Genomic DNA, 68,308 nt, shown 5'->3' with positions numbered 1-68,308 from the left:
ACCGCTTCCCCCCACCCCCAGGCAGCGGGGAGCCGGCTGCAAGGCCACGGGTCTCTAAACACCCAAAGCTGGCGTTTTAAACACCTGAGAACAGGGGAGGAGGGGGGCATACATCATTCGACAAGAGAGGAAAGTTTGATGGCAGAAACCGGTGGTTTATAGACTACACGGAAAAAAAAATATGCATTTTGCCACAGGCCAATGTGGCGGAGATGTGTTGATCAGGCCGGTGTGTGTGTGTCTTAACCTGATTTTTTTTTTTTGCGGGGGGGGTGAGACCAGGGAGGCGTTATCACTGTGGATCATCCTTTGGCAATGAACTTGTGTGTGTGTGTGTGGGGGGGGGAGGCAAAGGGCTGTAGCTCCCTGGGCGGCCACCCCTGCGAAATAAGTGCTCGAGTCGGGTTGTCCGCGGCCTTTCTGGGGGTCCGCTCCAGGACGCGCTGCCCGCAGAAAGCCGGAGGGCGCCGAGGCAGCTCCAAAGGTCTTTAAGGGTCGGCCGAGAGCGACACATTTGCAGAAACTCGGGGGGAAGGGGAGAAGGTTATTCTGGACCCCAGTGCCCCCGGTGGGGGAGGCTGGCGGTGGGTGTGGGAGCTCGGCTTCTTCCACTGCAGGCTCTGCGGAAGGTGGTCGGCCTGGCTCTGGAACCCCCATTTCCGCAGACAGAGGCGGGTGTCCCCGGAAGAATGGGGGCAGGGTGAGAACCCCGGGAAGGCCGCGGTGACGCCTGTCTGCCCGAGAGGGGCCCTGTCAGCCCCCGGGGGACACGCGGGCGGCCTCCTGTCGCGGGAGCTGGGAGGGAAGTGTGCCCCGACCCGCGGCCGCCAGCCTGCTCCCCGAACCCCGTCTGCAGGCGCCTCCCTCTCGCCGACTCCGCGGAGGGCCAGGCCAGCGCAGGGCGCCTCGGATTCCGGATTCCGTCTTGCTTACTGAGGCGCAAGGAGGGGCAGGGTTTTGTTTATTTTTAAATGCTCTCCTCCTCTTCCATAAATACCATAGGCCCCGCTGGTGCCGGTGGGGTGTCGGCGTGGTGTTCGAATCCACGCGCCAGAGCCGCTTCTCAAAATGATCAGCAACTAAGGCTTCGGCCCCAGACCCTGGCACTTTCTCCCCGCGGGGGTCCGTGCGGGGGGGGGGGGGGGGCGGGGGGTGGTCTCAACTCCCTTTGGTTTCAATTCCGTTCTGGGTGCTGGGTACCCTTCACTTCCAAAGTCCTAGAGGCCTGGGGGTGGGGTCTGACCTCTCTGCCTCTCCACTCCCCATCTTTGGGGGTTCTCCCGGAACCCCTTGAGACCATACCCATTCGTGGGGTTTCACTTTCCCAGGGGTTCCCACCCCCCGTGGCTGAGACTGGGGTAGGTGTGTGTGTGACCCAGCACACCTGGTTCCTCCCCACCTGCACCTGGCCTTCCTCCTCTGGCTCATTTTGCTGGAACCCTGAGCTCAATATGTCCCCAGACTGGGGCACAGCGACCCAAGTCCCCATGGGGAGCCGGCCTGGGGACGGTGGGGGGGGGGGGTCCAGAGCGGCAGTGAGCTGACCGAACGTGGAGAAAACCTCAGAATGTGCGTGGGTTTGGGCCTGGGGTGTGTATCCCTCCGCGGGCCTCCCCAGGCTCGCTCTCGCGGGCAGACGGCTTTATCAGTCGCAGACAATGCTATTCGTAGCCCGGTTCGTTTAGTGAGAAATTAAACGTGGAGGCGAGCGGTCCTCCGAGAGGAAGCAGTATCCGCGGAAACTCCCGGAGCAGAGAGGGAAAGGGCGAAACTCTGCCCTGCCCGTGCGTTCGGAGCAGGCGGCAGCGGGAGGAAGGGGTTTTCCTTACAGAGGGGATGCAGGAGACACCCGGGGGCCTGGCCTCGTCCTTGGAGCCCTTCAGTGTGCAGCCCCTGCCCCGGTCTCTAACCCGCAGACGCCACAAACAATCGGCAGCACCGCACAGGCCCTGTACGGGCACCTGGAGGTCTGGGCCCGGCCGCGCGCGCGCGCCGCTCCAGTGATCCAGCCCGAGTCTGGACGCTGGGCCGGGCCGCCGGCTGCGCCAGGGGTCCGGGGGAAGCGGGAGTTGCTTCCAGGCGTTCGGAGCGCACGGTGACTGAGCGGGCTGGGGGCGCCAGGCGGCGAAGCGGCCCTGGTCTGCAAAGGCCCTCACCCTGGGTCAGGCCCTACGGCTTTCCGTGCTTTCGTTTTTGCTAGGAGAGGGGTTTGGGGATGGGAACGTGCGCTGGCGAGCGTAGGAGACACTTGGGAAGAATTGGGCCCCAGAGCCCAGGAGGCCAGCGAAGCCAGATGGCGAGGAAGCCCGGCCAGGTGCGTACTGGAACGGGGAAGGCGGTCACGTTAGGTCTGCGGCGGCGGCGGGGCTGGGGGGCACACTGCAGGTGGCCCCACATGACCGACCGCCGTCCTTCGCAAGCTCCGACGACGGGCGAAGCACTGGAGAGGCGGAGAGGCGCAGGCAGCCCCACGCCGGCTTCCCACCGCCAGCCTGGGTCCGGAAATGCGGACGATCGGCCACAGCCACAAACCCCGCCATCAGGGGAGGACCCCAGACGGAAAGAGGGGGTGGGGGGCGTTGGAAGGCCACCACATCGGGGTGAGAGACCAGGGAGGGCCCGCTCAGCCCCAGGGGCCGGCTGTGGAAGCGGCTTTGGAGGAAAACAAAGCAAAATTATCGGGATCCTAAGTGGACGTATTTATTTAACATTTGTCTTCTCTAAATAGAGCTTTATTCTACCCTAGGTCTTAAAACCCCTACACGGAGGAGAGTCCAAAAGTTGTCTTTCGGCCAAGTTCACGCACACCAGCTCCTTCTGGGCTTCCCCCACGTTCGACTGACCCTTCGGATGATGCAGACTTGCGTTTGAACCCCGCGGAGGCGGAGGGGCCGCTGCACTCATTGAGTATGCACGGTGCAAGTCCCCCAGTCCGGGGCCAGCCCGCACTCCAAATTGGGAGGTCAAATATTTGTTTTTAATTTCCTGGCTCCAATATGTGAACGAACAGAAATGAATCTTTCTGCTGAGGCGTGGGGGCCGCGATCAGAACCTTGCTGGGGCCAGCGCTGCCTCCCACCCGGCCACGGCGGTGCTGGGAAACCCCGAGCCTAGAACACATTTCGGCTCGTGGAAATACAGAGCAAGGGTGTGACCTCAGCCCGTTCGGGTACAGGGGCTGAGAGGGGGCGGCCCCTCCGAACACGGTTCTTATTATCGTCTACGACCCCGTTGCTCAATTACAGACAGGTTTAAATGAAAGGACGTGTTTGGGGTGGGGGGGTTGGCCAAAGAGCTTGCTTTCTGAAACATATTGGCGCCAAAGGCCCCTCCGACAGTTGTCCTTTTTCCACGTAACAATTGGAGGTTGAATGTCCAACTTAAAATGTAGGGTTCTGCAGAGAATTTCAAGGTTCAGGCTGTCAACTATTTTTATTGCTTGGTGGCATTATGTTGCCTTCCCCTGCTACACAGCCCCTTTCCTAAATTAAGCAACCCGCTCCTTCCTCCGCCGAATGCAGCCGAGGGGCAGAGGGCAGGGTGGGTTTGGGGACGGCCTCGCACCCAGCCCGCACCCCGCTGGGAATGGGGCTGGGGAACACCCTGCCTCCTTTGGTTCGTTTCCAGGTAAATCAAACTGCACACAGTTCAGAACACAGGGTTCATACACTAAGACCCAGGTACGGTGGTGAAAAGACACCCTTCGACCACGAACCGAGATGTGGTCCGTGGTAAGGGAGTACTGTTTCAGCAGGCCTCACATCTCACTGTTTAAACATGCACGTTTGGGGGGAGTAGGTGCATCTGAAACTCGGGGAGATGAGAAACGAGGACCCCAGCCACTGAGCACCCATTGTGCGCACACCGTTCGCTGCCTCTCCGCTCGATGCCCGAGTGCGTGGAGGGAGGCAAGATGCCCCCTGCCCGAGTGGAGGTCTCCAACGGCCCCCAGCACAACACAACAAGAAAGCTCTGTGGTGTGAAACCCCACCTCGGGCCCTCCCTCCCCCTGAACTTGGCCTGGACTCCCCAAAGCCAATGCCTGCCCTCCCTCCGGGAGGGACTCGAACTGCTTGCTTCACTCCTCAGACTTGGAGGGTGTGCGTGGGGCCTGCCCTTGCTGGCACCCACAGGTACGGAAGGAGGTCACCTGTAGCCAGAGCCTCCAGGTTGCAGGGGGTCCCCTGGCCTCCTCCTCCCCGAGGTGGGAAGCCTGGAAAGGAAGGGAAAGGAAGGCGGGAGGCAGGGCTTTCCGGTCCCGAGATGGGCAGCCGTGCAGGGGCTTTCGGGGCCAGGCCATTTGCTCTGGGCCAGCTCCGGGTGTCCGGGGTCGCCTGGTGGCTAGTTCCACCGTGTGACCTACAGCCAGCAGCCAGGTAGAAGTTCACCGGGAGAACCGTCCTCGAGCTGAGCTCCAGGGCCACCTTGGGGAGGCCCTGCCTGCCCCGGCGCTGCGGCAGCCTCCCTCTCTGGGCACCAGCTTCCTGGGTCATTCTGAGCCTCCACCCCCCTGCCTTGGGCTGCTTTGCTGGAGACAGCAAGCCCTGCTGCACCCCACCCCCGCCCCTCTCCTGCCCTGGCCAGAGTGGAGACAGGATGGCCGGGGGCCCAGGGAGAAGGGGCAAGGGGCATTTTCCTATTATTTGTACTTAGTGCTTCCCCTTAAAAACAGTGGGGAGGAGAGGCAGCGATCTTATCTATTAGCTTTCAAACCGGACCCCAGTGTTAGAAAAAGCAACGCTAGCCGCCCCCGCCCCCGCCCCCAGGCCGTCTGAAACGCCGCTGAGAGATTGGGCCGCGCCGCTCTGCCTTTGCTGCCAGCGCGGGGATCCCGGGCGCGGGTGTGCCCTGTGCCCCCCGAAACGCCGCCTGTGTCTCGGAACCAGACCGCGGGAGCGCAGGGGAACTGGTCCAGGGGCGGTAGAGAGACGATTAGGACTCCGGGGCACCTGCACGTTCCCACCTTCCCTCGGCGACCTTTACGCGCGCGAGGAGTAAACGGCAGCGATTAGGTTCCGCCTTGGGTTCCCCGCGCCGCGCTCGCCGGGCCCTGCCGAGTGAACCGTAGCGGACGCCGTGGCCCCAGCGCGCCGGCGGCCTCTCCCTATTCACGTGTCCCCGCGTAATGAATTCGTCCATTTAGAAACATTACAAGGAATATTGCAGATTGACTGCCAGAGGAAGTGACACTTGACCCTTGCATCCTGCGCCCCGGAGGGGACGGCCGCCCGATTTCAAAATAGCAGTCCCCGAGCAGCGCCACGAGGCGGTGATCCGCCGCCGCCGCCCTCCCCGGCCCCTCTGCACGTCCCCCTCTCAATCCGGTTCTTCTTCCCTCGCCGGGTCCCCTTCCCGCCGAGTCCCCTTCCTCGCCCCTCCCGCCTCGCGCGCCGCGCTTCCTGCTCGACACCTTCTCGCAGCCGCGTTTCAATCAAACTCACTGGGATGGCACCGAGCAGGCGCCAGGGACAAGGAACACGGCGCGGGCGACAACGCGCGAACAAGCCCAGCCGCGCGCTCCAGCGCCCCCATCCACATGCGCTGTGCTCGCGCGGTCCCCTGCGGCCCGCGCCGCTGGCAGAAGGAACTGGGGCCCTCGGGGTCGCCCCGGGACAGAGTCGCCCTGGTTCCTGCGCCCCTCGCTTCGGTCTGGGGGGCTCCGGAAAAAAAAAAAAAAAACATAACAAACCCGTCTGGGAAGCTTCCCCTTGGGGAGCAGCGGTCTGGGAAGGGGAGTCAGGAAAGGAGAAAAGGGGAGGTCGCCCCCAAGTGCTGCACCCCCTAGTTTGCTACCACGGGAACCTGCGCGGATGAAGAACCGAGAGGCAGAGAGGGCGGAGAGAGAGGAAGAGAGAGGAGACGGGGAGGAAGAGGGCCTCTGAGCGCGCCCCAGGCGAGGACGGGGACTCTCAGAGACCGCAGAGCGCGGATTTGGGGCACGGGGGACCTCCAGATCACAAGCGGGTGCCACACCGGGCTCCTTAATTTCGAAGTTGGGGCTGGGGCGCGCGGAGACGCGGACTCCGGCCGGGTCGCTCGCTCCGGCCTCCCGAAGGCTGCGCGGTCCGCCAGGGCCACTCGGCCCGGGAGTCCGGCTGCGCCTTTTGTTCTGGCCAGTGGCCGTAATTCAACATCAAATGCCTATTAGAGTCATTGCGGCCGCTACACGAGTTTCTCCTTGTTTTGCTACCAAGGAACAGGATTAGCCCACAAGAGCGAGATTTCAAATTAACCATAAAAATTACAAATTGCAATTCATTTAGCTGCCCATTTACGACATTAAGAAAAACATAAATAAATGAGTCCGTGTGTTCGGAGTGTTGAAACGCCCGCGAGGACCCGTGAGCGGTGGAACCCAGGCCTCGGGCAGCCGAGCCCAGGGCCGGGCGCCGGGAGCGCGCACCGCGGAGGCGCAGGGGTTTTCCGAGGGACCGGCAGAGGCCGGGCCAGGTGGGCTCGGGGCCGTTCGGGGGCTCGGGATGCGCGGCAAGAGGCCGGTGAACCTGAGCGTGTTTAGCCCCGGAGTTCTTCCCCGGGAAGGCGCTGTGTCGCGGGACGAGGCCTGGGGCGCGGAGGAGTGGTTCGGGGGGCCTGATGGAAAGTTCCGGGGTGGGGGCGGCCCTCGGGGGCTGCCTGGGCTGCGGGAGCGAGCGAGAGGCCGGGGGATTCGGAGCCGCCCCCGGGAGGCGGCCTGCGAGGCCGCAAGATCAGCGCCATCCCCTGCGCACGGCCGCCCACAGGCCTTTGGAGGGAGTGGGGCCCTCGGCCCGGCGCTCGGTGCATTCGGGCAGCCCAGGCGGCCTGAAGACCCAGTTTTGGCTTTCGCAGTGATTGAGGTTTTTTCGTGGTTCAGACGCCCAAGACAACAAAGCTGGGTCCGAGTAGTAGACTCAAGGGGAGGCCTGGTTTGCAGGGCGCCAGAGGGGCCTCGCTCTGCTGGGGGAGACGCCCGGACAGGCCACACGTCCCACAGAGGGACACAAACCACGCTTCGCTCCCACCAGGTTCGCTTTTTGTTCACTCGGGGAGGTTTCGTGCCAACACTGGGTGGTCTCCGGTGACACACGCGGGCCTTCCTCCTCTCGGCGGCGGGGACTGGGCCTGCCCCGCGGAGGTGGCGTTGCCCCCACTGGGTGCGGTCGGCAGGGGGCGCGCTGGGGCGCCCTCGCGGAGCTGCCCTCCAGCCCCGCCCGCCCCCAGGCTGCAATGGGGGTGGAGGGAGGCTTGAGCTTTTCAACCCAGGAAAAGGGCTCCCGAAAGACGGCCTGCATCCGGAGGGGCCTCTACTTGACCGCGAGGCACGTCCGCAGATTGCGGGAGCGCGCCAGGCGAGGAAGGCGGGCCAGGGAGCCGCGGAAGGGCCTAGGGGGTGGGCGTTGGAACCCCAGCTGCCTTCGTGCGCGGTGTGGCCCCGCTCCGGTGCCCGCGCACTGGATCGGGAGAAAGGCCGCCAGGTTCGCCCGGTCACCTCCAAGGCGAGCACCTAGTTCGTTCCTGGCGCGCACTTTCTCCCCCACTCTCCCACCCTCACGCCCCTCCTGCCCTCAACTCCAGGCCAAGTTCAGGGACGGACGTGTCTTCTCCCTAGAATGTTCTCGAATCAGTTCGGAACCAGTAGTCCGATTCTGCCCGAGTTTAGGCCTCCAAGGGTAACGCTGGAGTCAGGAAGGCCGGGAAAGGAACCGGAGGCGAGGGGACCGCGTGGGCGTGCCAAGAGACCTCGCGTGGGGGAGGCGCCCGTGTCCCACCCGGTCTGACCTTCCTTGCCCTCCGGAACCTGCTTCTGGGTGGCGTGTGCTCACAGAGAGGGGGCCTCCCGCCCGGGGAGGGGAGGCCGGGACGCAGAGGCCCCGACTTGCCCAGACGCGGGGCAGTTGGCATCGCAGCGGCGAGGGCTCGGGGCCTTTGGTGACTCCCGGGAAAGGGCGGCCGGGCGGCGCAGGGCCGCAGACGTCCCCCCCGCCCCCGCAGCCGACCTCCAGGCCCCAGAGGAGAGGTCGAGCCCTGCAAGGCCCCGCGCAGTGCCGCGCGCTCGCCCCGGAGAAGCGGCAGGCGGAGCGGGCCACCCCTCTGTCTTCCGTCGTCCTGGCTCGCGTCCTCGGCCCGGGACCCGGAGCCAGAAGGCACAAAGGGGGTTTGTCCCTTCGCTCTCCGCCGGCAGCCGCGGCTCCGATTGTTTCGTCTTCTGCCCTCCGCCCGGCTCGCTCTGATCCAGGTCCCGGGCACGGGGAGCAGCGGGGAGGCGCCTTTGTTCCGCCCACAAAGGCCGGAAAGCTCGCCGGCCAGGGTCGCCGCCGCCCGGAAGGGGTCCCCGCGCCCCTCTGCGGGGTTCCGGGCTGCGGGGCTGAACCCTCTTGGGTGGGACAGGGCCAGCCCCTCCGAGCCTCGGCCCGTCCCCCTGGGCCTGCCGCGGTCCTCGCAGGATCCTAGCAAAAATACTTCGCCCGTGCAAAATAGGGCCTGCAGCTGGGGCTGCGGGGGCTGGGAAAAGTCGGTACGGCCTCAGGGGGAGTCTGCTTCCCCGCCGGCCGCCAGGCGCAGGGCGGACAGTGCCGGAAGGAGCCAGGCCTGTGTAGGTACCAGCCACCAGAGTCATCAGCATCAGCACGTGCAGCCCCCAGGGGGGCTCCCCTGCCCGCTCTGCCTGCAGGATTTCACTGACCCCTTCCTGCCACTCCACGAGACCCGGTCCCTCTCTCGTCTCCACGGTAGTGGCCACAGGGAAACGGAGGCACAACGAGGTCGATGACCTTCTCAGGGCTGCGCAGCCAGTGGCCAGAAACAGACCACCAAGATCTGGCCTTAGAGCTGCGACCTCTGCGGCCCGCCCTGCAGACCCCCCTATGCCCCCATGGGGCCTGCTTTGCACCCAGGTTCCTGGACAGGCTGACGGCCTCCAGCCTGGTGGAGGGCCAGGTGGCTCAGCTGGTTGAAGCGTCGTCCCCGACACACAAAGGTTCTGGGCTCGGTCTCGGGTGGAGGCGTGTGCGGGAGGCAGCTGGTCCGTGTTTCTCTCTCATATCCGTGTTTCTCTCTCTCTCTCCCTTCCCCTCTCCCTTTCTCTCCCTCAAACCAGTCCACAGGTCCTCGGGTGAGGATGAAGATAAAAAGTGAGAAGGAAGGTGGCCGGGAGACGCCATTGTGCGGGGAAGCCCAGATGGAAGGGGACGAGAGAATGCTCTGGTTAGTGTGACAACGGGGACACGTGTGAGGTGGCCCTGAGCGGGATCGGACGGGGGGCGGCGTGCTCCCTGGCTCCCAGGGCTGCGGTGCGCGTGGGGCTCCTCCCGTGGCAGCTGCCGTGGTCCCGCCCCTCCGGGCAACAGGGTGTTCTGTGCTTCGGTGGGTGGCGTGATCAGAGCATGTGGGTGGGAGCTCCTGGCTCAGGGCCTGAGTTGGGGCTGAGACGACAGGGCTGGGGGAGGGTGCGGGAGGGGAGCCCCACCAGAGACACATCGCTGGAGTCTGGGGTGGCTGGGGACCCGCCCTCACCGGGTCTTGTTAAGCAGCTGCTGGGGCTCTCTGGGGGTGTGACAGGTGTCAGCACAGGGGTTGGCACTGCGGTGACACCCCCACCCCAGGCTTGCTCCAAAGTCTGTTTTTGACTCAGAGAAGGGGCCCTTGAGCCCAGGTGCCTCGTCACAGCTTCCCTAGACGGAGCTCCAACAGGCCCATCTAGACCCTTCCACACCGTAGCAGAAATAAAGCTTCCCTCGTCTCGTTGCCCCCTGACCCGTGTCCACCTGGGGACCAGCCGGGGCTAGGTGCTGGGTGGGGCCGAGCCTCTGGGGGTCAGCGTCTCCCTCCTGGGCCGGTGAGTGACAGGGGAGGCGGTGGTAGCCTGGGCCGCAGGGGGGCGTGTACCTGGATGTACGCACATAAGAGGGTCCCCCTCTGGCACACTCTGAGGAAGACTGACCCTTCCCCAGGACATCAGGGGTCTGCCTCTGTGGGTCCCGGGGGGATTTACCTGCATGCTCCCCCGTCCCCTCTGCCTGGGCCCGGCCCCTCGGAACCACGCCCACTGACCCACCACCTCTGGCCTGGGAAACAAGGCGCCCCCCCCACCTCCCCAGGTACCGCTGGAGGGCGGCTGCGGTGGAGAAAGGGGCTGTGGCAGTGAAGGTGGCTCCTCTCCACCCTTGCTGTGGGTCGGCAGCTGCCTGTGCACTGTGTCCTCCACAGAGATCGGGACAGGAGACCCAGGGAGACTGGACGGTGAACTGTGAGAGGACAGCCAACCAAGGGCCTGGGGTGGGGGGGGGGGGGCAGAGCCTGGTCAGCAGAAGGTCACAGGAGCTCACACTCGAATCTCGAATCTCACATCTCGAGTCCTGTGCTCCACTGTGTGAGTGCACAGGCACACTGAGCCCAGAGACAGGGTCCAGTCCACGCTTCCCCCTTAATATTTTAAAGGATTTTATTTATTTATTTCCAGAAAGAGGAGAAGGGAGAGAGAAAGAGAGGGAGAGAAACATCCATGTGTGGTTGCCTCTTGTGCACCCCCCACTGGGAACCTGACCCACAGCCCAGGCCTGTGCCCTGACTGGGAATCGAACTGGCGACCCTTTGGTTCACAGGCCAGCGCTCAATCCACTGAGCCGCACCAGCTGAGGCACATGCTTCCCACTTTACAGATGGAAAGCCTCGAGGTCTGGTGACCTGCCCAAAGTCACACCGCCTGCTATGTGATGGAGCCTTGATGGGTCACCAGCGTGTCTGGCCGTGCCCAGGGCTACTTGTCCCAAAGATACATGTGGCCGGCCGAGGAGGGGCCCTGCCCTCCAACGTGGAGAAATGCGGACAGAGAAGGGGTCAAAGAAAGGTCCAGCCACCCTGCCCCATGGGACCGCTGTGACCCGGCGTTAATCCTCAGAGCCTCTGGGCCCCACCCCTGAGGGCGGACTTGATGAAGGACACCTCGAGTCCGCCCAGATGAAAGGGCGCAGCTGGCCCCACCTGCCGCTGGCCGTCAGCCCTGCGGGGAGAGACCCCAGATGCCGGCCCCACGCTCCTCCCCTCCGCCCTCGGCCTGGGCTTTGATCTAAGGGGCCTTAATCCCGCTGTCGACCTGCCTCGGTCCGTCTGTTTGCGCCCGCTGCCCGCTCCCCGGGCGGCCCCGCGGGCCTCTCTGGGGTTCTCGGGCCTGCACACCTGTCCCCAGCGGTGACGCCCGCCCCCTGCTCCCAAGAGCCCGCCGCCTTCCCGCGGGGCGGCACAGACACCGCTGGAGCAGGCCGGCCCCGCCCCCTAGGCGGGTGTCCCCCGACCCGCCGGGAGAAGGTCAGGCGTGTTTGCCACACCGCAGAGAGGGGTCGGGAGGCGTGTTGCGGAGGGCGTGGGCGACCCCCCGGGTGGGTGCAATGGCCCTCAGAGTCCAGACGCTTTCTTACTCGGCGTCTGGAGCACTCACTCCCGGAGAAACAAAGGGGTTGCTGCTGCTCCTCACTCTGAGACTTTGTAACCCGAACGATGGCCTTCAGAGACGCCGCCCCCGGGGGGGGGGTGGCGTGGAGCAAGGCCCGGCGCCCCGCACGCCTGGTTTCCAGTCCAGCCTTGCGCACGCCCACGACCTCTCCGAGTTTCCTGCTCCTGCCTCCAGGGGGCGCCATGACAGCCTCCAGGTGGCGCCTGTGACCACACGTGGGCGAGCACGATTCACTGCTTGGATTCTGCTCCCACTCGTGACAGAGGCTCCCCCCGGGACCCTCCGCAGGCCCTGGCAGGACCCAGGGCTCCGCGCCGCCCGCCCGCCAGCATGTCCGTAGGGGCGCCAGGGCCCGGGCGCAGGTGGGGGAGGAGAGACGGAGGGCCCCGGTGGCGGAGAAGCCGGGCGCGGCTCGCTGTCACTCAGCGCGGGCCGTGGGGTCCTTTCCCGCCTGCCTCCCCGGACACGCACAGACACCGTGTGACGTGCCACCTCCCCGTGGGCCGCTGAGGTCGGGGCGCTGTCCCTGCGTCTCTGCTGAGGGGGACCTCTCCTCCATGGAGTTCTATTTGTCCGCATGCAGCACCGGGCCCAGCCCTGGTTGGGGGGGACCCACCTCGCCTGCCCGGCTGGACAGCGGCACCTAGTTGCCTATAACACAAAACCGATTAAAAATACTTTCTTTATTTATTGATTTGAGAGAGAGCACGACAGAAATATGTTTGTCGTTGCACTTATTGATGCATTCATTGATTGAGTCTTGCATGTGCCCGGACCGGGGATCGAACCCACAACCTCGGTGCAGCGGGCTGACACTGTAACCCACTGAGCTACCTGCCAGGGTGAAACTGCCATTCTTTAGGGTTCAGGTCTCAGAGCTTCAGAGCCCGCCAGGTGATAGGCACAGGGAAATTACCTGTCTCAACCGGGGTCTCCTTCACCCCCAACCTCAGGGGCGGGTGGGTGGGGGGTTCCCCCTCTGTCTGCCTTTGGACCCTGTGTGCTCACTCCTGTCACTACCGCCCTCCTGCCCCTGGGTCAGCCGGCCCAGCCTCCGACAACCTGTCCTGAACACCCCCCCCCCCTGCCACCGCCAGGACTGGACTGCACCTGGCCTCGGGCAATGCCAGGTGAAGGGCAGCCCGCCGCCCTCTCACTGGGCAGGGAGGGCGCCTGCAGGGCTGCCTGGGGCCTCTGACCTGTGAGGGCTGGGCACCCGTCACCCTGCAGGTGGCAGGTGGATTTGCACCCTTCGAGGGTGCCAGGTGTGGGGAGCTTGTGGTCCGGGGTGCTGGGGGTCCTGTGACAGTCTGGCTGAGGTCTGGAGGCGGGGGGGGGGAGCCCTCTTCCCTGTCCCCTTCCTCCAGGAGTGACCCCAGGACCCAGGTCTGGAGGAAGACGGCCTTGCTGCAGGGACTTGCTGCCCCTCCCCCGCCAGGGCTGCTCAAATCCGAACCTGCGCGGTGAATGCAGACTGTGTCGAGGGGTGGGGGGCCCAGGGCTGCCTGGAGGGGTCTCCGTGGCGCCTGGGCGGTGGGCCTGTGCCCAGGGCCTCCCAGGAGGCGTGTGCCACCCGGCCACTGGGCACGAGGCTCGTGGTGGAGAAGCGGCGCAGCTGCGGACAAGCCCCGCGCGGTTTACCGCCTGCGCCGGGCACGCGGGGACGCCTGTGCCGGGCTGGGTGGGGGTGGGTGCCTGCAGTCCGACCTGGGCGCCCAGTGCGTCCTCGCCTTGGGGTCCGGAGCTCCCGGAAGGGCTCCGGGACGGCTGGGGTCTGCAGGATCCTCGGGGTCTGGCTTCACATGTGTGCCCACGTGGTGCCTGCGGGGACTGACAGCCCCCCGGCTGATCGGCGGCGCGGCCGCTCCCAGGAGCTTGGAGGAAACCAGCAGGAAGTGCTGGGGGCGGAAACGGGCGTTCGCTGCTCGTCCTCTCTCCGAAGCCCGGGCGCCTCTCCCCTTCCGAGAAGCTCCGCGTGGGCCAGGCTGTTCCGGACGATTCTGTCCCTGGTGTGGACACCGGGCAGCCTCACCGCTGTGTCCTGGGACAGTCCCAACACCTGGCGTTCGGGAGGGCAGCAGCGGGTGAAGGCCCAGCCTCTCCCTCCCCGGTCAGCTCCTACGAGACCCGGGCCCGTCTTCATCCGCCCAGCACGGCTGCGCGCGGACCGCCCGGCGCCTGCGTCCGGAGACCAGGGACACGGCATCGGCGAGTGGCCCAGACGAGAGCAGGTGCGCCACCCCGCTCCAGTGGTGTCTGTGCCTCGAGGCAGAGACTGGGGCGGTGCGTCCGCAAGCCGAGGACCCCCGAGGACCGCCAGCCACCCCCAGGAGCCGGCAGAGGCGGGAAGAAGCCTCCTCCGGGTTTCAGAGGCAGCAGGCCTACCTGTGCCTTGACCTTGGACTTCCCGCCTCCAGGCCCGAGGTGGACTCACTCCGCTGCTCCAGACCCTCGGTGGGTGGGACTTGGTCAGAACCACCCGGGGAAACAGCACCTGTGGGAGCCAGAGGACGTGGCTGAGGTGCAAGGAAGCCAGGTCAGGGGCCCCTGAGTCCTCTTCCTGGCGCGAGGTCACCGTGGTCTCCGCGATGCCTGTCCGTCCCACCTGCTGATGGAGGTAAGCACCAGGCCTGCGGGACGAGGGTGTGAGGGCGCCGGACCCTCCCTCTGCCTTTTCCTGCCCCCAGCACCCAGCCCCCACCCAGGACACCCGCCTGGCCTGCCCCTGCTCCGGTGTGTCCGAGTCAGGTGCGGGGTGGCGCAGCCCAGAGGGGGCGGTGGGAGCCGAGCAGGGAAGGAAGGGGGACGGCGTTCCTTGTGTCGACAGGGTAGGCGGAAGGTGGCCACCTCACACCTCACTGGGGGGACACAGGGTGGTCCGGAGAGGGAGCCTGGGGGGGGTGGGCCCAGTGAGGGGACGGCTGAGGGCTTTCGCAGGGAAGCCGGGCAGGGTAAGCCGCGTAGGTCTGGCCAGCTTGATCGTTCCGGTGGACTGAAGCCACAGGGGCGGTCCTGTGGGCGGGGGAGGGGGCAGGGAGGAGTGCAGGGGGGTGGGTCCAGGTAGCGGAGTGCCCCCTGGGGTTCCCGGAGCCCATGGGGGGCCTGGCTCTGGCGTGTGGGTTTGCAGACCCCAGCAGACCCCTTCTCCGTCGCCGAGAAGCAGCTGCCCCACCAGCGAGGCCATATAAGTCGTAAGCCATCGAGTGTCGTCACGTGGAAATACCCACACTACACCCAGTTCTCGAGCGTCCGTTACCACTCCGGCCAGGACCTGCACTCGAGTGACACGGGGTCCCCCACCAGCATCTGCACCCCGAGTGTGGCAGCCCCCCACACCCCTGTGCTGGGCAGAGTGGTGTCCCCCATGGAGGGGGGGGGAATGGCCTGGATGTCTGCAGAGCTGAGTCCCAGGGAATGCCAGGTTTGGATGGAGAAGGTGCCGTGTGTTGGTGGCATTTGCAGTGTTTGTAAAGCTCTGCTTGGGGACAAGGGTCGCAGCTTCACTGGAGTGCTCCCGGCCCCCGCTCCAGGCCCCCGGCTCAGAGACCATGAAGGCATCCCCCGGGCACCCAAGGGCATGGCATTGCTACCCAGCGTCCTGCAGGAGGTCCCCCAGAGCAGGGACAGCAAGCCTGTGACATTGGAGGGCGGTGGGCGCCCTGCGATTGTTGCAGAGGGTGGACTTGGGAGGTTTACGCTTCCCCGAGCCCTTTCCCTCTGCCCGCCGCTCTTCAAGAACACCGCCCTCCAGGGGCCGTCTTCGTGTTTAACGGGATCGTCTCGATTAAAATCTGATAAAATCGGGGATTGCCTTTTACCTAAGATACACACCAAGTGGCCCGTGGTGAGGGAATTCTGGGGTTGCTGAGGGCTCCCCCGTGGGGACCACCCCTGTTCATCTCGTCCTGTTGCCCCCCCCACACACACACCAGTCCCGGTCACCAGGGCCACGTCCCTCCCCTTGACAGAGCTGCACCCAGCTCCAGGGATGGGGCCACAGTTCCTACCCGGTGTCTCCTGCCAGCCGCTGACGGGGGTGTCACATGGACCAAACGGTTGGATCAGGATGAGGGGCGCAGCCAGCGTCCCCCCCAGGCCAGCCGAGCCAGAACACAGCGGGGCGACCCGTGGGGCTGTTGGGGCTCAGTGTGAGCATGCAGCCAGCTCCTGGTCATTGCCCAGGTGAGTGCTCAGGTGCACGGCTGGGCGTCTTCCCAGCATCTCTGGGCAAGACTACCTTTGCCCTGGAGAAAATCACTCTCGTTTTCTTCTTTTCTTTTAATGTTGTTTTAAATGTTTTATTTTTATTGTTTAAAGATTTTAGTTTTTTTTTTTAGAGAGAGGGGAAGGGAGAGAGGGAGAGAAGCATCAATGTGTGGTTGCCTCTCGTGTGCCCCCTACTGGGGACCTGGCCCACAACCCAGGTATGTGTCCTGACTGGGAATTGAACTGGTGATGTTTTGCTCACAGGCTGACACTCAATCCACTGAGCTAAGCCAGGGCTGATTGATTGATTTTAGAGAGAAACATCACTTTGTTGTTCCTCTCCTCCATGCACTCATTGGCTGACTCTTGTATGTGCCTGGACTGGGAATTGAACCCTCAACCTTGGCGTCTGGGGCTGCTGCTGCAACCAGCGGAACCACCCCGCCAGGGCCGTGTGAAAGTCATTTTCGTGGCAGCATCTTCCAGAGACGGAATCCCCGCGTCCCGCTGCAGGAGGAAGGCTTTGCGCAGGGGGCGCTCAGAGCCGCACGCAGCGCGGCGGTGGTGGAGTCCTGCTGCTGCATCGTCGCTTTGAAGCCGTTAGGAGTGTGGCAGGGACCGGTGTCTCAAACCACTGAGACCAGGGCCCCAGGGCTCCAGAGAGCCGCGAAGCCAAGACCCGAAGTAGAGACGTGCTCCGTGATGAGGCCGCGCCTGCTCTGCCCGCCGGTTCGACTCCGTGGGAGCGCAGCGGCGCCCTTGCCTCGCGGCTGTGCTGGAAGCCTGCGCTCAGGTGTGCGCGGTGGAATTAAAGCCCCGCCCATGCCCCGCCCCCCAGCAGAAGGCTCCCTTCCGCCTCAGCGCTGCGGTCAGACCCCTTGTCGCCCTCGCACGGTGCAGGGTCCCCTTTAGGAGGCGCCCTCCACGGTTCAGGGTGAGCCCCCCCCCCCGCCCCGGGGGCTCGTTGAGGGTCTGGTCTGAGCAGCACGCTCCCTCCCACCCCTGTCCTGTCCCCGCAGAGAGCAGGGCGCCCAGGCTGAAGCCGCCCCCCTGCAGATGCCCTTGCCACCCTGACGGAACCACGGTATCCCGGGGGGGAGGGTGCAACACAGGGGTTCTAGCAAGTTCTAAAAGGAAGAAAGGCTTTCCGGGGGGAGGGGGCAAGGCGAGGTTTCTGCTGCGGCCCCCGATGTGCCAGGTACTTATTACACTGAATGGAGCAGACATGGGGGGGGGGCATTTGTCCAGCAGCGGCCTCTGCGGGGACGTCCCTGCCACCGGCCGCACCCCAGCACCCAGCCTTCTGGGGCCACGGGCCCTGCAGTCAGCGGGTGCTGGAGGTCGGGGGGGGGGGCGGGTTCTCAGACCCGCCGCCCTGGGCCCCACCTGGCCCCCCTCCTCTGTCCGGGGCCCTGGCTCCCTCAGGCCTGCCCTTTGGCGACCAGGGTCTCTCCAGGGGAGGCGTCTGCTGGCCTTTCCCACCCCGTCCCGCTCCTGCCGCTCGTCCTGCAGCCTGAAGACCCGCCGGGCCTCGGCAGGTGGGGTCCAACCTGCAGCCCTCAGGAGGCGTCTCCCTGGGTGCGGGCATCTGTCTTCACATGTCCGCCCTGCCCCGGGGGCTCTCATTTCCTTGTGTCTGCACCACGCTCTTTCCAAATAAAGCCCCGCCCGCTGGGTGCTGCTGGGGGTTAGGGCATCGGCCTGTCAGTTTTGGGGAGGCAGTTCAAGCTGTAACAAGGGTGACGTCCAGGTTGGGGCCCGGTGGCTGGGCGTGGGCAGGGGGACAGCCCACAGGGGTTTCACTACGTTGCAAAGTTACCTTTCCTAACAGAGAGATACACCACCTGTTCCGTTAGTCCTTGTGATTTCGGTCTTCATGGGGGGGAGAACAGAAAAGGCACAAACTCGTGACAATAGGCCCGAAGAGGAGATGATGCCCAGGGGCGGGGGGGGCGGGGCTGAGTGTGCATCCGGGGCGGAGAGACCGGACGCTCGGAAGGGCGGAGACTCTGAGCCCCATGGGGGAGCGGCCAGCCCAGGTGGGGGGATACAGCCCAAGGATGAGAGCCCCAGACGGGACGAGCCTGTGCCCTCTGGCGGGGCGGTGGGGTCAGGGAGAGGCTGAGCTAGTTGGGGGAAGGCAGTGATTAACGTCGGGGGGCCTGGGGTGGGGGAGATGACAAAGCGTCGCTCAGGAAAATAAACGGCAAAGGTAAGCAGCACCCGAACGCACTACAGGGCTGAGCGGTGAACAATAGCTACACAGTCGCAACGTTGGGGCCACTCAGTTCGCTTCAGGAGAAGGACGCTGCGACGGAGGGAGGGGCAGAGGCACTGAGAGGGTGCGAGAGGGAGCAGAAGCTCGGACTCCGGAGGAGGACTCGCCTGCGGGGGGGCAGGGACGCGCCCTCCGTGCTCAGCATGAGGGGCCTGGAAACAGCAGCTGAGCCAGCGGCCAGCAGAGGGGCGAGGAGGGGTGGGGTCTGCTCCCGAGTATCAGAAGCCAGAGAAACTCTGTTCCTTTTCAAACGATTATTTGATAAACTAAGAGATCAAATCCTGGGATCCTTGGGCATCGTCAGAAAGGCGCCTGCACCCCATGTGGCGTGATGGCTGTGGGGACCGTCCGGAGCATCGTGGGGGGCAGAGCCACCAGGCGTGGGGCCCCTGTCCTGCACCTGAGCCCCCAGCAGTGGGGATGCCTGGTCAGCACCTTGACCCCCACCTGGGGAAAGAGGCGAGGTTGTCCGCCACCCTGGTCTGGCAGGAAGGGGGCGGTTTGAGGAGGGGAGATGCCCTCCTCAAACCGCCGGTGGGGTCCTTCCCATCTTCTCAGCCTAGCAAGGGTCTTGTTTCGGCCCCACACCGCTGGGTCCGGGAGCGGGGGGGGTCGGCCCCCAGGGATGGGCCTCTGCACCCCTTAGACTCTGTGTCTGGAGCCACCGTGTCTCTGGTACCCGGCTGCATCACAGGTCCCCCTGAGTGGTGTGGCTTGTGGAGACCTCGGGTGGCCTTGGTGGCCCCAGAGCCAGTGGACAGTGCTTGGGGACCCTCGGGCCTTGTCCCTGAGAGCTCACCTTCTGTTCCCCGCACCTTCTATGGCCCCCAAACGGCTAAGAGTGCCGGCCTCAGCCGGCTCTGTCTGTGGCTGCAAAGGGCAGATCTGTGGAGTGACAGGGTGGGAACAGAGAGGGGGGCGCTGTGTCCCAGGGCTTGAGCCAGTAGCGTCACCTCCCCCTCCCTCCGTGCAGGGCCCCTCCCAGCCGGCCCGGCATGCAGGGAGGGTCCCCAGTCTCCTCTGTTTCCCTTGCTGATAGGACTCCCAGCGACTCACCCCCACGAATTAAAAAGAAAAAAAAGTGTAGCGTTTTCCTTCACTGATGCGCCTGCTACCAAGTGGCTCATTTGACATCCACTGGCCTGGGTGGCAGCTTCGGTTAGTGCTTTTCACCTGGGCCCGGGGGCGGAGGCTCTCACCTGCTGGCTTCAGGTGGTTGTGCAGGAGTGGCCTCTCCTTCTCGGGTCTCCACAGCAGCCGGGAGCAGCTGGGGGCCCTCGGAGGCGCTTCTCCCCACCAGGTCAAATAGGCTGTTCTGTCGTGGAGACACCTGAAGGCAGGTGTGCTCACCTGGCTCCCCCACCCCCGCATCGGAGCCGTGACTGGGTCCCTGAACTGATTCCCCTTCAACACGGGCAAGAACCTGCTTTCCTCCTGCAACCCCGGGGGGTGGGGTGGGGGTTGGGGGGTGCTAAGCAGGAGTCCCAGGAAACCCAGGGAAGGGAGAGGCAGTCTCCTGTAAACACTCATTCACAGGTGTGAGCGGCTGGTTTAAAAAAGCCAGCAGACTGAGCCCTGGCTGCTGTGGCTCCGTAGATTGAGGGCTGACCTGCAAATCCAAGGGTCGGGGGTTCGATTCCCAGTCAGGGCACAGGCCTGGGTTACAGGCCAGGTCCCCAGTAGGGGGCGCGCGAGAGGCACCCACACACTGATATTTCTTTCTCTCTCTTTCTCCCTCCCTTCCCTTCTCTAAAAATAAATAACATCTTTAAGAAAAAGCCGGCAGGTGGCTGGGGACGGGGTCTGGATGGACCCGGTGGCTATCTCCACCGCATTATTCACTTGACCTTCCGGCAGTGTGTGCTCTGGCCGCTCATGCATCGTTTCTTTCTCAAACACTCCTTTTCAGCAATCTGGACGGCAAGTCCCCCAAGTCCCAGCCAGTGAATAAATTGCCCAAAGCTCGATCCCATTTCCACGCAGCTAAAGAAAAAGGCTGAACTGCACACAATGTTTCCAGCGTGCAAACCCCCACTGAGACTGGCCTTTAAAAAATATCTATAGAACCCACTTTATCTGTGACGACGCGGGTGGGGGAGGTGTGCCTGGAGGAGGTGCAGGTGCGGCCGTGGCCACCAGGGGGCGCCGGCACCGTTCAGGGAAAAGCACAAATAAATGTAGTGGAAAGGGGGCGCGGGGCAAGCATTTCACTGTAAATTTGAGGGGCGGGGTGCAGGGTTGGCAGGAATGGAAATAGGTTCCTGGCCGAGAGCTCCCTTCTTCGCAAATACAGCCATGGCGTGTGCCAGAAAGCCCCAGCCGGGGGAACCCCTGACGGCCCCGGGGGATGTTTCAGGGCCAAGTTCAGGCCCCGGCCTGACGTGGGAAGTGGTTTTTGGACACGGTGCCCAGCTGGGGTTCCTCGTTGGGGGCAGGAGGCAGGCTCGGCCACTCCTTTGCCTGGGAGCTGCTCCGGGCCCCCCTGGGTAGGGTCAGGGGATCTGGCTGCCACACCTGGGTGAGGCCCCCCGCCCCCGCCTGGGGGAGGGGCGCGGGGAGGGCCGCTCCGCCCCAGGCCTTCCCCTTTTGTTTGTTTTGTTTCCAGCCCTGGCCCTCGGGGTCAGTGGCAGATTAACTGCTCTCCGTGTGGAAAATCCACCTGGTGAGTGATTTTCACCCGAGACGACTGCGGTCACACAAACAGCAGCGGGCTCTTCCTTGTTGACAGAGCGGTGCTGGGCTTCACGGCCCACATGACTTGCAGGTGGCACCTTCCCACCGTCTCCCGAGATCCGGAGGGACACGTCAGCTCTTCTCCCTGTGCCAGGGACACAGACTGGACCATGTGGAAATGTTCCAAATAACAGAAACCCACAATAGATTCTGGAGCAAACCTTTTTTTTTTTAAAGATTTTATTTATTTTTAGAGAGAGGGGAAGGGGAAAGGAAGAGGGAGAAACATCCATGTGTGGTTGCCTCTTGTGCGCCCCCTACTAGGGGCCTGGCCTGCAACCCAGGTAGGTGCCCTGACTGGGAATCAAACCAGCCACCCTTTGGCTTGCAGGCCGGTGCTCAGTCCACTGAGCCACACCAGCCAGGGCAAGATCTTTAAAGTTAAATACAAGCAAGGAGCATAGACCCCACTGGGGAAACTCCAGAAGTCTGGATGGGAAGGGCAAGTAGAGAGGACCACTAGAGCCACAATATTATGCTCCTAGAAAAGCAAAATTGTCACCACACAAAGCAACACACACACATGACCAAGCTGTCTCGTCTCCTGGTTCTGGAGGCCGGAAACGAGAAGTCCGGGACCAGGAGTGCGGGGACCCCCTCCCTCCGCCACGGCCTCGGCGCGCAGACGCCTCCCTCCCACCCTCGTCCTCACGCCCTCTCCAGTGTGCCGTCTGTGTCCGCGCGGCTGTCCTTCGACGAGGACACCGTCCTGTGGAGTCAGGGCCACCCCGAGACCTCACGGGCACAGACACCCGGTTTCCAGGTGAGGTCACCTTGGGAGGGGCTGGGGCGAAGGCTCCCACGCACCTTCCTTTGGGGGGGGCGGGCACAAGGTAGCCCGTGGCGCCGCAGGTGCAGAACAGTGAACCCCGGAGAAGCAGCTGCAGGCGGAAGCGGCCTTGGGGTGCAAACCACAGGCAACCCTACTGGGGGAAAGGAAGCTTCTCCCTGCGTTTCTTGGACAGCCCGGCCCCGGATGCACATGATCTGACGGCTCCTCACGGGCAGCCAGGTGCCAAGTGCAGGTGCTGCCTTTCAAACCCGAGGCCGTTTCTAGTGGAGCATTGGTTTCATAATGCCTGCCACCTGTTTGACTGCCTGCCGCGGAATGCCTACCATATTTCACCGTGTATAACGTGCACTCTTTTGCCCAGATTTTTCAGGGGAATAAGGATACGTGTTACCCATGGGTGTGATGACTACACACTCTGGGTATAGTGATGGGTGTAGTGATCCTGTGTATAGCATGCACAAAAATGGGGGTGCGCATTATACACGGCAAAATACGGTATTGTGGACGGGGGTTGGGGTTCTCCAGAGGAAACAGAAATCAGGAGCCTTGAAGAGCTGTGTCTCCCTGGTGGCTTTGGTCTCTGCCACCAGGGCAGGAGTGAGGGGGTCCCCGGGCACACGGGGTCTCCGGTCACATTTTCTCCTGATGCTTTTGAATGGCTGATTGTACAATTACGAACACTGGTCCGTATGTGGATCTCGGGAAATGCAGCGACTTTGTTGGGGAGACACCTTCAGACAGGGCGTCACTGTGCTCCCTGGTTCGGAGCAGGCCGGTCCTGTGCAGGCCTGGGGAGTGGCCGGCAGGGCCAGGCATCGGGGGAGCCGTCAGCGAGCAGAACGTGCTGACCTGGGGGTCCCCTCGTGTCCCTCCCCTGGTGTCCCTCCCCTCTCCTCCCCTCGGAGTCGGTCTGGGCCCGAGCTGCCCCCACTCGCTCGGCCTGGGTGGGTCTTTTCGACGGACGCAGCTGACGTGGAATCAGGGGCAAGGGCGGTGGTCAGAAGGCCCCCGGGCGTGAGGGATTCCGCTGGTCTGAAAGGGGCCAGAGGCGCCTATCAGGGCTCAGAGGGTGCAGCAGCGCCTCGAAAAGACGACCCCTTGGGCGGAAAGGTGCCCCTGAGGTCGGGCACTCGTGGCGTCTGCAGAGTGGGCAGCAGAGGGAGGCGCCAGGGCGCCCACCGGGGTGGGGGCCCCGGACGGCTGTGAGCCCACAGCTGGGGAGAACACCCAGGTGCCGACCACGTCCCTTGCATGAGACCGTGCAGGGGCCACTCGGTCACACAGACCCAGACCCTCGTCCTGGACAGGCATGACCTCGGGGTGCACACCGAGGTCTTGGGGAACCCGGCCTGCACTGGCACAGCCGCTGTGCCCAGAGGAGCCCCCCGCACCTGTGCTGGGATCTGTTTCCTGGGACCCTACAACTCCCCCAGGGCCTGTGAGTCTCGGGGTCACGACCGCACGTGGGGGGCTTTTCCGTGAGTCTCAGCACCAGGACAAAGGGGACATCTGTAACTCGAGCGGGGACGCGGGTGCCAGGCGGCTTGGTTACATCTGACTCAAGTCTCCCACCTGCCAGAACGTGGCCCGGGGAAGGCTGCAGGTGACTGTGAAAACTGGCCAAACCAACGTCACGCCCTGTGTCCCTCCTGAGCTCCTGCCTCTGGGGCCTTCTGTCGTGGAGGGACGCGGGGCCAGTCGGTGGGCTGCGCGCCTCACCTGCGGTGGGCTGAGATCAGTTGCTGCCCGGGGCCGGAAACGCCCCCGGCACGGCCCCACTCCCCGACTTGGCCCTCAGATGTGGATGCGGGCTGGTGCTGGTGCCAGTGCCCCCTAGCTGGTGCAGGGGGCATGGCTAGGTCAGCTGCGCTCACCCCAGGTGAATCTCTGAGCGCCTGGGCCCGGGGTGCTTCCGCCGCCTTCCCTGCCAGGTCGTCTGGGAGTTTGGGGTTGAGTGTGGGAGGAGCCCTCGGTGGTGAAGCATGTCGGGTTGAGTGTAAAATAAGGTGAACTTTTCTCTCGCTGTCGTTGACGTGCGTTTCACAAGTTCACACACACGTTTTACAAAAGCTGTGACACGCAGCTGAGGGTTGGGGCAGATGGCGGCTTCTTTTCCTTTTCCGTTCCGAGGGGCCATGACGCCACTGTGCGGAAAACCCGCTCCCTGGGCAGTGTTGACAGGGCAGGGGACCCCAGCTCTGTGTGGGCGGGGTCCCACCTGCTGCCTCGCCCCTTCTGTCCTTTTCTCTGAAAAAGCTCCCTGCCCCCACCCCACCCCCGGGGCAGGTCCCAGGCCGGGTGGTTCCGAAGTGCTTCCCGGAGCGACCCCAGGGGAGCCCGGGTTCCCGGACGTCAGGCCAGATCTGTGACAGTGATCCCTGCAGTGCAGTGCCACACTCAGGGTCCTGCTGCTCGAGGCAGCCAACCACGCCCTGTCACTGCCACTCGGGTGTGTTTATGCCCCCCAGGCACCGTGTGCCCGAGCCCCGGTGTGAGACCAGTTCGGACCCTTGTCTGTGACCTGGAACCCGGCACCCAGCAGTGGGCGTTCACAGGCCTGATTCAGAAGGCAAGGAGATGCCGGTGGCGGAGATGACGCCTCCGGACACCTGGGGTGACTGTCTAGCAGCAGGCGCCCGGGTGAGCACACCACTCCAGCTGGTGGTGGCCCGTTCTGGTGCTCAGCCCCTCTCCTGGTCTCTGGAGACCCCCAGACCCTCATCTGGACCACAGGGAAGGGGCCTCTCCCTCCAAAACAGAGAACAGCACACCTGGGCAAGGACCGTTGGTAGGAGGGGACAGGAGGCGGTGGAACTGTGGCCACAACACCCTCTCCGTCACCAGGACCCTACACCTGCCCGTGGTGTTTTCCCAAGAGGCCGAGTGGAAGCTGAAGTCTGAAGAGCCATCAAGTATTTCCATCCCACATGCAAACACGCCTCCACCTTGCAAAGAAAAACCCATCTCCGTACAATGGTTGGTTTTGAACTTTTAATAGAAATTAAAAAAAAATGCAAAAAGAACACAACGCGGAAAACCTAGATAGAATGGGAAGCCCCCTGGCCGCTCCCCCTGGGGTAGTGCAAACGCCTCACACCGTGTCACACTTTTCACACTCGCGTCGCTTTGGTTCACACACGTGCTGTACAGTATTGGCAAGGGAAGTGTGCAGATCCACGCTTTTTGGCCACGTCATTTCTAACAGGTACAGACTGACTTCCGGTTGAAGACCAAAAAAACCCCCAAAACTTGTTCTTTATGCAGCAAGTGTAATGAAAGACCCGATGAATGTTTTCAGCTAGTAAGTTGCTTTTCATAAAATACCGACACCACCCCCCAAATCCCTGTGCGTGTTCTAATCACTGGCTTTTAGAAAATGTGTAGGGGTCATTGCCAAGTTCGCAACGACCCCCTTTTCCTCTCAACGAAAGTCCCCTGTAACAGCTTGGCCAGGGGAGCGCGCCACCTACGGGAAGAGATTTCCCCGCAACAACGAAACCGCCGCTGCGGGGGGCGAGTGTCCCAGGAGCCGTGCGCGGCCCCGGCCGCAGGCAGGCCGCCGGCCCAGTCCGTCAGGCTGCCGGCCTCTGTCCTGGGGATCTTCTCACCAAGCTGCTTTCACAGAATTTAAACGGAAAATACCGAAATTTCAAACTACAAAAAAGGACAACTTTGTAAGTGAAAACAACATGTTTACTAAAACCCACAAAACCGGAGTATTTCGAAGGACCAGGGCTCAGTGGAGGGCACCGTGAAGGGACTTCCCACCGGAAAGAAATTATTGCTGAATTCTGCCTCCATGCAGTGCTGAAATGGATGGATGGATGGGGAACCCTCTCTCTAACATCTCACACGTTTAAAAAAAAATAAATACGTAGGAGGATACAAGGCTCAGATTGGTTTTCGTACACATTGCACTTGAAGTTAACGACCCAACACTTGCAAATCGGGTCTGACGTGGCTGCGCCGCCCCGCGCATGCGCCATGCTCACCCACCGCCTAGCGCACCGGAGGCTCCGCGCACCCGCGGCGCTGCAGGCGGAGCTGGGGGCAAGGCAATCCCGGATTGCGAATCCCGTAGGGCTGGGGGGGGATGCCGTCACCTGGACGCTGGAGTACGGACGGGCCGGCTCACGAGGGCTGAAGCGCGGGACAGGGCGGACTCTGTCCCCGCGCGCGGAGCTGCCCTCTGCTCTCGGATTGTCTGCGCCAAGCGCCGCGGGGGGCGCCACGGCCTCTGGGACACGCAGGTGCGGCCGCGAGCGCGTTTGCCCCGCCGCTCCGTGTAGTTTTACACAACCCAATGTTTAAAAATCTTTTGGATGAATACCTTTTCTAATCCTTGTCTCGCCTTGCCTGAGCGCCCTCAAGCTCCCCCCTCCCGCGGGCGTGGCCCCAAACCCAGAGCTGGGGCTGGTGCTTTCAGTCCAAGGCTTTGAAATATGGCAACTTGCGTTTTGCGACATAAATGGCATCGAACACGCGGAAACTGCCACCGCCGCCCGCCTGCCCCGGCAGGACACCCAGGGTCCGCGGGGCAGACGACAGCGCGAGGGCAGCCGCGGGCGGTGTTTCTGGGCGGGCCGGGCTGCGCCCACCCTCTAGCTCATGGGCGGGGCTGTCCCCGGAGCAGCGTGTCTGCCAGGCCCGTCAAAGCAGATCGCAGAGGAGAGACGACTCTGTCGCAGTCTGGCGCTTGGCGTCCTGTCCCACGTCTGGCTGTCCTTTCAGAAGCAGCGGGCGCGGGACTCAGTCACTGTGTGGCTTTTCGGGGACGCCCTGCGAGCAGAGAAAAAGGGCACAAGAAATGAGCTCAGTGTGCACATACCAACCGGCCCCCAGGCCGACCCGGAGAGGGAGGGGTGATGGAGACAGGAAACGGGGAGGGGAGCGGCAGACGGCCCTGAAGACTCAGAGCCGGGTCTGCTTCTCCCGCCACCCTGTGCGTGCGAAGGGCCGGGCCAGGGTGCTGCGTCTGTTCCCAGGACACAACCAGTCTCCTGGGTTTTACGTGAGCGTTTGGATTTCGAGCAGAGCAAGCCCGCCTTCACAGACGGAAGGAGCTGAGAAAGCTGTTCGTCTTTCCCTTTCTCTGGAGGAACACTGGGGATGTAGCTTCTACCCACCTCCTACCCCAAGTCTCCGTCTAAGGAGATGAGCCACTTGCTCTTTCGAAAGAGCTGCTGCCTGGGACAGATGTCTGGAGCCGGGGGCCAATCTCTGTCCCAGCCGGAAGTGGCGAGAGAACACCACGTCCAAGGGTGCTCCCCACCCTGGGCACGGTCGCCCACCTGCAGCCACACCCGGGCTGGGCGGGTGGGGGGAGGAGCACCACCGCCTCCTGCTGCGGTTTCGGGGGGGGTGGGGAGAAGTCCCCCAGACAAGAGGTGCCACGAGAAACCACAGTGAGGTGGGGGCAGTCAAGGCTCCAGGGGGTCACTGCTTTCTGCGATAACCCCTATTATAGATGCACTGCTCATTCTTCAGTCCCGACTTAATCTGCAGCAAAAGTGATCCCCTTCGCTCCCAACCCAAGTCTTGAATTTTAGAAAGGCCGCAGTTTGGGAAACAAGGAAACAAAAACAGGTGCCCTCTGGGTCCCAGAAAATGGCACGCCCCTGAGGACAGGTACCCTGCCTTCAGGCGGGGGTAGAGGGAAGGCTTCCTGGAGGAGGAGAGAAAAGCAGGGAGCTGGGATGCACGTTTCCCAGGAGGCAGGGCTCTCGGGGGGTATTTACAGACACGGGGGAGGAATGGAAGAGAAACTAAAGGGCAGGGACACCGGCCAGCACAGAAAATGTCCTGTTGTAAAAACAGCAGACGAGGGGTAAAGGTAAGTTTTCTGAGGAAGCCCCAGGTTTATCTGAGAGCGATGGTCCCTCCAAGAGTAGCTGCTGCTCTCAGCCCATTTTATGTAAGCCCTCAAGTCAAAGTCAACTCCAAACGAAAAGCCCACACCCAGTTTCCTTTCCGTAAAGTGTTCAGAATCTTAACTACCAAGAACAACTGTTCCCGGGACCCTGACTTCACTTCCTGCCAGCTCCCAGGATGCACTGGGCCCACAGCAGGGGTGCGGGGGTCGGGGGGCAGCTTCTTGCTCTTTCAGGAAGGACAGGCCGTCTGCCCTCAATGCCGACAGGCCTGACCTGGCCCCCGCAGGGTCGGCAGCTGAGGGCTCTGTGTGCCTCTGCCGCCCAGTCCCCAAGTCGCCTGCCCCCACAGGAGGAGGCAGGACATCACAACACACGCTGCCACAGCTCAGTGTGTCCTGCGAGCTGAGCTGGTGCCAGGGAACCGAGGGCGGCCCCACCCGCCGTGTCTGTGGCGTGGAGCGCGACTCCAGGGCCAGGAGCGAGTGTGACGGCCTCACCTACCATGGCCAGCTGTCGCCCGATGTTCCCCACGGTCACGCCCCCCGAGAAGAAGATGCAGGGCAGCCAGGAGCGGATGTACAGGAAGTCCGGGGACGTGTACCTGCGGGGAGAGGGGGCGCGTGAGGGCCGGGCCGATGCCCGTGGGAGCCCTGTGGACCGGGAACGTGACGTCCCTGTTCCCGCCTGGCCTCCCTTTACACCAGCGGTCCCTGACCTTTCTGGTACCAGGGACCAGTTTCATGGAAAACAGTATTTTCACCAACCAGGGGGCTGGGGGACAGGAGTCAGCAAGCAGGCAATAATGCCGGCCACTCCCCTCCTGCTGGGCGGCCTGGTTCTCACAGGCCACGGACTCGTACTGGTCTGTGGCCCAGGGGTTGGGACCCCCACTTTACATGACATTGTGGGTGGTGCGTCTTCAGCATGCCCATCAGCAACAGGCAGCGTCGCTGAGAACTCCATGCCTAAGTCTGTGGTGTGCCTGTGTAAATCGAACGTGACCCCCTCAGCTACGTGCGTGTTTTTAATCAGCGGCGGCGGCCGTGGGCAGGCTGCCGCACACGGGCTCGGCTTACTGGTAGACGCCGTTGTACACCAGCAGCTGCGTGATCAGCGTGGCGAGGAAGGCGATGGTGATCCCCAGCCCGAGGCCGCTCCTCGACCGGTCAAACGTCCACCACAGGCCCAAGGACAGGGCCGCCAGTGTCAAGGAGAGCTGGACATTATTGGCAAAATCCAGTTTCTGGTGAGGCGGAAGTTAAGGAAAAGGTAGCGATTTTTAAAAAGGTGAAAACACAGGGAACCCCAGAACCTGCACAGCTTTTCCTCTCGTGCACATGAACCTCCACCCAGGACAGCGGCTGGCGAGCAGTGGAGGTGGTCAGGTACGAGGGCCCCGAGATCCAGAAGCTTCTCTGGGGTCCCTGGGTAAAAACTCGACTCCACGAGCCAACCTCCGACAGCCGCGTATAGAGTCCGGCCGGCAGGTCGGCCACAGAACAGCCTGTGCTGCTGTAAGTCACCTGCAGTCTGCTCTTGGGGGCCCTCCCGTGCCAGCGTGAGACCCTCCTCAGGGGGTGCTCCACGCCGCCCCCAAATCCGCGTGGGCACCGGCTGGCTTCCACCACAGCGCAGCTTGTCAGCTTGGGGACACAGGCTGAGTGGGGGCAAGATGGCCTGCTGTGTCCTTCCGTGACCTCCTCGCCGTTTGGGCAGGGGCAGAGCAGGTGCCGGAACCGGTAACCCTGAAATTATCTTTCTCTGCGGTTTGAAAATGGGGTCTGCTGCTGCCGAAGGAGAGTACTTAGACCCGGGACACATGGACCTTCTTCCCAAAAATGCATTTCTGTTCCGTGCGATGCCCCCCCCCACCCCCCCGGGACGCTGGAGATTGGGTAGCTGGTGCTAAGGACCCTGCGCTCGGACCAGCTCAGGGACCGGTGTGGTCACGGCCAGCCTCCCGGGACAAACCCGAGGAGGAGCGGCTCTGGCATTGCTTGTCACCGAGCCCCAGGAACCAGGTCCTCACGACCCAAGGCCACCGGGTCAAAACGGGTATTTACAGAATGGGCTCCTAGGAAGCAAGATACCGCCCGACAGAGGAGGGAACACAGCCCCCTCGGTCTCGGGGGGCCTTTCCACCGTCTCCGGAAATGAACTGAAGGGTTCGGGACCGTCCCTGTCGGAAACTCTTGCTGCGTGGAAACTAAGCGGCAGGCTCAGAGGTCAAGCAGCGGAAGGGCACCCTCTCGCCCACCCGCCAGGCAGCACATCCTCATTCAAAGTAACGCGATGCTTCCACCCGTGACCCAGGACCACGCTCTGGGCACGGCGCGCCCACGGAAGGATACAGCGCTGGCGTGGTTGATGCCCACGAACACGGCCACGCAGCGCATCACGCTGGCCCACTCCCGCTTAAACTTGTGGGGCTCGCCCAGGTGGCTGTCGATGCAGGGGTACAGGAGGCCGACCACCGCTGCGGGGGGAGAGGAGAGAACAGAGTCAGCGCGCGCTGAGCGCGACGTACCGACGTGATGATTGACAGCAGCTCGGCCCTGTGCGCGCTTTCGGCGCGGCACTGAACCGCTCCGCGAACCCGCCCTTTTCCTGGAACCGCCTGCTCTCGCTCGCACACATCACGGAAGTTCAGACTCGTGTGTTTTCAATTTCCTGGAGTGTGTGCGCACGCGCGCGCGCCCACGTCAGTTTTGAGGAGTCTAAAGCAAAACCACTGCTCCTCGGTTCAGCTCAACACAGGCGTGAACTGAGCAGAGGCGTAGCCGCAGGGGCCTGGGGCGCAGGCCACCGAGCAGCCTGCAGAAGCAGCGTTCTCTCCGCGTCACCACGGGACCTCTGTCCTGCCACCGACAGGGCAGCTCCCGCGAGTACTTGAGACACGAGTGCCATCGCCAATTCTGACGTCCTCCCGGCCGGCACCTAGGGGCCGCTCCCACGCTGACGTCTGGGTCCTACCCACGCCCAGGAGGCGGCACCGGACTTGCTGGCGAGCGGGGACACAACTCTAACTCTAGGAGACCCCGCGCACCATGCTGGGCTGGGCCGCACCGCCACCGGACAAGCACGCTCCTGTCCCCGGGGCCCAGGCCCTGAGCTGGGGAAGCCCGTGGTCCAGGCACAGAACTGGGTCTCCGTTCCCAGCTTGCTGGTGGGCCCACTCCCGGGTCCGTGCCCTCCCGTGTAAGATGCAGATGACATCATGTAACAGACAGGAGGAGGAGCTGGCTGGGATGTGAGCAGCGAGGAAGCCTTCGCAGACACAGCTGCACAGCATGAGCGGGGGAGAGAATTTGGACGGGAGAAGGCGTGGCACTCCAGGAGGGAAGCCGGTGGAAGGTGTGAGGGGCCTGGTGACCGCTGAGGATGCAGCCCCGGGGGGCCTCTCAGGGGGACCCGAGAGCCAGGCAGAGGCTCTGCCTCGCGTCCCAGGGAACACAGAAAACTACTTTAGGGTCTGGGACAGAAAACCAAGAAACGCAGTTCTAGCCAAATGCTCACGCCAAAGACTTTCGGTTTCTGGTTTCAATTTCGTGCTCAATTCTATCCCACTCAGCTCTGGAGCTTTGAAAAACAGAACTGAAGCTCTGCGACTCACTGCACTAGAACTCGACCTCACCCTCCAAAGTCAGAGGCTAAGTGGGAAAATGTGCTGTGGGGTGTTGCCTGCATGCTCTTGGCTGAGACCAAAAAAAAAAAAAAAAAAAAAAGTATGAGGAACTGTTTCAAGTATGCCTGGTATTTCCTGACAAAGACAGCCTAAACTAAACCTTTTAAAATCAGGTTTTGGATTCAAAGAAGGAAACTGTTGCACCAAATGTGTGTGGACAACAGAATTCGCACCTACTGAGGTAGAAATCTATATTCTCACACGGCATTTCTACCAGCCCAGTTGTATATTTAAAGGGTCTAGAAAAGCGAAGCCGGACCCTACCTTTGAGGACCAAGACGAGCACACCCCACCCCTGCTCAGAAATTACGGCCTCCCCCCCCCCCCACACCCCACGGCCACTCCAAGCCCCCTGCTTTCCCACTGTCCTCAGGGAGTGTGTGACCCATCCCCGTGGGGCAGGGGACACCCCAAACTGCAGGGGGGCAGCGTGCAGCTAAGGACACCCGTCTGGACCTGGCTGCTGACCCCGGGACTGGGTGTCCACCTCTGCACAGTGGGGCGGAGCCAAGCGCCCCGTAAGGAGGCATCCAAGCGAGAGGCGCAGAGGGAGGAGGCTGGAACAGGCAGCAGGGCCCGCCGCCTCCTCGGGGCCCGCGCCAGGAGTTTGTGGGAGCCCAGAACAGGGCCGGCCTGCTCCTCCGTGTTTCCACGTGGCGGAGTTGAGGCCACGGGAAGCAGCTGCCGGGCATGCCCTGTGACTTCTCAGAAGTACCATGTGGCCCGGACAGGGGGCGACTCAGCCTCCCCATCCAAGCAGCTAGTAGAAATTCTGCGCGGAGGCCGCTGCCCATCGCCAGTTTGGACTGAGCCCGCGTGGTTTCCGGCCGGGTACCCACCCTCTGGCCGCAGGGTCACCCTCCCTAGGTCAGGGGCAGGGCCGGGCTCTGCCCCCGGTGCCCCTAGAAGGAAGCCGGGAGGCCTCCTCTCTCAGGCTCCGCCTCCGCCCGCCGCCCACGTGACGGTTTGTTTTCAGTCCCCCAGCCCGTAGCGTGGTGGCCGCGGCAGCCAATGGCAGCCCGGGGCCTGCGCTCACCAGTTCTCGGGCGGCCAATCACAGCGGCGGCCCGAGTGTCAGCCCGCGTCCCAAACCGCGAGAACCGCGGCGGCCCGACCAGGCTGCCCGGTCGAGGTGCCCGGGCGGTGCTCACTCCAGGTCTCGTCTCCATCAGCACCACCACCCTGCGCCCGGGGCTGCGGTGCAGGCCCCCGAACGCCAGCCCTGGAGAGGCTCGCTCGTGCCCCGCTCGGCTCCCTTTTCAAACCCGCGTTTCCCGGAGTCTGCAAAACGTGGTGCACCAAACACTTAAAAAAAAAAAAACTGTTTGAAACTCCTACTCACCGGCCGCGGTCCCACAGCAGGGAGGCACCCACCAGGCCGAGGAGAAGACGGTGGCGATCACCTCGTCGGGGAATAGGGTCACATTCCTCTGTACCTGCAGCAGGTTGAGCACCAGGGCGAGGACCACCCCGACCGAGAAGAGCACCAGGCCCCTCTGCAGCAGGTGGGGATGCCAGAGGGTGGCCTGCGCCCTCACGCCAGGGCTCCCAGGCCTGCGAGCCGGCCCTGGGTCCCGGGCCCCGCCGGCCGCCCGCAGCGCGGAGCCGGACACGGAGGAGGTGACCATGCCCCCGACTTTGGCCGCCAGCGCGCCGGCGCGGGCTGTCGAGTAGCTTCGGTGCCTGGCGCCGCGAGCACAGGGACAACTCCAGAAGTGGTCGTCCAGCCTGGGCATCAGTCACCGGACCGACGGGCTGTCCTGGAGGGGAAAAGAGGACCGGGAAGGCGGGGTCGCGACCAAGTTCATTTCCACAGAGCAGCGCAGGGGCAGCGAGGCCCGCTGGGGAGTCTGTGCTCTCATTTCCCGCCGTCAAGTCCAGGAACACTGTCCCTCCCGGAGCCCAGGGCGCAGGGCGCAGGGCGCACGACGGAGGGTGGGGGCGCAGGCGCGGGCTGCACAGTCGGCTCCGTTCCCGCCCGAACGCAGCCCGTGCACACCCCGTCCGGCCCCAAAGTTTCCCAGACCCCGCGCTTTCGCAGGCCGCCCAGCACAGGGTACTGGCGTCCCCGCTGGGGGAGGGGACCAGTGGCCCGGCCCACGGGGGTCAGGGGTGCAGCCCCTGCCCCGGCTGGGGTCGGGGTCACAGACCCGGGGAGAGGCCGGCGGTCCCACTCCTAGGACCCCACCGCGCCCCGCCTACCTGGCAGAGGGGCGCCCGCCCGCGGGCTCGAGGACCGAGGAGGTGTCGGAGGAGGCGACACGGAAAGGTCCCGGACCGCGAGGAATTGGGCCCGCGGCGCCCAGCGCGAGGCGCGAGGCTTATAAGGAAAGCAGACGAGCCCCGGGTCACGTGACCCGAGAGCGGCCCTCCGCCCCGCTCGCGTGCCTAGGGGCGTGGCCCTCCGCGCGCCCCGCCCCGCCCGCGCGCCCGAGCGCTCGCGGTCTGGTGAGGCGGGTCGCGGCCAATCGGAGGCGGGCGGCCCATATGACGTAGGCACACGCCACCCCCGGCCAGCTGGCTCGGGAGCGCGGACGGACGCGAGCAGGCGCGCGGGCTGGGGGGCCTCGCCGGGCTAGGGGGGCACCGACAAGCGCGGCGCGGGGCACCGAGGGGCTGGCGGAGCGCGGGCGCCGCGGGCCTCCCTCGCCCGGCCCCGGTGCTGCCGCATCCGTCGCCCGCGGTGGGAGGCGGTGCCACGCGGATTCCAGGGCGGGAACCACTTGGAGAAACGCGCCGCCGCGCTTCTCCAGGGTTCGACCCCTGGAATCTAGAGCGTGACCGTGACCCACACTTGGCCCATGGATAAGCGTTCTTTCTGACCTTGTGTCCTCCAGTCTGTTGTTAACAGGTGGTCAATGCACCTGCTGGGTCAGCTGACGGTGCTTCGACCTGGATTCTCCGTCAGGCCCTGAGGCTCCTGATGGCCACCGCACCTGCTCCTGGAAAGCGAATGCGTGCGGGGATGCACGTAGCGTTCAAGGTGCTTTCCGTTTGCAGGCGACCGGAGTGGCTCAGAAGCCTTTGGTGATGTGCTTTACGAAAGTGTAGATGAGGAACATGCCACGCACACAGTGATCTCTTCCAGTTTCCACTTGCCTGTCCTCAGGTTTGGAACGCAAGCCAACGACACCGCTCAGGGAGGAGTGAAACGCTGTTCGATCTCATTGGTGGGCCCTGTGATTGAATCTCGGTGGGCCACGAATCTTGTTTGCTGTGTGGGCCGCACCGTCCACATAGGGGGGCAGGCCCATCCCAGTCTGGAACCCATCTCTTGTTCCGCAAGATCATGTTGGCGGTCACAGGTTCAATTCCCAGTCAGGGCACATGTCTGGGTTGCAGGCCAGGTCCCCAGTAGGGGGCACACAAGAGGCAACCACACATGGATGTTTCTCCCCCCCTCTTTCTCTCTTCCCGTCTAAAAATAAATAAAATCTTTTTTTTTTTTAAAGGGTTTTGGTCTTATGTGCTGTCCCCAGATAAGCAGAGGGAGAGAGAGCGCCTCAGCCCGGACAACCTGGAGCTCAGGCAGCACGCAACACTGTGTGGGTTTCGTCTAAAGCATCCGGGTCTGTGGCTAAGGGTGAAAAAAAAAAACAAAACCACAAAACAAGCCCTGGCCAGGTGACTCAGTTGGTTGCAGCGTCGTCCCATAGACCGGAAACTCACTGGTTGGATTCCAGAGCAAGGCGCAGACCCAGTTGCAGGTTCAATCCCCGGTCAGGGTGTGCATGAGCGACAACCAATGGATGTTTCTCCCTCATGTCCACGTTTCTCTCTCTGTCTCCACCGCCCCCCTTCTTCTCTCTCTAAAATCTATAAATATATCCTCAGGTGAGGATTAAAATAAAAAATGTCTTCCTGGTATACTGGGTCTTTTCAAACGTCATTTGTCTGGGGCACAGGGCTCATGTGCATCCGTAATGATAAGACAGGACTCTTTAAGGGAAGGGAAGCTGACCTGGCTGTGTCCGCGCTCCTGACTGTGAGGCAGCGAGGGAGCTTGAAAAGCACTGACTGTGTGAAGACACTTGCCGCCCAGTGCCTTGTCACTGCCGCCCAGCCTCAGTCCCGGCTTCCCTCTGCTGCCCCCTCCAACTCCCAGGCAGGACGCCGTGGGTCGGTGCTGTGTGTGGGTCTCTGACGCCCAGCGCATGATGCCACGCCGGCGTGAACCTGACCCAGTCTTTTCTACCTGTGTCGTCGCTGTCCTCGGTAACTGAAAATTGCTCCCGCGCCCTTATGTTCGAGCAAGGTATGGTGTGTCTAATAATGTGGCTTGTTTTCAAGTCTGGAGCTCAGGCCAGACTGTGGGCTGCTGCCCTCCCCTGTCCCCGGAGGCTCTCATAGAATCAAGCTTCTCTCTCGGTTCCTCTCTAAGTCCTGGTCACTGCGACATCCTCAGTTCCCAAAGGTTCAGAGCGGTTTTGACTGAAGAAACATTGTACTCTGGATCTTGGTCACTATCTCCGCTCCACTTTGCATAAGTGCCTGGAGGTACGTAGGTAGATCCCGGAGTGTCCATCTGTCTATCTGCTGTCACTGTAACACGGGAACTTTGTAATAGCAAAAAAAAAATAAACAGAAGGCTGCTCACCTGTCAACAGATGGGAAACTAGCTGGATAAACAATGGCAGGTCCTTACAAAGGAAGGCCTCGTGGCTGAGAGTGGTTTGTTTTTCAGCCTTCAGAAGCCTCTGCCGGGACTCCCTCCTCCCCCAGCACCCCCGCCCCCAGGTTGAGAAGCATGGATACAAGTCAAGCTGTGAACCTCTCGGAGAGGTGTGTACATCTCGGCCGAGACCCTGAGATAAGGCAGGTCGCGGATGCACTTAGGAGACACCAGCAACCGCAAGAGGCTTCTCTTCAGCACAGACAGGTTGATTCGGGTCCGGGAGGCCCAATGAGCAGAGGTGCGAGCTCTTGGCTCAGCCCCTGAGCCGCTGTGTCCAGGGGCTCTCGGTGACCTGGAGGTCCGAGCCCCTGTCTCCCAGCATCTAAGGTGGAGCTCTGGTCTTCTCTCTCCCGCTGCCCTGCCTGGCCACCCAGACTGACCCCGCCCCTCTCCCAGTTGTAACGCTTCTGCCCAGGTGCGCACCTTGGGAAAACACTTGATGCGACCCGAGTTATCTGGCTCCCCGGTTGGAAGGCTCCATCAGCTCCGTTAGCTGGTTGGTGCATTAGGGTCTGCGCACCTTTTCCGGCCCTGCCTCTCCAACTCCCCATCCCTGTGGCACCAGCTTGGGACTTCGAGAGCCAGGGGGAGGCCCTGTGGACCTGTGGGAACTGGGAGGGACACTTGTGGGCTGTCAGCTGTCCTCCGTCTTAGAGTCCCTGCACTGCCCGCCCCCCCCCCCCCCGGCACTTGGTCTGTGGTTTGCCCTGTGGAGTCGGGTCCCGTGAATAAAGCCAGTCTGAGGGGGGGGGGGGGACGGCGGAGGAACTTGAATGTACTGTTTAGGAAACTGCAACCTCAGGATCAGAAACCACATTCAAAGACTCTGAGACTTTGACCTCTGTTTCCTGGGGCGCTGTTGTGGGCGGTTTCTCTCCCCAGTGCTGGCTCGCGCGGCTGAGTCACACCGGGGTCTGTTCTCCCAGCCCCACCAGCCCCACCAGCCCCACCAGTTACTCTGGCTTCAGTATTTGGGGGATGTATTCACGAGGGTACCATTTAGTTCTTTTAATCTACACTTGAGGATATTTTATTATTGTTGTTGTTGTTGACGCTAAAGATTTTATTTTTTATATTTATTTTTAGACAGAACGGAAGGGAGGGAGAAAGAAAGGGAAAGAAACATCAGTGTGTGGTTGCTTCTTACATGGCCCCCACTGGAGACCTGGCCCGAAACCCAGGCACGTGCCCTGACCAGGAATCGAACCAGTGACCCTTTGGTTTGCAGGCCTGTGCTCACTCCACTGAGCCACACCAGCCAGGGCCTATTATTATTGACTTTAGAGAGAGAGGGAGAAAGAGAAGCATCCATCAGTTGCTCCCATACACACTCCAACCAAGGATTGAATCAAACCTGCAACCCAGTTACGTGCCCTGACCAGGGATCGAACCCCCAAACTTTTGGTGCACGGAATGACACTCCAACCCACTGAGCCACCTGGCCAGGGCCCATTTGGTTCTTACGGGCACCACTTTCTACTCACCCACGTAAACACGCTCTTACACAGGGCCTCAAGGAATGTCCACCATTGGTTACAAAGTGACATGACGCCATACTTTCTCCCAGATCGCTAACCAAAGCAAAAAAATATCTGTAGCTCGTTTGGGCCAAGAAGAATCCTGGGTTGTGGTGGGGGGTGGGGGTGGGAGCTGGGGAGCGGGTGAATCCTAAGGACTTTGAGACCTATTGTTGTGAGTAATCTACTGCCCTTGGTCTGTGCTCCTGCTGCTCTTTTATGAAAACATTAATAACCATTTACTATAAGTATTTGTAAAAATAGGGTAGATGACTGAGTATATTGTTTTTAGTTGAAACATCGCTTGCTGGTTGTAAAGCATTCAGGAAATGGGGAAAATTGTATTTTAGAAAATCCATAATCCAGCTCTGGCAGGGTCACTCAGGTGGTTAGATTGTCGTCCCAGTACACCAAGGTTGCAGGTTCAATCCCCGGCCAGGGCACCTGCAAAAATTGACCAATGAATGCATGAATGACTAGAACAACAAATTGATGTTTCTCTCCCTTTCCTTCTCTCTCTAAAAATCAGTAAGTTTAAAAAAAATTCAAGCACCCATAACCCCACCATCTAGAGATACTCTCTGTAACATTTGGGGTGTGTATTTCCAACCAGTTTTCCTTGGCATAAGTGTGGGTGTGCTTTAAGAAACCCAAGTGGGGTCACACTTCTCATGGAGAGGGACCGGATCTTCGCAGACCTCGCCCACCCTCTGAAGTCAGTCCGTGTGGATGTCTCATCACGTTGTAACAGTTTTATGGAGACACAATGGACAACCCTTGCCACTCACCCACTGAAAGTGTAGCCCTCAGAGTTGTGCTGCCAAGGCCCCGGTCAGTTTCAGAACGTTTTCATCAACCAGGCCCAAAGAAACTGCCTTGGCTGTCATCCCCCCTCCCCCAGCCTCCCCCAGCAGCCCCGCCCGGCCCCCGGGCCCCAGGACTGAGCAACACTAATCCAGGTCTCCTGCTCTGGAGTTTCACAGGAGCGGGACCCTGTAATACAAGGGCTGTGTGGTTTCCTCCTTCCTCCTTTCATTTTGCAGAGTGTTTCAAAGTTCATCCACGTTGCAGCTGGTGTCGGCATTCACTGCTGTTTACGGACGAATGGCGTCTCGCCACCAGGAAATGCCACGCTTTGCTTCTCCCTCCCCCCTGGCTCAGCGCCTCATCTTGCCGTTGGTCTCTGATGAGTCGTGTCTCCGTGAACCTTCGTCGGTCAGTCCCTGCCTGGACGCACGTTTTCCCTCCTCTGGGTGAGGGGCTAGGAGAGGACTCGGTAGCCAATGCGGTGGCTCAGTCCTTAGTCTTTTTTAAAAAAAGATTTAATGTATTTGTTTGGGGGGAAGGGAGAGAGAAACATGGATAGGTTGTCTCTCGCACACCCCCAGCCAGGGACCTGGCCAGCAACCCAGGCCTGTGCCCTGACAGGGAATTAAACGGGTGACCTTTCGGCTTGTGGGACGACACTCAACCCTCTGGGCCACGCCAGTCCGTCCTTAACCTTCCGGGGACACTGGCCGTCGTCCCGGCAGCCGCCCCGTCGACATTCCCACCAGCAGAGGCTTGGGTTTCCCCGGATCCTCACCGACACCTGCTACCGTTTGTTTATTGCTGTCAGCCCGGGGGTGTGGAGAGGTTAGGTCATCGCCCTGCTTGCTCCAGGATGCTGCTCCTGTGCCTTGGGGCGTGGTTGAGCTCCCTTACTCACTGGTGACTGTCACCCTGTGAGAGTAAAGGTGACATCGGAAAAGACACCGGCGTCCGGGCTGCCTGTCACTACCAAGCCCAATAAGCAGAGACAGCGACTGAATCTTTAGGGGAGCTTCATTTGGAGGGCCAGCGATCTGAGAAGATGGTGGGTCCATACCCTAACAGACCTCCTTAAATTCCGCTTTAAAATGGTCCTTTTTAAAAGGAGAATAAAGTGTAAGTGAGGGGGTTGGAATTCAGGGAAAAGTTAATTGGATTAAAAAAAACTCAACTTCAGCATTCTGGCCTGGGGGGTGGCCTTACACTGCGGAGCCCCAGGTGGCGGTCATCCCCCCCTGGAGCACAACGGCTCAGATGTCATCTCGAGTTGCTGGCCGTCCTCCTGAGGGACAAAGGTGGGACTGCTTGTGGTCCCCTGGAGTCAGGGCAGGTCCCACCTTCAGTCCCTGGAACAAAGCTTTCACTCGCCCGGATTACTACACTGATTGGCTGTTACTTAAACTAAAACTTTCCAACTCTTAAGTCCCCTATTGAAGGGAAGAGGTGAAGGAGGAAAAGCGAATTTGAGGCCGTGCTTCGTCCAGCTGGCCGCGGCAGCTCACAGAAACACGCCCAGTGGCCCGGTCACAGGGGCTGCCTTCCGGACAGACTGCGGAGGGGCACCTACCACGTCTTGCAAGAACAGCTCTTTCAGCCCTGGCTGGCTTGGCTCAATGGATCCAGTGCTGGCCTGTGAAGCAAAGGGCCACTGGTTCAATTCCCGGCCAGGGCACAGGCCTGGGCTGTGGGCCAGGTCCTCAGAAGGGGGCGCACAAGAGGCAACCACACATTGATGTTTCTCTCCCTCTTTCTTTCTCCCTCCCTTCCCCTCTGTCTAAAAATAAATAAAACTTTAAAAGAAAAGAAAATAGAAAGAAAAAAGAACAGGCCGTTTCAGGGAAAGAGAAAGAGAGATATGACTGTTAGTCTCCTGCCTTTCGTTTCCAGCTGGTCTGGGTTCTCCCCGCGGCCCTAACCCCGCTGCTGACCCTGGTGCGGCCGGCAGCCGGTGCGTGTCAGAACCCGGGGCGGAGGGGCCCAGGGCTGCCCTGCAGGTCCCGCTGGGTCACGTGGTCCATTCCTACGTCCATCCCTGGAAGGCGTGTAGGAGAGTGACGATGAGCTGAGAGATGAGCCTTTTGCTGTGCCAGACTGTGTGCTGAGTGGCTCTGTATTTCAGCGGCACAGACCTCTGCAGGGGGTGACCAGAGCCACGGGACGACGGCCAGGTCCAGGGCTGACTGGCCCGTGAGCCCCTGACAGCCCTGCGGGGGAAGGGCAGCCGATGGAAGGTCCAAGGGGGGGCAGAGGTACAGGTCTCGGCACCCAGAGACATGTGTCCCCAAAGGAGACTTGGCAGGCGAGGGCCCGGGTGACTGGGGCCGTGGGGCCCTGCGGACCGGAAGCAGCCGGGCGTCTGCAGCTGCCCCTATGGGACGCGGAGACCAAAGGGGACAGAAATAGGAAACGGGGGGGGGGGGAGCTGGGGGGGCAATGTGACATGGAGGGAGTTTCTGTTCTTGAAATGGAAGGGGCGGCCCCATTTAGGCCCCGAGGGGAGATTCCAGGGGAAGGAGAGAGACCGAGAAAGGACAGCTCAGGGCAGGGGTCTGGGGCCAGCGGCGGGCTTCTGGTGACCAGGGTGCCGCCCCTGTCCGGGACAGGCGGGCGGGGGACAGGCGGGCGGGTGCCCGGCTCCGGGCGTCGGCCCTCGGGGAGTTTCCGAGTCTGCTGCAGGAGGAGGGGGTGCGGCCACGGCGAAGCTGAGCAGAAGGGACGGCAGCTCGAGTCTCGGTGCTGAGGACCTGGTGGCGGTGGGTGACGTGATCCCACAGGGCGGGGCTTTGTGCTGCACTCCGGGCAGGAAGGCCCACGTCCGGGGCCTCGGGAGCCGGAGTTCCAGAGGGACGGGAAGGAGAACGGGGCCGATGGCTGGAGGGCGAGGACACGCAGGGGTGAGGGCAGTGCGTCAGGGAGTGGCCCCGGGCGCCCCTGTGGGGACAGAGGGCACGGCGCCCCTCTCGGTGGCAGCTTGCTCTGGCCGCCGACGGAACCCAGCCCCTACAGACTTGTCCCTGGGTGCGTGACGGGGCGGAGAAGAGACTCACGTCACCCGGGGGACTCATGGGCACGTGGTGTCTGGCAAGAGCAGCTGCCTGTGACAAAGTCCACGGAGTGGCCCTGGGATTGGGTGGCAGGAGTGGCGTGGGGTGTCTCCAGGGCTGTGGGGTCAGGGGGCACAGGGGCCAGGCTGCCGGAGGGCCGTGTCTGGGCTGGGCCGGCTGCTCTGGCTGAGGGCAGGGCCGGGGTGTGCAGGGGCTGTGTGTCGGGTGCCCATGTCCCCAGGGAGTGCAGGCGGGACTGGGAGGATGGCAGATGGCCTTGGCAAATAGGGTCCACTAGGCCAGACTGTGTGCCACCCCCCCCCAGGCCCATGACATTCTGGAACCTCAGAATCCAGCCTTATTGGGACGTTGGGCCTTTGTCGTGGTGATGAGCTGGGACGAGGTCCCCGTGGGGTGGGACCGGCCCTTCGTCCGGTGTGACTTGTGTCACTTGAGGAGAAGAGGCAGAGACACAGGAGAAGCCACGCCCTGACGGAGACAGAGATTGGAGTGGCCGTCCCCAGGCCGAGGGGTGTCAGGGATGGCCAGGGAAGCTGGAGGGGGGTGTGATGCTGACTCCCGCGGAGCCCTCAGAGGGGGCGGGGGGGGGGGGCCAGGTTTCACCCAGGGCCAGTGGTGCGGGAGCGCGTGGGGAGGAGGGGAGGCGGCGGGCCCACTCGCCACGGGCGGCAGCACTTCTAGTGGGCGGGGTGTAGAGTGGGGAGGGGGCGGGGTGTAGAGTGGGGGAGGGGGCACCTCCCGGCCCTGTTGTCCCTGGTTACCCTGCGAAACGGAAACGCCCATCCCGCCTCTGTCGTCCAGTCCTCGCGAACTCCTGCGAGAGACGCGTCAGCGGGCAGAGACCTCAGGTCCTGAGTTAGGAGATTTGCACGGAGTGGGCGTCAGAGCGGCCCCCCCCAGTTCTGTCGGCGGAGCCTCAGGCCGCCGCCCACTTCCCCGCCCTCCCTCCCTCCCTCGTTTTCGCTCCACGAACCCGCCGTGAACTTGGGCGGCGGAGAACACACAGCGCAACAAGTGGATGGGGTGTCACGGAACTGAACGCCCGAGACCCCCGTAATCGTATTAACCGAAGCCACCCCCGCCAACCCCACAGCCCCGTGGAAAGCAAGCAAACAGCACAAGCCCTCAGGGAGTGTCCGCCGTGCTGGACGCGCAGAGGGGGCGTCAGCCGGCGGAGTCGAGGACACAGAGGGGCGTGGGCCTTGCCCACCCCAGGGCCTGCGCTCCCCTCTGGGCGGAGGGCCGCACCCAACGGGGAGGCAGCCGTGAGGAGTCTGGGCCTGCGGATGCCCTCTGACCCCACCAAAGAAGCGGGCGACCTCTCCTCTCCAGAGGGACCCGTCGGCGTGCCGGGGGTCGGTGCGTGTGTACTCACTTGCACGAGCCACGCAGCAGCTGACAACAGTAAAACCTCGCCCAACCCAAACCGCATCGCTAACCTGCCTGTGGGTTTCCGCTGGGCCTGGGGGCGACCCGCTGCAGAGGGCGTGGCCGGCGGCGGGCGTGGAGCGCGGAGCTCCGAGCTGCGTGACACGGTGCGCACGCGTGCGCCGGGGCAGCTGACCCCTTTGGCTGCGGCCCTGTTGCTGCTCGTATTTTGACGCTCTGTTATTAGGCGCGTGCAGATTTATTACTGTTCGGCTTTGGGAGAAATGGATCCTCCTGATTATTGGGAAATGTCCCTCGTTATTTCTGGTAACATTCTTGGTCTTCAGGGGCCTCTGATCCGAGGTAAGCGCAGCGGCTCCCGCCTCCTCACCGCCCACCGGGGTTTGCGGCTTCCCTGTGTTCTGTTCAAAGAGCGCCTCCTGTCGGCAGCGCCTCGCCGGGTCTCGCTCCTGGAAACCCACTGTGCCCTGCCCTGGAGAGGCTGACCCTCTGCACTAACCGTAATCACTGACACGGTGTTGCTGTTTGTCTCCTGTTTGTCTTCTTCTTGTCTTCCTTTCCCGTCGTTGGAGGCGGTGGATTTTTCAAATTCCCGTGTCATTTGTCCATGGTCTTTTGAAGCTATAGCTGTTATTTTATTTTTTTTATTTTTTATTTTTTGCCTTCTTGTAGTGCTTGCCCCGTGGGTTGCAATCTCTACCCTTCCCTTGTCCCTGTCTGGAGTTATGACTGTATCATTTCACGCAAATGTGAAAACTTCGCAACTGTAAAAGAAATATCCACTCACCACCCCCCCCCCCCCCCCTTTGCCTATGCTGCTTGTTACGCGTGTTTGGTCGGCACAGGCCTGAGCCCCGGAACGGGTTGCAGCAATTTTACTCACGCGGCCTGAGGTCTGGAGGGAGGACTTCCCCACCATGGGGGCTGGGCTGGCCGGGGTCTGCAGCTTCTTGCTGGAGACAAGAAGGCGCACACAGCCCCTCTCTGTTTTTTTTTTTTTAAGATTTTATTTATTTATTTTTAGAGAGGGAAGGGAGGGAGATAGAGAAACATCAATGTGAGGTTGCTGGGGGTCATGGCCTGCAACCCAGGCATGTGCCCTGAGTGGGAATCGAACCTGCGACACATTGGTTCTCATGCAGCCTGCGCTCAATCCACTGAGCTACGCCAGCCAGGGCTTCCCTCTCTGGGTTTTGCCCGTGTCTCGCCGGCCGTAGGTGGCTCCCCACGGTGTCGCCGGTGTCCCGGAGGCTGCGGCCAGGGCTGGTGCCTCTTACGGAACCTGGGGTGACCAAGCGCACAGTCGGGGCACGGCTGCTGCCTGCCAGGGAGCCGCCCGCCAGGCTCGTCTCCAAAAGGGCCGCCATCCACCCGAGCTGCTGCCAAAACACGTGCCGGAAGAGGAGCACTTGACTCGGAACATTATTCATGAGGCTCCCGGCTGCTTTCAGATCCTTGCTGTCAGCGCGTTTTATTTTTAAACCCGGGCGCACGGGCCTTTGATTCGCCGGCGCGGCGCCGGGGAGACGGCGCGAGTCCTCGGAGCGAGTTTTGTCGGAAAACAAACCCGGAGCGCCGTGTGCGCACAAATGAAGAGAGCAGGCTCTCAGAGACACGGGGAGTCCCGGGCCGGCCCCCGGGAAAGCCATGAATAATAGAACAGACGCGCGCGCGGGCGTTTTTCTCACTAAAGAGAAGATCTCAGACGCGTTTACTATGAAGCGGGTTCCTGCTCCGCACGGCTGCTCTGGGTCCTTTCACCGAGATCCGTGGGTCGGCATCCCGGCGAAACTGCTGGCTCAGCTCTTCCGTCCAGGGCCAGGGCGGGGCCCGCAGGTGGCGGACCCCCGCCAGCCCAGCCCCCACGGCGGGCGGGGGAGCCTCCCTCCAGAGCTCAGCCCAGCAAACCCCTCGGGTCCGCTGAATCAGCTGCGGGAGTGGCTTCCGTTTTCCGGGCTGGCGACTGCGTCCTGGACTGGACCCGACCGAGGCTCCGTGACCCACGAGGGGGGTCCCAGCCCCCTCACTTCCCTCCTCCGAGCTTCCCCGCCGCTCCTGCCCGTGTGCAGAGGCCCGTGGGTGACAGCTCGCCTCTCCGGGGAGGGCACATTCCCCCCCTCACGTGCGCCTTCCACAGCTCCCTTGTCCTCAGCTGCAAATTCCCTGAAGCTCCAGGAGACCGGGCGAAGGCTTCTTTCTCCAGGAGGCTTTTCCAGAGAAGCACTTTTCTCCCTCTTTCCGTGCGTGGCCAGGCGGCCACTGGTCATTGTGACTGACATGGGTCTATACAGGACGGAAAAGCGGATTCTTCCTTTGTCAAAGCAGCCTGCGCCGTGCGGACAGCCCTGGGCCTCGCTCAGGATGGGTGCCGAGGGTGACCCGACGCCTCCAACAGCAGCTGGTTTTTCCTGTGAAAATGCAGATTCTGATGCCCAGGTTCCCCGGGGTGGGGCCTGGGGTGCTGCATTCCTGGCCAGCCCCCAGCGGGTGCGCACCTGTGATCGTACCTGTGTGTGCTCAATTCCGGGGCCACACTCCCTGCCCCCCTGTGGCTGCAGCTCCTGGCGCACCCCTGTAGTGTCACAGATCCGACACCCCTGTAGGGCATGGCTTGGGCAGCTTCTTGAGTATAGTCCTTTCTCGTAGCAGTTCTCAAAGAGCCCTAAGCCTTTCTGTCCATAAGTGTCAGACGTGAACTTACTGCCCAGGAAGTGGCATCCTAATTCACTTGGAATCCCCCCTCCCCCTCTGTTAACAGAGCGGAAAACGAGCAACGTCACACTCCCCTCCACTCAGGTGCCCACTTGAACACGTCCACGAGGCCCCGTGTGTATGACTCTCACTTGCTGGAACATTCTCCATGTCCACAACTGAGGGTGTGTGTGCATATGGGCGGGTGGGCCCCGAGGTCCCGGGGCTCCGAGTTCCGGTCCTGACTCACCACGTCCTTCGAGTCTCCGCTTCCTCAAACATTGGGGGCCCCCCCAAGTCTGTTTCCCTTCCTCCCCACCCCGCTTCTTGGCTTTGAAGGCATTCCGTGTGTGTACACAGATGGAGGTATAGATAGATGTCTTTATGTATTTCAATTAAAAATATTTAAGTCGGAACTACTTTTTAAAAAGACCTTATTTATTTTCAGAGAGGGAAGGGAGGAAGAGAGAGAGAGAAACATCCATGTGCGGTTGCTGGGGGCCGTGGCCTGCAACCCAGGCACGTGCCCTGACTGGGAATCGAACCTGCGACACTTTGGTTCGCAGCCCCCACTCAATCCACTGAGCGACGCCAGCCAGGGCCAGAACTACTTTTTGACCCAGTGCCTGAGCAGTGAGTGTACGGCAGTCTGCCTGCGCTGGCCTTGACGTCTAGTTGCCGACTCCCGGGCTGTGCTGTCCACTGCCCACTGCCCACTCTCAGCTTGGGAGTGTCGCCCCGTATTAAACCGGCCCAGGTGCAAATGCACGGGCACACCTGCGGCCCGCGGTGCACCTGGCAGCCCCCGGCGAACTCGTCTGCTCTCGGAATGGTCCTGGGCCCGGGGCGGGGGCGTGCAGCATGGGGGGAGGGGGCGGCTGGCGGAGCCCTGGGGCAAGCTCGGTGCCCCCCAAAGCCCCTCCTTTCACCCCTTCTGCAGCCCCCGCCCCCGATCTGAGTTCTCTCCCAGGGACATGGGCCACAGCAGAGCGCGGGGACTCCCCGGAGGCCGACTGCTCCGCGGGCTCCGGCCGGGCCCCAGGCTAGCTGCAGGGCGGCGCTGCGCGCGTGTGCGTGCGTCCAGCAGGCGCGACCTCTCCTGCCCTCTGCGGCTCTTCCTGCGTCAGAGCGAGTGTTTGCTCACGTTATTGATCCGCCCCGAGTCTGTCCCGAGCCAGGAGACGGCGCTTCCAGGGAAGATGCCTTCCAGGAATCTGGACACGCAGCGCTGCGCTGGCCGCCGGGAGGGGGTCGGCGCTGTCCGCGCGGGCGGGCGTGGCGGCTGCGGGCCGGGCAAGGTCTGCGCTCCCCAGGCTTCTCCTCCCGTTTTGTAGGACGAGGCCGCAACGCTGGGCGTTGAAGCTGGTGAAGGCGGTGCCGCGCGAACGTCCAGGTTCCCTCCTGTCACCGTGTCCGCCTGCAGTCCCCTCGGGCAGCTCTGGGGGCCCAGGCTCTGCATTCTCGCAGGTTCGCCGGCGCCCAGGACCGCCCTTTGAGTGGACAAACTGGGGCCGCACGCCAACCCTGGCCAGCTCAGGGCAGCCAACGTGGCGGCCTTACACACCCAGAGACCGACAGTAACCCCATGGAATAGTTGGAAATGAAAGCAGGTCAGGGCCAGCCGGCCTGTCCCGGGCCAGAGCCTTCCCCCCAGAAGTTAATGTTCACCTTCATTGAGGCAGTTTGTGGGCTGGGTCCTTGCTTCTGTGATGACCCACTTTCGGAACGTTGGGGCCCGTCCCTTTTTCCAACGCCCTCGGACACCACCTCCCACCAGGCCGAGACCACAGACCCCTCCCCGTCGCTGTCTTTGTGTTCGGGGTAGGCCGGCGACCCACCTGCACGCCCCGGGGTAGAGCGGTGTCTATCATTTCACTCTGACCCCACGCCAGAGGGTTCCCTGCTTTGCTTTCTCCCGCCTCCGAGATCTACCACCCGTGGGTGGCACGGAACCCCCTCACGCCTCCTCCTCGGACTGTGGTGGATGAAATAGGGTGCAGAACTGCTGTTTTGGGGGAGTATTTGCTCAATCCGTGGAGATTTTGCTTCCTGGCAACCGTGGTCAATCTGGCTCAGACAAGCACCCAAAACTTCTCCGGGGTGTCGACAGGCCTGACCAGCAGCAGGGCCGTAGGAAGGGCCTCGTCAGCACCTCGCACTTCCCGCACGGGCTCCCCGCTGGGTGAACTTGAACGTGAACCCCTGAATAAACCACACTGGAGCCGTCCTCCCTCGGTCCCACCCATCTGTCCTCTTCCTGGCCTCTTGTCGCCTGGCCTCGGGCAGCTCTGGGGGTCCAGGGTCTGCATTCTCGCAGGTTCCCCGGCGCCCAGGACCACCCTCTGAGTGGACAAAAGGGGGCCACACGCTAACCCTGGCCAGCTCAGGGCAGCCACGTGGCGGCCTTACACACCCAGGTCAACAGTAACCCCATGGAATAGTTGGAAATGAAAGCAGGTCAGGGCCAGCCGGCCTGTCCTGGGCCAGAGCCTTCCCCCCAGAAGTTAATGTTCACCTTCATTGAGGCAGTTTGTGGGCTGGGTCCTTGCTTCTGTGATGACCCACTTTCGGAACGTCGGGGCCCGTCCCTTTTTCCAACGCCCTCGGACACCACCTCCCACCAGGCCGAGACCACAGACCCCTCCCCGTCGCTGTCCTTGTGTTCGGGGTCAGCCGGCGACCCGCCTGCACGCCCCGGGGTAGAGCGGTGTCTATCATTTCACTCTGACCCCACGCCAGAGGGTTCCCTGCTTTGCTTTCTCCCGCCTCCCTGACCTACCACCCGTGGGTGGCACGGAGCCCCCTCACGCCTCCTCCTCGGACTGTGGTGGATGAAATAAGGTGCAGAACTGCCGTTTTGGGGGGAGCATTTGCTCAATCCGTGGAGGTTTTGCTTCCCGGCAACCGTGGTCAGTTTGGCTCAGAGAAGCACCCAAAACTTCTCCCAGGTGTGGGCAGGCCTGACCAGCAGCAGGGCTGTAGGAAGGGCCTCGTCAGCACCTCGCACTTCCTGCATGGGCTCCCCGCTGGGTGAACTTGAACGTGAATCCTCAATAAAGACACTCATCCTCAAACCACACTGGAGCCGTCCTCCCTCGGTCCCACCCATCCGTTCTCTTCCTGGCCTCTGTCGCTCGGCCTCGGTCAGCTCTGGGGGCCCAGGGTCTGCATTCGAGCGGGTTCCCGGGCGCCCAGGACCGCCCTTTGAGTGGACAAAAAGGGGCCGCACGCTAACCCTGCCCAGCTGGGCCAGGACACAGGGACCCTTCCCCGAGATGCGTCCCCTGGTGGGACCCCTCAGCATGCTGGCGTCACATCGAATGTAAGGCGACAATGGACGGACAAATTATGGGTGCCTCCACGGGCTCGATCCTGTGTCGGGGGTGCAGGGCCACCCCGGCTCTCGGAGGGAGCCTCCCACAGGGAGGTGTCCCTTGATGTCAGGTGCCCCGTCGGAGACGCGCCCAGGGTCCTCGAGCCGTGGTCAGTTGCCGGGCGGGCGGGGAGATTGCGCTTGTGTGTGTGCAAACCGTGGGTCTAGAGGGAGCCCCGGTGCGGACACGGCGGCGCCTCCTCCTGACGCCCTCCCACGGGTCTTGGGTTCTCAGGCGTTTCTTAACCTGCAGCCGCGGGACGTGGGCGCTCCTGCGGCCTCCCCCCAGTGCCTGCACAGGGACAGGCTCAGGAGCCCCGGCGGGGGGCGGCCACCGTGCTCAGGGGTGCGTGGCTCTCAGCTGATGTCGGGTGGGACCGGCTGTACCACAGGAGGGGTGTGCGGGCCCGGGGGAGCCCCAGAAGGGGTTAACAGACAGACACCTCCAGACTCAGCGCCTTCTGGGGAGAGGCCTCCAACGGGCTGGCGGGTGGCCAGGGGGCCGGGTCGGTGGCCTCTGGGGACGGATGCGAGTGGGGGCCGCGGGGGCAAGGTTGGGTGTCAGTGACCGAGTTGCGACACCGGTGCCATGCCCTCTCTTCTTTGCCTTCATGGGGAAAAACAGAGTGTCGGTGGCACTGCCAGAGCTCCGGCTGTTGACCGCAGCCGCTGGCCCAGGGTCATCGTCGGCAGCCTCCCTCCTTGTGGGGACGGCCGCGACCCACGAGCCCGTGTTCCCGTGGGAGGGCAGCGTGGACAGCCCTTGCTGTCCAGCTAGGCGTTGGCTGTGTGCCGGGTCGGAGGAGAGGCCCGGGCTCGGCCACAGGGACCGAGGGGTGGGGTGGGGGGTGGCGCGGGTCCCCGGGCGGGGAGAGGACACATCAGCCGTGAGGACCCACGAGGAGCTGCAGGGCACAGTGACCTGCCCCGTGTGGGCAGCCAGGCCCCACGCTGCTGGCGGGGGCCAGGGTGGGGGCCGGGGGCGGAGCTGGGTCTCCGAGGTCTGGGTGGACGGTGGCTGAGCCTGTTCTGGGGGCAGACGGTGGCACTCACCCCTCTGGGAGCCACAGCCCGATAACCCTGCAGGAGCCCCAGCCCGCTCCGCCGGCCTCGCCCCTGCCCCGGGGGCCCGGCTGTTCTCCCGCGGCTCCCTGCTTGGCGGCCCTCCCGCTGGCTCCCAGCCCCCAGGGCCCTCCCCCGTCGTCTCCGAGCTCTCCCGCCTGTTCTCCCGAGAGCTCCTGTGCAAGGGCGGCGGCCTGCTGCCTCTCTTCCGAGTGCCTTTGCCCCCTCTGCTCAGACCGCCTGTGCCTGCTTCCTCTCGCGTTTCAGGGAGGGTGCGAAGTGCGGTCCGGGTAGTCGGGGGAGCCGGGGCCGGCTGGACCTCACAGAGGCCTGCATCCTCGGTCCTTGCCAGGGGAGCAGGGTCCCGTTTCCCGTCCCCCATGCCAACGGGAACCAGAGACGGTGGATTTGACCCATCCCCTCCAGTGCTCGGGTCACCCCGGGTCCCAGCTCCCTGCTCACGGGTGTTCCTGGTTCCTCGACCCTGACGGGCATGTCTCACGACTGTGGTTCATTGTTTTCCCACATTTGTACGACTCTGGACCTGGGGGGTCCCTGGGTGTGGCTTGGCCTGGTCTACAGGAGCCCCCAGTACGGCGGCGGGTGAGGGCGCTTGGAAGCAAGTGTTTTCTGAATTCTCCCCGTGTCCTGTCTACACGGACCCGTCCTGAGACCTGGAGGGAGTTTGGGGCTTTTGTGTCCCTCGGGTCAAAACTGAGCGATGCGTGTGTAAGGGTCCCGGGGCCGCCGGGGGGAGGTGGCGGCTGGGAAGGTGGAGAACACACGGGATGCGGCCCAGGGAAGCCCGGGGCAGAGGGCAGAGGTCGAGCCGCAGCAGCCGTGGCATCGGCGGAGACCGGGCCTGGTCTGGGGGGGTGGTCGGTTCTCGCTCGTGGTGGGAGGCGGCCTCGCCACCACCACGCCCAACCTTCCGGGGCGTCGGTGGGAGGGGGTGGAAGCCGTGGGCCCCTTCGGCCCGACCCCCAGATAATCCCCTCTCCACCTGCATCCCGCCGTCCTGGTTTCCTTCCGGGCCCGGCGGGGGATCCCGTGGCCCCCGGCCACGCGTGGCTCTTCCGATTTCCATGCTTGACAATCGAATCAAATGGACGAGGCGGTCCCCCGTCACCCAGCCACGTTTCAGGGACACGGCAGATCTAGAACATTCCACCCACAGCAGGAGGTTCTGCTGGACAGGCTGTCCTCCCGGGTGTGGGCCGCCGTCTGTGCCCAGAACCCACGCACAAATTCTCCCCAGCGCCCCACACTGCACCCAACCAGGGCCCACGACACGCCGGCCCCCCATTGGGGTCTCCCCCAGGGTCCTTTGGATTCCCCTCCGCTCCCTGAGGTCACTGTGCCCTTGGTGACCTCCGTCCGCCTCCCTCGAGCCCCAGCCAGAAGTCGCTGAGGCTGCAGCCAGAGGACAGCGTGGCTCTGGGCTGAGGTGGCACCACTGTGGCCCCAGGCTGGCGCGGGAAGCAGGGTGGGGGCGGGGAGGCAGCCCGTGGGCGGGGCAGCAGGCGCTGCCTCAGCCGGGGTTTCTGGAACTGCCTGAGGGCCGCCCCCAGCTCCCCAGCACCTGGAGCCCGCCCCGCCCGCCCCGCCCTCCTCCTCCTCCTCCCTGTCCCCAGCTCGGCGCCCGCCCGCCGGTTCCAGCGCTCTGAGCAGTGTTTCGGGGGGGCGACCCCGAGTCTCCTGCTCACGCCACCGCGTCGAGTCATGTCTTTGTCTCCTCCTGTTGGGCTTAGCAGGTGGCATCTTTGTTCCGTGGTTTCCTTCGTAGCTGCCTGTGTTCAGCCGCTATGACATGTTAATCATGCAAATTAGGGCATTCTTAACGAAGGGAAAATTAATTCCGAGGCTGCTTCTGGGTTCGCTGCCCAGATAGTTTTGTTCAGGCCTGCTCCCCCGCCCCCCCCCCCCACTCACACCGACGACATGTGGGGGAAAGGTGGGGGCCCGAGCGTGCAGCCACTCTCCTCTGCAGAGCGGGTGTCGAAAGCGAGCGTTGCCACACACCCCGTTCCGGCCGCTGGGGCACCGGATTGCCGTTGGAGGGAATTCGCCCCACCAATCAGCGTCTCCCCCCACCCCCCTAGAAACCCACTGCCTGCTTTGCCGCCTTCTAGGGTTTCGGAGTCCCACCTCCAGCTCCCCGAGGGCTGTTTGCAGAACAAACACGGCCACTCTCTCCTCCCCAGCCAGGGCCCCTTCCCCTCCAGGCCCTGCTCTGGAAGCAGGGGGTGGGTGCAGCCGGCCCCACACCTGGGGAGGGGCAGCTCCCCAGCAGCCGGTTTGCCGGGTGCCCGCTTCCTGGGTGTGCAGGCCCCCCCGCCCCACGGAGAGCCACGACCCCGGGTCCCTATCGGCTCCTGCTTGTGCAAACGTTCAGCCGAGTGTGGAAACAGGATGTTTTTTTGGAAACTTGGCTCTCGCCCCGTCCAAACAGGAACACCCCCTCCGGACGGTTGTGTCACTCTGGAAAGCCGACTGAGTCAGCCCACCGGCCGCCTGTCCCGAGACTGGGCCGGCCCCGTGCTCTGCCCCTGCTGGGGCGCCGGGCCTGCCGGCCAGGTCAGCTGTCCACTGGAGAGCAGGGTGGGGCCTGTGCTCCCCCGACCCTGGCAGAGCGAGTCCCGCAGCTCCCTGCCCCCCCCCCCAGGCCACCAGGCTCAGAAGGGAGGGCGGGGACAGATAGGCGGCAGCCCAGCGGCCCGCCACCTGGGACCCCCCCCCTCTCTCTCTCTCCTTTCGATAGTTTTCAAGGCTTCTGGAGCCTCGGTCCCCACCCTGTGGTGTCCCACCTGTGTGGACTCTCACCACTGCACCTTTTCTGGGGGCCTCCCGCCCACTCCCCCTGTGGGTGTCGCCTGCCCTCTGCCCTTCCTCGGGCCCCTCACCCAGTCCCTGGCCCCGTGGGTCAGCCACATAGACAGACAGACTGGAGCGTCCACTGGCTTCCTCGGGGTGATGACCGGGCAGTCGAGCTGCTGCTGTTGTCACCGTCGCATGGGCCCCTGTCTGTCATTCCTGTGACCGTCACTGGGCTCTGCCTCCCTTTCCGGGGGGCACCTGGTTCCTCATCTGAATGGTACTCAGGACCGCCAGCAGCCCTCGGGGAGCGGGGAGCCCCAGGCCGCACCCTGGGGAGCGGGGCCATTGACCGAGCCATCGGGCCGTCTCAGGCCCCTGGGGACAGACAGCGCCTTCCTCCTGCTCCTGCAGCGGGAACAGGAGGCACAGCTCTGCAGAAACCCCCCTGCCCCGCCCCCCCCCCCCCCAAGCATTTGTCCCATCTCCGTGCTCGGTCTTAGCAGCCTTGGTTCCCGGAGGCCTCCCCTTCCTGCCGCCCGCGTTCCGCTTGCTCTCGCGGCTTCATTTTTCTTCACCGGCACCAATGCCCCTCCGCCACCGCCTGGCACGGTTTCACCAGCTGCATTTTATTTTATGTTAACATTTTTACTTAGTGATTTTTAGAGAGAGGGGAAGGGGGGAGACAGAGAGAGAGATTTGTTTTTCCAATTATGCATGCATTCACTGGTTGATTCTTTTTTAGAAAAGATTTTACTTATCATTTTTAGACAGAGGGGAAGGGAGAAAGAGAGAGGGAGAGAAGCATCAGTGTGCTGTTGCCTCTCGTGCGCCCCCTACTGGGGACCTGGTCTGTAATCCAGGCCTGTGTCCGGACTGGGAATCGGACCTGCGACCCTTTGGTTTGCAGGCTGGTGCTCAATCCACTGAGCCACCCCAGCCAGGGCTCACTAGTTGACTCTCGCATGCACGCTGACCAGGGATCAAACCTACAGCCTTGGTGCGCTGGGACGACGCTCCAACCCACAGGACGGCCCGGCCAGGGCTCACCAGCCACATTCTAACTGTGTGGCTTCCTCCACGAACCCACATTCTTCCTGAGCGAGGATGTCATCTTCGTCTCTGACATCTCCCAGGTTCCCAGGAGGATTAGCTGGGGCACGGTGGCGGGCAGGAGACCCTCACGGAGGAGACCCTTTGGTTCGCAGGCCAGCGCTCCGTCCACTGGGCCACACCAGCCGGGGCTACACTGTTGCCCTGTAAGCAAACGGGCCCTGACATCTGAGAACAGGACCACGATCACACAGAGTTGCTGGATGGGAAGCGAATCCCAGAGTGACGGCCAGAACTCACGTCTCCTGGGCTGTGTTCTGGGGTTTCCTCCTCACAGCCGCGCTACCGGAAGGCCTTAGGGTTGAGCTCCCGTGAGTTCGGACCAATGTCTTCGGGTGAACGTGAAGACGCCCCCAGCAAGCACCTTGGCCGTGCGGGGCCCCCGTGGAGGTCAGGCGAGGTGTCGGCACCCTGCCACGCTGTCCCGGGCCGTCCCGGCAGGGCCCGCGCTGCCTGGTGATCTTTTCAGGTGTTTCCAGGGCGGCCGTGTGTGTGCCTGTGCGTTTCACTGATTCTCGAATGATCTGATTTAGATGAGGAAGTAACCCAGGCCTGCGGGCGGGCGGGCGGGCGTGCAGTGGCCTTGCATTCTGCTCTGGTGTGCAGGTCTCGGGTGAGTAAGAGGCGCAGCACCTGGTGCAGGTAGAGGCCCACGGCGCCGGGCTGCTGACGGCGAGAGGTCGCCCAGGCTGAGGAACCGGTCTGCCCGCGCCTGCCTCTGCTGACCTCCTCGCAGGGTCGGGCCTCCCCTCTAATAACCCGTGTGACTGGGCACGTGACGCCACCCGGGTCCTGCCCTGGGAGCTCCTCCCGGCATGGGTCCTGCCTCTGGGCGGGTGCAGCGGCGCCCTTGCCTGGCTCGGGGTCTGGGGCTCCCTCCGCCCGAGGGCCAGACACCGACCCTGCTCCCCCGCCCGGAGGACTCCTCGCTCACATCCTGCATTTTCTCAGTGGCGGAAAGGGCATCCGTAGTCCCGAGGACTCGGCCCCTGGATGCGGCCAGCGGCGACACGCCGGAGACAGTGTCGGCGGCAGAAACCGACAAACACGGACGGAACGGACCGGGAGCGAGCGATCTCTCCTCCCCCGGTTGGATCACCAGCCGAGTGTCGGCCGCCCAGTCTAGGGCACTCTCGGGGGCATAACTCGGGCTCGTCAGCAGCACAGCCCCCCGCCCCGCCCGGGGCCTCCGGCCGGGTCTCATCAGGGTCCCACATCTGGGGCGACTCCAACGAGGGTGGCTTCTCTGCCCTGGACGGGGGCAGCGCCTGAGATCACCCAGGCGCCCGCTGGCCTGCACGTGACTCTGCGTCTCCTGCTCACCTCAGCGTCCCAGGCAAGCCTCTAAATTGTCCACAGACGCTGGGCACTCACGCCCTTCCGAAGCGCCTCCCGTGACAGGGTGCTGGGTCCCTGGGTCCCTCGGGGCAGCTGACTCACCTGTCAGCTGGGAGGGCCGCCACCTCCAAGAACAAGAACAAGACGGCCTTGTCACAGCAGGACTTCAGACCGTAATGAATGTTTACGGCCTCCACGCGGGCCGCCCCCGGAGTTCTGCGGGGGCGGGGAGAGGAGCCACTCGTGTCTGCAGTCAGTAGTGGTGGCACCGGGCAGCATCCGTGGAAAGGCTGTCAGGAACAAGCGGGTGGCCCCTCTGGACCAAAACCGAGGCGTCTGCAGGGCTGGCTCCTCTGGGGATTCTAACGGTGCGGGGGGGTCCTTTCCCGGCCCTTCCTGCATCCTGAGACCCCCGCTGTCCTCGGCCCATGGCCCCTCCCACCCTCAAACCCAGCAGCAGCCTGTCCTGGCCCTGCGTCTGTCCTGAGTGTTTCCGGGACGCCGGCCTCCCCCCCGCCCCACCCCTCAGGGCCCTGGTGACCCTGCCCGGGCAGGGTGGTCATCCTTCATCCGCTCTGGGCCATTCGGGGCCTGTGCCCACGAACCCGCATTTCTGTTTCTGGCACCGGGAGGCGGAGGCTGCTGTTCTGCTGACTCCAGGGGGCAGACTCGCGGGTGAGCTGCGGGGGCTTCTGCTGCTCAGGGCGGGGCCGCCCGTGGCTCTGCGGAAGCGGCCACGGCAGCGGCCAGCCAGGAACCCCGGGTGTGGCCTTCACGGCCAGGCTCCGGTAAAGCATTTTGTTCCTTGCTCCGGGGTGACCCCCGGTGATGGGGTTAATGTTCAATCCGTGGGCGGCTAGGCCACAGGCGCCTGAGTGCCCCCTGTGCTCGGGCACCCAGAGCCGGCTCCCCCACCGCCCCAGCCCTGCAGAATCAGGGTCTCCGTGGGTGGGGCCAGGGAAGCTGCCACTTTTACCACCTTCCTGTGCGGTTCTCCCGGACGGTGGCGTTGAAGAACCGCCGGCGTAGGGGCAGAGCCACGCTCATTAGCGAGGCCGACACGCTGGGAGACGGAGCGGAGGAAGGCTGGGGAGCCAGGTGGCTGTGTGTCCGCACAGACCGCCACCCCCACCCCCAGCACCGCCCCCGGCACGACAGTGACTTGGGGTGAAGTGACGCCTCACAGATTCCTGAACCCGGGGCTGAGGTCAGTGTGGAACCAGTCTGAGGAGCAAGGGTGGTCCTGGCTGGGCGGCTCAGTCGGTGGGAGCACCGGCCCGTGCACCCAAAGGCTGTGGGTTTGATTCCTGGTCCGGGAATGTCTGGGAGGCAGCCAATCAACGTTTGTCTCTCACATCGATGTCTCTCTCTCTCTCTCTCTCTCTCTCTCTCTCAAATCAGTAAACATAACCTTGGGTGAGGATTAAGAGATGAAGAAGAAACAGGGTGTGTGGTAATCCATGGCGCCATAACTAACGGACTCTCATTACCGTTGTGACAGTTGTGAGGGTTTGGGGTGCAGCCAGCCGCTCGCGGGTCCCCCCAGGGGTGGACCGAGTTGGAGAAGTGCCTCCTGTCATGCAGATGTCCTTGCAGAGTCTACGCGTGTCTCCTTTGTTCCTGGGCTCCGTTTCCTCCAACCTGTCTCACTCACTCAGCGTTCCCAGGCGGCTCCCGGGCGCATGGACACCCGCCTCCACCTGAGTTGTGCCAGCCGCTCAGGTGAGGACGCCACAGGTGACCGGACCTCCCCTGGAGAACACATTTTAGACAGGCGTTCAGGACACTCGCCAGGGTGTCACTGTTTTCGTGAAGATCAATGATGCTGACCCCACGAAGAGTTCCCCTTACAAGGACAGACGGACAGCGTGTGGGTGTGGGCATTCCTCTGACAGCGTTTGGTTGCACAGCACGCCCACGTGCAAATCCACGTGGACTTGGTCGAGCCGGGAACCGGGGACACGACCTCGCTCGTGGCCCACAGTGCGGGGCAGGCGTGCACACACTTCTGTAAAGAGCCAGGCGGCGAGAATTTTCGCCTTTCCTCTGCTTTTCTCTCAGTGCAGCCAGGGGTCTTCCTACCTGGTGGCTGATGGTCACTGTACTTTTATTATTATTATTCATTGAATTTTACAGTTTTTTATTTTTAAAGATTTTATTTATTTATTTGTAGAGAGAGGAGTAAGAGAGGGAGAGAAGCATCAGTGTGTGGTTGCCTCTTGGGCGCCCCCTACTGGGGACCTGGACTGCAACCCAGGCCTGTACCCTGACTGGGAATTGAACTGGTGACTCTTTGGTTTGTGGGCCAGCACTCAATCCACTGAGCTACACCAGTTAGGGTTATTTGGTTAATTTAAAATGGAGATATAATTGACATACAAAATTGTATTAGTTTTCGGCATTCAACTTCATGATCTGACATTCTGAGAAATGACCTCCACAGTAAATCTCCTTAGCACGGGTCACCCCCAGAGCCACAGATTTCCTGGGGATGGGAGCTTGTTGGATGGACTCTCGGGGCCACTTTCAAATACTCACTAGGGCGTGCTCACTATGGTCACACCTTTGGCACACCCCCAGGACTCCTTTGTCCTTTGACGGGAAATTTAGGCCTCCGATGCCCTCCACAGCCCCCCACCTTTGCCCGTGTCCCGGGGTGCTCACTCGCAGGCTGGGAGCGACATGGTGGGTAGTTCCAGAGCCCAGTGCGGGGCCTGTGTTAGGCTCCCGAAGGTGGAGGTGTGTGTGAGGGTGTTTTACGAGGAGAGGCTGTCACCCTTGATTTCCAGGAAAAACCCAAATACCCAGTCCCTCAGTTCTAACTCTGGGTTGCGTGCAGGCCCCTTCGGTTGGCAGGAGTGACACTGTCCCCAGACCCTTAAGTAGACAGGACCCGGTATGAGGAAGGGACTCGGGAGGAGCCAGGGTGGGCGCCCCACCTCGTGCTGGGAGGGCCGGGCTCGGGGGATGGGCGAGAGCACTGAGCAGACCCCTCCCCGCCCCAGCTGCCCCTCCGACTCCCCAACTCCCCCTCTCTGTCTGTCTGAATCTCTCGGCCCCTCTGTCCCGCACTCTCTCTCTGTTTCCCCTGTCTCTGTCTGTCTGTCTGTCTGTGCCTCTGCCCCGTCTGCATCTTTGTGTGACTTCCTCCGGTCGGCTGCCACACGCCACAGGGCGGCCCCCCGCCCGGGACGGGGTGTCAGAGCGGGTCCCTGCTGCTCCCGTGGGATCTGGGCCGTGCCAGCGGGGGGCAGCCCCCCGCGCCGCAGACCCTGTCCCCAGGAGGCACCCAGAGAGAACGCAGCCTGCCCTGGAAGCCTCACGCCTCCCGTCTCCCACGGCCTCGGTGCTCGCTGGGCACCCGCGGAGCTGGGTGCTCCTGCCCTGGGTCCCTCCCCGGCCCCTGCAGCCAGGCCCGGCCCTTCTCCACGCTCAGAGGGTCACTGCTGGGCGGGGCGGGGTGGGGGGGCGGGACCCCCTCTGACACTCTCCGGGCCCCTCCCTGCCGTGGAGGTGCAGCGGGGAGGCTCTGTCAGTCTTCGTGCTGTGGTCTGTACACGTGCCGGGTCCTTCTGGGTCGGGGACTCTTAAAGGAAAAAAGGAGACGCATCACCCTCCTTTATTTAAAAAAAGCCGCAAGCAAACACAGGGCGGGGTTTGGGTTTATCGCCCCAGAGAAGCAGCGAGTCGACGGGGCTCCGTGGTTCGGACAGAAGCGAGGGTTCACCGGACACTCTCAAGGTGTTTTCTGCGGGGAGCATGTGCACCCAGATGGCCTGGGAATGCCCGCCCCCTCCCCCGCCCAGAGGCACTCTGCTCCCCGACTTCTGGAACATTGTCCAGAGGTGGAATGAGGTCTTCCTAGCGTTTTTTCAGGTGATGTTTATTCACGATGTCTTCTAGGCTTACTTCCGCCAACTCTTTGCAGGTTGTTAGGGAGACCGCTTAATTGCCTGTACTAGTCACCTGGCCGCAGGTGCATAAAAGCAGCCTCCAGGGCAGGGGGCGAGCCAGGCCCCCAGCCAGGGTTGCAGGGGGGCTGGGCAGAGCTCTCCCCAGTCCTCACCACAGCCTGAAATCATCGCTGTAGTTAGACACACCGGCCCTCGCTGCTGGTGCTGGGCAAACTCGTGACACCGGCGGAAAGGAAACAGGAAGGAACTTCCTGGAAAAGGTTCAAGCTCTTTTCCTAAGAGCTGTGCTCCCACAGTGGAAGGCCACCCCCCCCCCCGCCTGCCTGTCCTGTCTCTCTCTCTCTGTCCCTTCCTCCCCTTTCAGTGTTTCCTCTTAAAATTAAACTTCTGAGTGAGACTTCTGACCTTTTGACTACCGCCCAGGGCCTCCTCCTCACTTTGGAATGATCTCCTGGTCACCAATCTGCGTCTCATAAAACCTGGGTTGAGACTCACCGCCTACAGGAAGGCTTCCAGGATTACCCTCCTATCCCTGGGCTGCATTTGTATCCTTTCCCTGAGCCCCTGCAGCATGTCTGACTGCAGCACCTCCTTCTGCACGCACAGGTGAATGAATCCCTTTCTCAGTCGCTGTAGCTGCTTCGCAGGTGTGGGTGCCAGCTTTCCCAAGAGACTGTGTTCCACCAGGTCCGAAATGATGGCTTCCGTTTCTTTCTTATTTCCCCAAACGGAGTGCAGGTCACCTGCCCAAGGGGCACCTTCCCCAGTAGCCTTGGCGTCAGGTCCACGGTGCCATCATCTTCCAGCCTCCCAGGCCAGAAACCCGCCACCCAGGGGCCCCTGTCTCCCCCACCCCCAGGGTAGCTGGTCCTGTCCTCCCGGAGGTCAAGAAGATTCCAGTCCTGCCGTCCCTGCTCCCAGCACCTGACCTCGGTCTGGGTTCCTGCCCCAGGACATGGTGACACCGAGAAAGGCCGTTCAGACCCTGCCTCCTCTTACACCGCGCCTGGGACCCCGCACCCCGAGAGCCAGTGAGCTGAGTGGCTCCCCTGTTCTGAGGTGACGGGGGAGCCCTGCTCAGCCCACAGGGGTTGGTGAATCTTTTTTTTTAATGTTCACCTGAGGACATTTTTTTCATTGCTTTTAGAGAGGAAGGGTGGGAGGAAGAGAGAGAACCTCAATGAGTTGCCCCTGGTAGGCTCCCGGACTGGGGATCGAACCCACAACCCAGGCGTGTGCCCTGACTGGGAATCAAACCTGTAAAATTGTGCTCGCTTCAGCAGCACATATACTAAAATTGGAACGATACAGAGAAGATTAGCATGGCTCCTGCGCAAGGATGACACGCAAATTCGTGAAGCGTTCCATGTTTTTGTCACAATCTAGTGACTGGGGTGCCCAGCCCCTGGTGAACACCTAAGGCTCCACCCCTCACTGTAACAGGAGCGACCAGACCAAAAAAAAAAAAAAAAAAAAAGAGAGAGAGAGAGAGATGTGTCTCAAACAGAAAAACAGAGCAATGACCCAGGGTTCATCCTTTTGAGTGACCAAGAGATAGCCGATCTATCAGATGCACAGTTCAAAACACTGGTGATCAGGAAGCTCACGGAATTGGTTGATTTTAGGCACAAATTAGATGAAAAACTACAGGTTGCCATAAAAGAGATGAAGGAAGATGCACGGAGAACTAATAGTGATGGGAAGGAAACTGAGATTCAAAACAATAGAGTGGACCAGAAGGAAGAAAAAAACAACCAAACAGGAAAGAATGAAGAAATAAGAATTCAAAAAAAACAAGGAGAAGCTTAGGAACCTCCAGGACATCTTTAAATGATCCAACATCCAAATTATAGGGGTACCAGAAGGGGAAGAGGTAAAGCAACAGATTGAATACGTATTTGAACAAATAATAAAGGAGAACTTCCCCAATTTGACAAAGGAAATAGACTTCCAGGAAATCCAGGAAGCTCAGAGAGCCCCAAAGAAGTTGGACCCAAGAAGAAACACACCAAGGCACATCATAATTACATTAGCCAGGGTAAAAATGAAGGAGAGAATCCTAGAAGCAGCAAGAGATAAGGGGACAGTAACCTACAAAGGAGTTCCCATCAGACTGTCAGCTGATTTCTCAAAAGAGATCTTGCAGGCAAGAAGGGGCTGGAAAGAAGTATTCCAAGTCATGAAAGACAAGGACCTATATCCCAGATTACTCTATCCAGCAAAGCTTTCATTTAGAATGGAAGGGCAGATAAAGTGCTTCTCAGATAAGGTCAAGTTAAAGGAGTTCATCATCACAAAGCCCTTATTTTATGAAATGCTAAAGGGACTTATCTAAGAAAAGAAGATAAAGAAAAAATTATGTATAGTAAAAGGACAGCAAACTCACAATTATTAACAACGACACCTAAAGCAAAACCAAAAGAAACTAAGCAAACAGCTAGAACAGGAACAGAACCACAGAAATGGAGGTCACATGGAGGGCTAGCAACAGGGGGGGTGGGAGGAGGAGAGAGGGGGGAAAAGGTATAGAGAATAAGTAGCATAGAATGTAGGTTGAAAATAGACAGGGGGAGGGCAAGAATAGTACGGGAAATGTAGAAGCTAAAGAACTCATAAGTACGACACATGGACATGAACTAAAGGGGGGGAACATGGGTGGGAGAGGGGGTACAGGGTGGAGGGGAATGAAGGGGGGAAAATGGGACAACTGTAATAGCATGATCAATAAAGTATATTTAAAAAACCCTGCAAACTTGGTGCCAGGACGACGCTCCAGCCACACAGAGCCAGGGCTGCGAATCTTCCGAGCGCTCCGCCACGCTTCGCCCAGGCCACTTGGCAGAGGCCCGCAGAGCCTCGCTCCCCCGCCTGTGGGACGTCCAGGTTCTCTAGTGCCCGAGGTCCTAACAGGGTCTGGTGTGGACAGCAGACTGAGCTATGGGTGTGAGCGGCCCCCAGGACGTCAGGGACACAGAGGCCCAGGGGATGCAGCAGAACCCTGCCCAGGGCCCCGAGGGCGTGCCTCCGGGTGCCGGGCTAACAGGGGGCACGACTGTGTCCTTGAACAGAGACGGACTCGGTACCGGTAATTATCTCCCCACTGCCCATCGCAGCCTGCAGGAAACAGGGCCGAGCTGGACATGAACAAGAGCGTGCCACGCCGCAAGAGGCCAAGCCAGCAGGCCACCGCCCCCACGACCAAGGGGACGCACCCTCACACCTGGACCACACACCGTTCCCGGTACAAACAGGAAACAGGCAAGCAGGCCTTGAACCCGACTTGCCGGGCGTGTTTGCCCTGCGGCCACTGGGGGGCGATGCTGAGCACATTTTCTGTGTGTTGCAGGGCCGAGAGCAAATGGGGACGTTTATGGGAGGCGTTGGGGAGAGGAGACACCCTGCCTCGGTTTCCCTTCTTTCCTTAAGCCGCGTGCTGGGGGGCCGATCTGGGGTCTGTCTGTGAGGCGCCTGAGGCCAAGGTCAGGCTGAGAGGCTCAGTAATCTGGAGGACCTGCTACAGGTGGGAGGAACTTGGTTCAAACTCGTCTCTGCAATTAAGACAGCCAGGTGTCAAAGGCGCCTCTGGCTCCGGGTGTGGCCAGGTAACTTGGCAGCTGGACCGGTGGCGTGTGCAGGGCCTGGGGGGGGGGCACGCCCGGGTAGAACCGAGTCAGGGTCACGTTCTGTTGGCCCAGAAAAACCGCAGGGGCTGCTGAGATCCACGGTGGGAAGGCAGGAGGTCCTGCAAAGGGGGGCCGGGAGGCCAGGGGACAGGTGAGGGCAGGGGGCAGGGAGGTGGGGACTCACTGTGACAGCCCCCCAGGCGTGGGGCCCTGTGGGTCCCCTGGAAAGCCTTGCCCCCCCCTCCAGAAAGTTCTCCTTCTTCACCAGCAGGGGGCGCTCGCCCCCCAGACTGCCGCCTTCACAACCAGGAGGGGCGTCCTCACTCACAGCGGCCTCTCCCGGTGACCAGAGAGCAAGCCGGTCCTTGCATAGAGGACGTGGGAGGGGGACTGCGTGCTGGGGAAAGAGATGGGGACTCGTTCGCAAGGGGACCTGCAGCTTCTACTCTGTTCGGGGGAAAATCATGTGACCGGGCCGGGTTCTAAATAAAGTGAGACGTGCCTCAAAGGGTGGCCGCTTTGGAGACGGGCCTTTACCGAGGTCACAAAGGTGCAATGAGGACCTCGGGGTGGGTCCCGAGCCCATGGGACTGGTGTCCTTGTAAGAAGAGGGGACGAGGGCAGACGCTCACAGAGGGGCGGCCGTGTGAGGACGCAGGGAGAGGACGGACGGCTGGCCACACGCAAGCCCGGGAGAGGGAGGCACCAGCCCGGCCCACGCCTGCGGCTGGGGCTTCCCGCCCCCAGAGTTGTGGGGACGCAGATGTCTGAGGTTTAAGCTGCCGGATCTGTGGTTTTGGCAGCCCGAGCCGACTACAAACACACACACACACACTCACGTGCACACACACACACCCCCTCCTTACATTTGGAGGTTAGCGCCACCGGCCTGAACACCACGGAGCAGCCCACAAAGATGCACGGGCAGGCGGAGAGGACGTGCGCTAGGGGGCGCCGGCACCCGGCGATGTGGCTGGTGGGACTGCACAGCCCAGAGGGCCGCAGCCGCCGGAACTCCCGACCCCGACTCCGCCCTTTCCCAGCTGCGTGACCGTGGGCGAGTGTCTCAACCCCTCTGCGCATCCTCCAGAAACGGGGGTGGTCACTGTGCTAACCTCGTGCATTAGACGAGGATCGGGTGAGTGCACGTTTGCAAAGGGCTTAGAACAGGGTCGGAAAACAGGACGGTGCTTGCTGTTTCCTCCCCCACCTGAGAGGTCCCGCGACAGGGACCCCGGGCAGGCCGCAGAGCCAGGATCCAGAGCTTGGGGCTCAGACACTCAGCCTCAGGACCTTCCCACACCCTTAGGAGTTCCCCGGGGCCACCCACAGCGCCTTTCTCTGAGCAGCAGTTACCGAACAGGAAATTACTGATGAGGAATTCACCATGTTAGAAAAGAAAACCAAAAACATGTATTTATTAATTCCCTCAAAAATAATAATTGCTCTGGCTGGGTAGTTCAGTGGGTTGAAGCGTCATCACGATGTGCCAAGGTTGTAGGCTTGATCCCTGGGCAGGACACATACAAGAATCAACCAATGAATGCATCCATAAATGGAGCAACACCCCCTGGCTGGTGTGGCTCAGTGGAGTGAGCCCAGGCCTGCAAACCAAAGGGTCACTGGTTTGATTCCCGGTCAAGGCGCATGCCTGGGTTGCAGGCCAGGTCCCCAGTGGGGCCATGTGAGACCAACCACACATGGATGTTTCTGTCCCTCTATTTCTCCCTTCCTTCCCCTACCTCTAAAAACAAATAAATAAAAATCGTAAAAAAATAAACAAAAGAAGTGGGACAACTCTTGCTTGTCTTTCTGTCTCTAAAATCAATAAATTAAGACTTGATGTTTACAAAAATAACAATGATCAGCCATTTATACTTCAACATAAGTATTTCATGGCGCACCGACCCACGGACGCGCTGGCGAATCCCCCTACTGTCCGACTGCGGAGAGGGAGCAGGGATGTGACGGAGGTCGACCTCCCCCCATGCCCAGGCCTCTGCGGCCACCGGCTGGCTCCCCTAACCGGGGCCGAGTGCCTGAGTCGGCGGCGCTCACGGGCCCGGTGCGGGGCTGGTCCTCCGAGCAGCCTGAGCCATGCACACACCCCAGGCGGGGGCGGTGGTCGCTGCGGGAGACCATACGCCAAACGCTGCGAGGGTCAAGGGATGACGTCACACCCCTGCCGGCCGTCCAGCCATCCCGCGGGTCAGTCCCTTCGGTGGCCAGCAGATGTCGCCGTCGCATCTTTGGAGGAGCCAGGGACAGGCTGTGGGGGCCCAGAGCTCAGACGGGGGAGCGCAGACCCGCCCGTGTCCCGTGTCCCGTGTTCCTCAGCCGGGCTCTGCAGAGCAACCGGAGGCGTGGCGCATCCAGGTGTGCCCCTGTGCCTGGTGAGGGGCGGGCTCCCCAGGTCCCACCGCCTGCCTGCCGCCCGCCAGCTGAAGCCCTGGGGGAGCAGTGGGGGTGTAGGGCAGTGAGGCCCAGTGCGGAGCAGGAGACCACGTGTCCCGGGTCCCAAACAGGCCCAGAGCGGCTTGCCGTCACCTGCCATGGTCCCGCTCACACCTCCGGGGCTCTGACCAGGCCCCCGCAGCTGGGGCGGGCACCGTCAGCGGCTGAGAAGGCTGCCCAGGCCTCGCGCCTGCGGGGTTCACAGAGCGTGCCCACCCCAGCGCTGAGGAGGCGCTGCCTGCGGGAGGCGGGGCCTGGTCCCAGCCCCCACCCTTCTGTCCTCAGTGTTGGTGGGCTGAGAGTCCAGACTGGCCAGCCTTTCAGCCCTCCTGTTGCCCCACCACCACTCCCCAGGCCCCCCCCCCCCCCACTGGAAGGCTCCTTCAGACTGAGAGGCATTGCGGGCACCTCCCTGCTTCCCCCTGCAGGGCCCACCCCCCATGGGAACCTCAGTCCTCACCTCGGGGGTCCCACTGGGTTGTTTTCATTGCTTTCCCCAGAAATTTGCTTCCAGGCAGTGCTGGCAGAAATCAGTGCAGACTTTTTATTTTTATTTTAAATTCTCCCCCGAGGACATATTTATTGATGAGAGAGACAGAGAGAGAGAGAGAGAGAGAGAGGGAGGGAGGGATCAGGTGCCCCTGTGTCTGCTCCGACCAGGGACTGAACCTGCAGCCTAGGAATGTGCCCTGACCGAGGAGCAAACCCGAAACCTTTTGTGCAGGAGATGCTGCTGCAACCCACTGGGCCACCCGGCCGGGCCCAGACTTGGTTTTTAGCCCATCCGAGTGCCCACACCATTTTATTTTACGTGTCTTACCACGCACTGTCTGAGGCCGCTGGCCACGCTCTCCTCCTCCCTGTGGACAATGGGGCTGCCACGTGTCGGGAACGAAGGGACCTCAGAAGCTCACAGGACACTGCCGCCCCGGGACACGGAGGAAAGGACGCTCTCCCAGCCAGCAGGCCTGCAGCCGGCCAGGCCCGGCCAGGCCCCCGCGGCAGGTGCGGAGTGAGAGCCGACACTAAGCAGTTGCCCGAGCCCGAGATAAGCAGGGAGCTTTATTGACATTAGAGGGGAACACTGGTGGGACTTAAGTACCCCATTAGCGTTAATCTCCAGGACAGCGTGGCCGGGTGCTGGCCGGGTGCTGGCCGGCGTGCGCTGGGGCACGTACGCATTTCCGATGCCTGCAGGCGGCGGGCCTGGCCACACGGCGACGCTCTGGCTCGGGGAAGAGGCGAGCTGCTCCATCTCCAGACGCACTCAAATTGAATCCTGGCAAAAAAGTTCTGCGTCACAGAGAGACAGGATGAGCAGGGGCCGAGGAGCAGGCTCTAAAAACTGCGCAATGGCGCAGGGCAGACCAGGAGACCCGCTGTTTTTGTTGTTTGGCCGAGGGTCCGCCCGGGAGACAGTGAAACTCCAGCCAGAAAGGCGCCACGCACCTGCCTGCCTGCCTGGCTGGCCCGGCAGTGACCGCTGGTTGTGCGTGGCCCGTGCCTGGCCCCCCACGTTGGCCTGTGCCCCCAGCCCCCCAGCCTCCTGGCCCACAGGGCGGTGGCCCCGCTGGGCCGAAAGCCGTGCTATTTGCTTAGACGGAGAGGCTGCAGCAGGGGCCTGGGAGCTTAAGAAAATATTATCAGGGAAAAGAACCCAGAACGTCAAGTTGGGCTGGTCTGCTCCTGACCTTTCCCCTCTGGGATTTGGGAAAGGTTGACGTGACTCGGTGTGGAAGGGACGGGCCCCCGCCCCTGTCCCGGCGGCCCTGGGAGTGAGCCTGCCGACCCCCCTCCCCGCCCGCCCCTCGGGGGCAGGTGGGCACGGAGGCCCAGCGAGCCGCCCGCGAGGTCACGGACGGACCCCTGCTCTGCGTCTTGTGTGTTTCTGCCAGAGCCGTTCCCCTGGGCCAGCCAGAGACGGTCAAACATACAGCAAATGTCATCTGATTGACTGTTTTTTTAATGAACTTCTGAAGGCAGGGTGGCCAGGGCTGGCTCACAGACCCGAGGACTGGGCTCGGACAGGCGTGGGGGTAAGAAAGGAGGCCCCTGGCCCACCTCCCCCACCCCCCTTGCCCAGGGATAAGCTCCTGATGGCACACGGGTACATGAGCAGGAGGGGCCTGGCCCACCCCACGGATGACGTCTGTCTGCTTTAAGTACAACGTCCCCATGGCAACAAGGTTGCCATGGTAACTGGAGCCGGTCTGATGAGTCCTAGTTATGGTACTGCAGACCTCAGAGGCCATCGGGTACCAGTCCGGAGGGGAACAGAGGCCAGCGGTTGTCACCTCACTGATCGGGGTCAACAAAGCTAACAGCTACCCATGGGACTGGCCCTCCCCGAGCCCTCAGAGCGATCAGGGTCTGAGCCGGCCCCTCCCGGCACCCCCGCACACCCTCTGTCACGACTCCCAGGGTGTGGGCGGAGGTGACCCATCACAGAATCCCAAGCAGGGGCCCGGCCAGGGAGAGGACGTGATCCGGTTTATACGATTTGAAGCCATCCTGCAGGGCCGGGGGGTGCACGGGGAGCAGGGGAGAAGCGTCGGGGCAGAGAGAGAGGTTAGAAAGCTTCCCCGACGGGCCAGGCCAGTAGTGTGGGCCCCAGGCCAGGGGGTGGGTTCTGCCCAGGGGGGTGGGAAGACGGGTTGGTTTTGAAATTGTCACCAAGGGACTTGCTCTGCGTCAGGCGTGGGACTCGGTGGAAAGAGGAGGGGGCACCACTCGGAGGGTTGGGTCCGACTGACCCGTTAGGCAGGGGTGTTTTCAGGAACAGGCCTCCTTGGGTGTCTCATTTCGGACGTGTGGTCCTGTGCCCAGAGGGGAGACACATGCTCATAGGGCAATCTGAGGATGAGGGCACAAGCACTTCAAATGGAAAGGGATGGCTGGGTCGCTGTCCTGGGCCCACTGGCCCTCTCCAAGTTCAAGTCTGCCCTGACCCTCTTTCCTTATTTGGAAGTGGGGTCTTTGCAGAATCAGTCAAGTGAAAATGAGGCCACACAGGGCTAGAGAGGGCCCTAACCCCAGCGCCTGGTGACCTTGAGAGGTGAGAGGTGAGAGAGAGACGCGGAGACACACAGCCGGTGGAGAGCCGGGTATGAACCCGCAAGCCGGGGACCAGCACGGATCGGAGCGGACAGACGCAGGCAGAGAAGGGAGGGTCGCTTCCGGGGCCCTGGCAGGTGCGTGGCAGCTGGGGCACATCTTGACCTTGGACTTGTGGCTTCCAGAACAGGGACAGAACACATTTTGGCGTTTTATACCCTTGGGTCCTTATGCCAGCCGGTTCCATCGGTCCAAGGAGGCCGGCCCAGCAGCCTTGGCCGAAGCCTGTACTAACCCCTCTCCGGTCCCTGCTGAAACTGGGTGCTAACTTCATTTGCCTTCACGGGTTATTCATGAGGGTGACAGGCTTTTCCTGTATTCGTTGGGCAACAATTTTATTATTTATTATTTATTTTTATT

At 62.2% G+C, this 68,308-nt stretch overlaps 1 protein-coding gene, 1 long non-coding RNA gene and 1 other non-coding gene across 4 annotated transcripts; 1 reads left to right on the top strand and 2 right to left on the bottom strand.

The window, feature by feature from the left end:
• Window positions 1-18,243: 18,243 nt before the first annotated feature.
• On the bottom strand, window positions 18,244-23,258 carry LOC118497007. Its single transcript, XR_004899549.1, has 3 exons — window positions 23,158-23,258; window positions 18,712-18,797; window positions 18,244-18,359 (listed from the first exon to the last, which is right to left on the bottom strand). It is a non-coding gene; the product is annotated as an uncharacterized LOC118497007 (long non-coding RNA).
• Window positions 23,259-24,541: 1,283 nt separating this feature from the next.
• INSIG1 (insulin induced gene 1) lies at window positions 24,542-33,349 on the bottom strand. 2 transcript variants are annotated; one of them, XM_028525719.2, is made up of 6 exons: window positions 33,199-33,349; window positions 32,339-32,756; window positions 29,663-29,787; window positions 28,388-28,554; window positions 27,813-27,912; window positions 24,542-26,217 (listed from the first exon to the last, which is right to left on the bottom strand). In XM_028525719.2, the coding sequence occupies exons 2-6, from the start codon at window positions 32,730-32,732 to the stop codon at window positions 26,188-26,190; spliced, it is 816 nt and encodes a 271-aa protein (XP_028381520.1). In that variant the 5' UTR covers window positions 32,733-32,756; window positions 33,199-33,349; the 3' UTR covers window positions 24,542-26,187. The 2 variants fall into 2 exon arrangements, with proteins under 2 accessions (XP_028381520.1, XP_035866959.1); XM_036011066.1 differs by lacking the exons at window positions 29,663-29,787; window positions 32,339-32,756; window positions 33,199-33,349 and adding an exon at window positions 28,668-29,147.
• Window positions 33,350-60,024: 26,675 nt separating this feature from the next.
• On the top strand, window positions 60,025-60,131 carry LOC114508309. The gene has a single exon (XR_003685539.1). It is a non-coding gene; the product is annotated as a U6 spliceosomal RNA (small nuclear RNA).
• Window positions 60,132-68,308: the final 8,177 nt, after the last annotated feature.

Source organism: Phyllostomus discolor, chromosome 10 (genome assembly GCF_004126475.2).
Source record: "Phyllostomus discolor isolate MPI-MPIP mPhyDis1 chromosome 10, mPhyDis1.pri.v3, whole genome shotgun sequence".
Classification (NCBI taxonomy): domain Eukaryota; kingdom Metazoa; phylum Chordata; class Mammalia; order Chiroptera; family Phyllostomidae; genus Phyllostomus; species Phyllostomus discolor.
Note: the sequence above shows the minus strand (reverse complement) of the source record. Positions and strands in the feature narration are given on the sequence as shown.

Coding starts and splice junctions, on each gene's coding strand:
- INSIG1 (XM_028525719.2), bottom strand. CDS start 32,732: ATGCCCAGGCTGGACGACCACTTCTGGAGTTGTCCCTGTGCTCGCGGC. Junction 29,788..32,338: donor CTGCTGTGGGACCGCGGCCG/GTGAGTAGGAGT, acceptor CTCCCCCCGCAG/CGGTGGTCGGCCTCCTGTAC. Junction 27,913..28,387: donor GTGTACAACGGCGTCTACCA/GTAAGCCGAGCC, acceptor CTCTCCCCGCAG/GTACACGTCCCCGGACTTCC.